Consider the following 72,089-nt stretch of genomic DNA (forward strand, 5'->3'; position numbering starts at 1 on the left):
GCATCATACTTAGTGGTCCCTTCTCTATCCCAGCTGCCTTTTCCCCCAGCACGTGAGGCTGGCTTCCAAGATTTATATTTTATTTTAAAGAAGTTTTTTTCACCTAAGCTGTATAGAATTTAAATTATGCTATCTTTTTTTGACAAAAACTAAAAATAGGAACACAGGAATACAAGGAGTTCCGAGGCGATTCAGCAGGACCTGGGTTGGATCCCCTGCATTATTTGGGGTCCCGGGGCACCACCAGGAGTGATCTCTGAGCCCACAGCCAGAATAGAGCTCTGAGCACTGCGGGGTGTGGCCTCAAAACCAAAATAAACCAACATATAAGTAAATCAAGCTCTCCACCAAGATCATTTAGTTTCAAGTCATTTTCTCATTAGGTTGATGAGAAAAAAAAAAAACAACAACCCTATTTCCTGCTTGGTTCATTGGTTGACTCTGTGGAGTTTCTCCCGACATCCGTGGGCTGGCGTGGGGTTTCTCTGCGCGCTCCCCACCCTCCCAGCACCCCAAGGATGTGCACGTGGGTTTCATTTGTGGGTCTCAGTTGTGCCGGCCTTAGTTGATGTCCTTTATGTGTGATACGGCTGCCAATGGAACGAGGGCATCGTGTGGGCTCCAGTGACACCCAGATCCTGAGCTCTGATACTGAAGCATGACGTGGAGCAACTGATTAAAAGATGAGTGGAATGAACACAAGTGATAGTTTAGAATTAGAATGTTTTGAGGTCTTTAAATCGGCATTTGGAAACGTTTTAGCGAACCTAAACTTGCCATTGAAACATCAATTTCACTGAGAGTCAAACTGACCTCATCATCGATTTTCAATTCAAATCAAGTTTTTAGGAATATATTCACAATGTGAAGATAAACTTTACAACCTAAGTAAAGGATTCTGAGTTTTTACATGCAATATATAATTGATCCTCCCTTGATCAATTACCTGCAATTAAATCGTTAGGCACAGATCTATTTGAGAATTGACAATGAACTTTTTTCTTTTCAGTGTTGAAGAATGTATTATGGTGGGTGAGTCTGACCTTTTATTCTAAGGTTTTTTTTTTTTTAAGGGCTGAAAATGATTGAATTGGGTTTGGAGAACTATTTCTAGTACCATAAACCTAACAACCTAGAACCAATCTATAAGGAATCAGAATTTTCTTATTTAAAAAATTAAAGATTTTTTTGTGTGTCTTGTGTGTAGGTTGCTGTAGAATGAAACTTGTCAAAAAATCTATTATTTCATTTTTCCAACTCAAGGTATCAAAGAATAATTCTAACAGTATCTGAAAAATAATACTGGCTTGCAGAATTTACTCACTTTATTTTGACAAAAATATTGGAAGGTCTACCTTTATGAAGAGAAAAGCAGAAGCAAACAAATCGATGACAAGAAAGTGAGATATAGATCTAACACAGTGAAAAAGATATATTTGGGAAAAATGTTCACCAGTCAATAAGAGTATTTACCAATGTGTTGCATTTCAGATAACTTTTTTTTTCTTTCTGGGTCACACCTGGTGATGATCAGGGTTAGTCCTGGCTTTGCACCCAGGAATTACTCCTGGCATTGCTCAGGGGACCATATGGGATGATGGGAATCGAACCCGGAGCCGGCCATGTGCAAAGCAAATGCCCTACTGGCTTTTCTATTGCTCCAGTCCCTCAAATAACTTTCAAAATATTAAAGTTGATGTAAAGAGATATGAAAAAATTTATATAATAGGGAGGAAAATGCAAATTGAGAAATTACTTTCTTTTTTAATTTAGTTGGCTATAGTAGTACATTTTAAATACATTTGAGGAAATGCTAATGTTTCCTAAAATGTTGGTTCATTTTATATTCTTGCTCATATTGAGAGCTCTAATTTCTCCACATCCTTATACTTGCTGTCTTTCTGATTGTAGATATCCTAAGGACTGTGAAATCACCCAATTATTATTTTTATTTACCTTTCTCTACTGATTAATATTCTGGAGCAAACTTTTCCTGTACTGTTGGTCACTCATCTTATTTCAGAACTTTAAAGCTTTTTTCGTTTAAATTTATTTCTCATTGTTGCATTGTGGGGACTCTGAAACATTTTAGATTATTTCATATTCAGGAAGCTACTTCCTAATGCAAGATCAGTCATTTACTACTTTGTTTGTTGTTGTTGTTGTTGTTGAGTCAGTGTGAGATACACAGTTACAAAGCTGTCCACGATCCATTTTCAGTCAATGCTCCAACACCAGTCCCTCCAGCGTGTACATTTCTTACCACCTGTGACCACACTTTCCCTCCCGTCACCCCACCCCACCCCCAGCCTGCCGCTATGGCACCCCCCCATCTCTCTCTTTCTCCCCCTCCCTCTCTCTCTCCCTCTCCCTCTTCCCCTATCTCTCTCCCCTCCCCTCCCCTCCCCTCCCTTCCCCTCCCCTCCCCTCCCCTCCCTCCTCTCTCTCTCTCTCTCTCTCTCTCTCTCTCTCTCTCTCTCTCTCTCTCTCTCTACCTCCCTCCCTTTCCCTCCCTCCTCCCCACCCCCTTTTGGGTATTATGGTTGTGGTTTGTAATACAGACACTGAGAAGTTAGCATGTTTGTTCCTTTACCGACTTCAGCAGGCAGTTCTTATCCAGAGTGGTCATTTCCAACTATCATTGCCATAGTGGTTCCTTCTCTATCCCACCTGCCTTCTCCCCCAACACCTGAGGCAGCTTCCAATTGTGGACCAATCTTCCTGGTCAATGTTTCTACTGTCCTTGGGTATTAGTCTCATACTATGTTTTTTTTAATGCCCCATTACTCTGATTTTCTAAATATTGCCAGTATTTTAGCTTTTACCTGTGGTCTTACTTTTTGAGGATATTTGTTTCTCCTTTTATAAGAAACTTTTGTCTGTGTGTGTGTGTTTGTCATGTTCTTATCTGGTTTTGTTGTTAAATGAGACTGGCCTCAGGAATAAGATGGAAAGTGCATCTCCTCATATTTTTGGCAAGCGTTTGTAAAGGATTGGAATTCTTTAAATGTTTAGAATAACTGACCCAGGAAACCTTCTAAACCCTAACCTTCTTTGCAGATATTTTTATTAAATGTTTTGCTATGGCTCTTTTATATTTTTGTTTTGCTAATTACTTTTTATTTCTTGCATAACTATCAATAGTTTGTGTTCCTCGATGACAAAATGTATTAATTGCATTCAAGTTACCCATGTATTGGTATCTAGTTCTTCAGAATTTTTTTTAGAATTCATTGATTTCTGTAACGTCAATAGTAATATCCCTAGTGTTATTCAAATCTAAGCAATCAGTTCTTTTTCCCTGCGACTCCTTTGGGCTCATCTTTGGTCAGAACAAACTTTTGGATTTTTTATTTTGTTTTATATCTTATTTTATTAATGTCCTCATTTTTATTCCATTCATCCTCTTTTATGTAGGCTATTTTCTGTTTTTCCAGTGTTTTAAGGTAGAAGAGCAGTGTGCCACTTTTCATCAAATAATTATTGTCAGAACAAAGTAATAATCGTTTAAATTTTCTAAGAACTAGAAAAATGAATCCAAGTAACCTACAGGAGAGTAGTAGTTGGGGGGTGTTGGCTAATAAAGGCATAAAGGCTTAGGGTAAGTGTTTAAAGTATTGGGAAAAAGTTTTTAAAGGTTGAGAAAAGAAACTTGAAATCGTCAGATCTATTTTATAGATTTGACTAGTTACAAAATCGAAAGTAAGATGAAGGATCTGTTACAAGTCATGGTACTTGACTTTCTGTTCTTTAGATGTTCAAAAAGTGTCAAATTACCTGAGTGGGAGTCTCAAAGACCTGTCCTAAATCCCGGAAGGAAAACATTCTCTTCAAAACTCTTATAGGATCCAGCAACAAGAGGCACTCGAAAGGTTAGTAACCATTTTGCCTAAAGACAATTTTTCTAGTGTGTTACAAAACTCTCCATCAGATACTGTATAAATGGAAGCCCCCTCCCCACCACACACACATACACACACACAACCAGAAATCAGTGGTGGATATCAGGAGTTGAAATGCCCTCGGTGGGTTACCTGAGTGGTGAGTTTGAAGGGGCCCAGTCCTGTGGCTGGCCTACATCTAAAACCTTAAAATGTTTTGTGAGGAAGATTCTAAGCTGAGGTATCTAGGCAACAATAGTAAAGATTCTATCCAGAATGTTGAAGGTGTTCAGTTTACAAACATGCGGGGCGGAGAGATAGTACAGAGGGTGAGGCGCTTTCCTTGCCCTCAGTCAACCTGGGTTAAATCCCTGGCACAGCACGTAGTTCTGGATTACCGCCAGGAGTGACCCTAGAGCACAGACAGGAGTAAGTCCTGACCACAGATGGGTAGCACTGTAGCACCGTTGTCCTGTTGATTTTCTTGAGCGGGCACCAGTCACGTCTCCATTGTGAGACTTGTTACCATATCGAATACACCACAGGTAGCTTGCCAGGCTCTGCTATATGGGTGGATACACTCGGTAGCTTGCCAGACTCTCCAAGAGGGGAGGAGGAATTGAACCCAGAAAAACACAAGTCCCAAAACAAACAAACAAACAAAAAACCCAACCTCCCCCGCCTGGACACAAATATTCACATGTGAACCAGGATATAAATTTGACAAGTGGCCTCAGGGGTCCTCTAATGACTGGAGAAGCACCAAGTGACATATGAAGGAGTACAGGGTCCAACTTCAAATAATTTTTTTCTGTAACCAGTGTCTCTCGGGGCTTACTTCTGGATCTGTGCTCTGGGGTTGGGGATTAAACCTGGGTTGCCTGTATGTCTCTGGTTCTATCTTTCTATTTTATTTTATTTTATTGTTTTGGGGTCGCACCCAGAGATGCTTAAGGGGTTATTCCTGACTCTGCATTCAGCATCACTACTGGCAGTGCTCTGGGACCATATGGGATGCTGGAGATCAAACCTGGGTCAGTTGTGTCCAAAGCAAGTGCCCAACCTGTTGGTACTATAGTTCCGACTCCTCTGGTCCTAACTTTAATACTTGACCAGGCTGAGACTGAAGCCACTTCCTGACAGAGCTGTAGATAGCTGAAGGCCCCTCCACCCTATATTGAACAGTGTCTATGGAAACAAAATTTTTACATAGCAGTATGGGACATAAAATTTTAGAATAGCATTGAACATTGTATGTTGTTGTTTGCCTTTTTTGGTGTCTCACGTAAGGGAGATTTGTTTTCTTTTTTTTTTTTTTATTTATTTATTTAATTTTTATTTTTATTTTATTTTTTTTTATTAATAGTTTATTTTTAATTAGTGAGTCAACGTGAGGGTACAGTTACAGATTTATACATTTTTGTGCTCATGTTTCTCCCTTACAAAGTTTGATAACCCATCCCTTCACCAGTGCCCATTCTCCACCACCAGTAAACCCAACATCCCACCCCCCCTTCCCAGTCCCGTCTCCCCCCACCCCACCCTGCCACTATGGCAGGGAATTCCCTTTTGTTCTCTCTCTCTGGTTAGGTGTTGTGGTTTGCAATAAAGGTGTTGAGTGGCCATTGCGTTCAGTCTCTAGTCTATATTTGGCCCACATCATCTTTCCCCCACATGACCAACAACCACATTTTACTTGCTGTTCCCTTCTCTGAGTTGCCCAGAATGAGAGAACAGCCTCCAAGCCATGGTGACAACCTCCTGGTACTTATTTCTACTATTCTTGGGTGTTCGTCTTATAGTCTATTATTCTATATTCCACAGATGAGTGCAATCTTTCTATGTCTGTCTCTCTCTTTCTGACTCATTTCACTTAGCATGATACTTTCCATGTAGATCCACTTATATGCAAACGTCATGACCTCATTTTTTCTAACAGCTGCATAGTATTCCATTGTATATATGTACCAGAGTTTCTTCAACCAGTCATCTGTTCTAGGGCACTCGGGTTTTTTCCAGATTCTGCCTATTGTAAACAGTGCTGCGGTGAACATATAAGTGCATATGTCACTTCGACTATACTTTTTGGCTTTTCTGGGATATATTCCCAGCAGTGGTATTGCTGGGTCAAATGGGAGCTCAACCTCAAGTTTTTTGAGAGTCGTCCATACTGTTTTCCAAAAGGGCTGAACTAGCCGGCATTCCCACCAGCAGTGTAGAAGGGTCCCTTTCTCCCCACATCCTCTCCAACAGCGGTTGCTTTTGTTCTTTTGGATGTGTGCTAGCCTCTGTGGTGTGAGGTGGTATCTCATGGTTGTTTTGATCTGCATCTCTCTGACGATTAGTGATGTAGAGCACTTTTTCATGTGTCTTTTGGCCATTCGTATCTCTTCCTTGGTAAAGTTTCTGTTCATTTCTTCGCCCCATTTTTTGATGGGGTTGGATGTTTTCTTCTTGTAGAGTTCAACCAGTGCTTTATATACCCTTGATATCAACCCCTTATCTGATGGGTATTGTGTAAATATCCTTTCCCATTCTGTGGATAGTCTTTGTATTCTGGTCACTGTATCTCTTGCGGTGCAGAAGCTTTTTAGTTTAATGTAGTCCCATTTGTTGATCTCTGTTTTTACTAGATTGCTTAGTTCCATGTCATCTTTGAAGATACCTTTATCTTCAATATCCTGGAGGGTTTTGCCTACCTTGTCTTCAATGTACCTTATGGTTTGTGGTCTGATGTTGAGGTCTTTAATCCATTTTGATCTGACTTTTGTGCATGGTGACAGATCGAGTTCTAAGCCCATTTTTTTGCATGTAGTTGTCCAGTTGTGCCAGCACCATTTGTTAAAGAGACTTTCCTTGAGGGAGATTTGTTTTCAAGTTTAGAGACTTTGAGCCAGATTTTACTGCCCTTTTCCCTATTTCCCTCATTTCTTTAGGTTTCCTACCTGCATCTCCTAAAATTTACTTGACTGACTCTGACCCAAAGTTCACTACTGAGTAAGAATTTCAGTTCATTGGTTAGTATGATGGCTAAAACTAACAGACACAAATCAAATGATGGATTATTAATCTTTCATTCTTGGCATGAAGTCATTTTGTTTGGGTCTACCCTTATGGATAATTTCCCTATGGAAATGCCATATCATTTCCTAAATAAGTTTGAGAACTTTCCTAAGGATTAGTAAGAGACTGCACAGAAATCAGCAGGAGTTGAGTATGCATGACCCAGGCTATATAGCTTCTAGTTTGAATCAAAAACTTGAAAAATGACGAATATTGATGCAAATCTCAAAAGTTGTATTGTTTAGTGATTTGAGAAGTGGAAATTTATTATGTAACATTTGTTTTCTTTTTTTTTAGCTACTGAGATGCAAGTTCTCTGCTTGTAAATACAGTTTCTAATTTAAGTCCAGCAGTGTCTTGCTCATAACATTTCAACCAATGTCATGTTCTAGAGATTGACTATGTTCTTTCAATAACTTGTCACATTTTGAGACAAGGATGCTAAGAAGAAAATTCAATGCCCTGTGCCCAGATGATAGTATAGCCACTTTGGAGATGAAAATAGTTCCATGGTAGTTTGGCATCTTGTATAATGACATTATCTCTCTCCAGAAGGACATTTCCATGCCACTCAAAGCCATGGCACAGAGTCTGGATGTGGCTGATACTTTTCTATGTTGACTGAACCATTACTTCTTTTTTTTTTTTTGGTTTTTGGGTCACACCCGGCGATGCACAGGGGTCACTTCTGGCTCTGCACTCAGGAATCACCCCTGGCGGTGCTCAGGGGACCATATGGGATGCTGGGATTCGAACCCGGGTCGGCCGCGTGCAAGGCAAATGCCCTACCCGCTGTGCTATCGCTCCAGCCCCCTGAACCATTACTTCTGTTTTGAAAACCATGGATGAACATCAGCATGACCCAGGCAACAGTTTTTATTTTCTTCTTCTGCTCCGTTGACTAGATCCACTTAACAATATTTCATCTTCACAGCAACCTTAAGAAGCAAATACTGTCGCCACCCCTATTTGACCTTTGAGGTGATTGAGATTTAGGGAGAAAAAGACTTTGGGGAGTGGTGTCAAATAGAGGTATTTGCTTCTAAAGTAGCAAACAACTGGGGTGAGGTCCAGGGTGAGACCTGGGAAGGTCTTTGAAGGAATCTTTGAGGCTCACCCAGGGCATTGTTTGGAATAGGAGAAATCATTGTGTCCTGGAATATTGAAAAATATTATTCTTAATAGATGTCAGACATTTTATTTGAATTTCTTCAAATTAAAGTAAAATCAGAGCAAATCCTTTTGAGCATAAACCCATTTTCAATGTCATGCCTAACTTCAAAGCATAGTTAACTGGATTAAGAAGGGTCCAAGCAAGGATTTTCTGGCCATTTCTAACTGCTTCTGTCTAGAACTTCTCTCTCAGCAACTTCTCCAATTAGAAACCCACATCTGAGGGGCTGGAGTGATAGCACAGTGGAGAGGGTGCTTGCCTTGCACACGGCCAACCTGGGTTCGATTTCCAGCATCCCATATGGTCCCCTGAGCACCGCTATGAATAATTCCTGAGTTCATGAGTCAGGAGTAACCCCTGTGCATCGCTGGGTGTGACCCAAAAAAGAAAAAAAAGAAAAAAGAAACCCACATCTGCAGAGACTCTGACTGGTTATTCACCTTTTCCCTTGTCGCTCACCTCTGGTTTTCTCTGTACAAACACCCAGGACTTCCATCCCAAGACTGATGACTGCTCAATCTGACTGCCTCCTCCTGTTACTGCGACCGGGGAATTGATTAAACGAATCTAGCTAGTCCAAAATTTGTGAAATTTTGAAGTTTCACAATTTTGAAATTTTGAAGTTTCACAATTTTGAAATTCCAAAATTGTGAAACTTCATAAAATAGCACACCCAATTCAGTTAGGTTATGTTCATTTCTTTAAAAGCAAATAAAAAGAAGTACTAAGGGTAGAAAAATCAAGTAAACAAAGAAAGCTAGCAATCATTTCTATTCAGTTTTTGTTGTTATAAAAATCTGATGAAATGGGCCAGGGGACATGAAGACAGGAGGAGAGGATTTGGGCACTTTGGTGGCACTGGGGTGTAGTAACTGCATTAATGCAGTAAGCTTCAACATTTTTATAGCCACATTATAATAATTTCTAAAAAATATGATGGAGTACATATGTTCTACAATACCATGTTGTATGTTATTGTACTACAATGCTGAAGTTACATATTACTTGGAAAAAGAACTACTTCAAAAATATAGTAAGAGTTCCAACTTAGAGTATAATGCATTCTGACTTAGGGTAGAACCATGTCGTTTGCCAGGAAAAGCCATGAGAGATTTCATTGTGCTGTTCCAGCGTGCCAGGCCCCTGCCTTTGGGAGCCATCTAGAGCTACATAATTGTAAACATCATTGTCCTCTCAAGACCAGTGACCATATGGTCTTGAACTTAAAAATGTACTTGAGCTGCTTCTCTTACAAAGTTGGGTTATGACTGAATTTAATTATGTCACCAACTGTAATTAGCTACAAATGGATAAAATAACTCCTTTTGTGCCTCGGGTGAATTGTATATTGTTAGTCATTCTTGGAACACCAACAATGTAAGAGTTTAGAGCAACAGGCCTAGCCCTAGGTGCTCATTTGCATCTGTGGTTAATGAAAAGTACTAGTTCCTTAGATCCCCCTACTAAAGGTCATGGTTTTTCTCTCTCGCTCTCTTTTTTTTTTGTCTGGGATGCTGTGCTACATCAGTGTTTTCTAGGAGTTTCCAGTTAATATTTAAAAGCATGCATTGTAGGGGCTGGAGCAATAGCACAGCGTGTAGGGCGTTTGCCTCGCACGCGGCCAACTCGGGTTCGAATCCCAGCATCCCATATGGTCCCCTGAGCACTGCCAAGGGTAATTCTTGAGTACAGAGCCAGGAGTAACCCCTGTGCATCGCCGGGTGTGACCCCCCAAAAAAAATTTTAAAAAGCATGCATTGTGGAGAATAAATCTCTTGAGATTAGAGTCTCAGACTGTTTCTAATGCATTTGGAAATACACAGTCGTCTGAATGAGGCCCAGTCTCGTCCAGATGTTTCCATACGCAGGCCTCTAGCTCAGAGATTCTGATGTTCTTCAGGAGAGAACATCTGTTGTCTCTGAGTAGAATAGAAAATGAACAAACCTTCCGCACGCACTTGCTTCCCATTGACCCTGTCTCCAGAGTGGCCTCTAAGATGAGGGAACCCACATCTTGCTAATGTGGTGGCACCAAGAATTTGGTCATTTGGTGACCTTCTGGTAATTGGGCAGGCTGCATTTGTCTGAATGAAGTCTTTTGTGCCATAGCTTAGGAGGAAAAATATACTTCCTCCTTTGTCAGGGTTTGACTCACTGACTATTCTTAGATGAGCTGGGAACACTTAGCATTGAACTAGAAGGAAAACTTTCATATCTGTTACAAATGAAAAAATCAGGTTGTTCTCATTCAGTCCGGGCTCGTCTAGTATTTAGATCATGGGAGATTCTACTTGCTGTAGCTTTAATTGTGACCTTTAAACTTTCAACTCTCATCTCAGTTTTTATGACTCACTGAACACTCTTCTCCCCAACTATCATGTGATCTAAAACACATGAGAATGAATCTCCCCAGTGTAATTATGTGATAACAATTTTCAGAACAGATGCAGAATCCACAAATTCTTTTCTTTACCATGTGCATTGGGTGAGTTAATTTGTGTAACCTTGATGCAATACTTTGTTAGCTAACCATAAACTCATTGCTGTTTTTATTAGTGATAATCAATATGTTTTCCTCTCTAAATAAAAATTACTTTCAAGTTATATGATAATTTATAGTTGACAAAAATGAAAAACCTTGACTGCCCATTTATACATTATCATATAACTTGAAAGTAATTATTTTTTTTTAATTTAGAGAGGGAAGCATAGATAATCACTAGTGGTGTTTGATCATTGTGTGACTGTAACTCAAACATAAAAGCTTGTAACTATCTCATGGTGATTCAATAAAATTTTTTTTAAAAGGCAATGTTAATACACAAAGACACAGAGTGACAGATACATACACACTTGTATGGGAATATTTTTAATCTATTTGTTATTTCAATACATACTTAACATTACTCTGCTGTTGAGGGAGACAGCAGGAGTTACCCAGCTGGTCAAGGGTAGGAGCACACATTTTTGTACATCCACAATTCAAAAAGAAGTCAGCATACATCTGCTTTACTAACTATGAGTTAGTAGGACTATGTATTGAGCTTCAATAATTATTATTTACATGAGAAAAAGCAAACTCTCCAAGTAACAAAAATTAGTGCCCAGCTTCAGAATTTCCTGCTTTAAGCAAATGCCCTTTTGGATTTAATGAGAATTAACTTACTAGAGCTAAATTTTTAGTTTTTTTTTAAATATGTCTGCTCAACATTCAGACTAACATATTAATTTGGTTGTATTGGGAAAAATAGTTTTCTTTTTACTTATTATTTCTTGAGGAAGCAACATGTTCTAAGCTTTAGGGGTACCATGTCACCACACCACATCCAACACAAAATTGTCAATATCCTTCCACCGTATCATACTTGAAGAAGATAAATTAAACTTGTCAGGGTGCAGAAAAGAGTGCAGCAAATATGTGCATGCCTTGCTCATGGCCAACCAGAGTTCAACCCCCAGCACGCCCAGTTACTCTCTCTCAAGCACTCCCGGGAGTGATCCCTGAGCACAGAGTCAGGAGTAAGCCCTGAGCACAGCCAGGGGTAGCACAAAACACACAAAAGCAAAAAGATACTTGTTAGATATGGGTATGGTCATTGATAAAGGATGATTTTAAAGGTGCCTCTAATCATTTTAAGAATATTTTTAAAAATACAAGTATTTCCATTTTTGATTGATTGAAGAAAAGATTGAAAAAGAAAACTCGAAATATCCTTGTTACATAATCTGGAATCATCTTGTTCAACTAAAGATGGTTGGACCAGAGGAATTTCTCAATATTTGAACAATTGTGACCTACAAAAATCATGGCTGACTTAATTACAATAAATGAAGATATCAAACTTCACTGCCTGATCAGGTATATTGCCCGGTGGTAGAGTGCATGACTTACATATGAGTGATATGACAGTTCAGCCCTTGGCAACCAATAATTAGACAATTTATCTTAATTTACTTGGGTAATTTTTTTAGTTGTGAGGGGGGTCATACCTGATAATGCTCAAATCCCTTACCCATCATATTATCTTTCTGGCCCCTACTTAAGAAATTTAAGACAGATTTACTTAAGTAATCTAGTTTAGGTACTAATGCATCAATCTCTATATTCATTCCTTCTAATTGTGAATTTAGCATCTACCACATTCAGTCAAATATGTTCATCCTTAGGGTCACCCCTGACTTAGCATCCGGTGCGATGTCTACAGCACAGGTTCATGCTGGTTTCTTGCTGCTTCTGTCACGTGATGTCCTGTATTCTTCAATGGTCTGAGTCTTACTGGTCTTGTTGCATGATGTCCGTGGGCCCCGTGTCCCTCCGTGTCTATCAAGGGATGAGGGAGCAAAGAGATGCTGCTTCCTGCCAGTCAGTTTGGCTTGGAATATAGGGTCAAGGAGGAAATGACTGGACCTTTGTCCTTTTCTGGGTTTGTAGCTCTCCCTTAGCTGTTACCGTGATCTACCTTGACTGGCTATGCTTCATGCAGGTGAGATTTCGAAAGACCAATCATAGGGCACCTACGTTAGGGGTCGGAGAGGTAGGCCAGTGGGGTCAGACCTGAGGACCTTGCATGCCTCAGCTGGTTTGATCTGGCACCAAATATGTCTCCCTGAGCACAGAGTCCAAGTAAGATCTGAGCATCACCAAGTGTGGTCCAGCTCCTCTCCCTAAGAAAAACCAACCAAGTCTATGAACTTTAATTTTTTATTTATTTATTTTGCTTTTGGGGTCACACCCAGCAATGCTCAAGGTTATTCCTGGCTCTGCACTCAGGAATGACTCCTGGTGGTGCTTGGGGGATCATATGGGATGCCGGAGATTGAACCCAGGTCGGTCGCGTGTAAGGCAAACTTCCTACCCGTTGTGCTATCACTCTGGCCCCAAATCTATGAACTTTATTACCTACTGCCCTTCCCCTGCCCTTCCACTTCCTTCCTAACAAAATAACCATAAAAAGAGATAATTATTGAACTGAGCATGTTAGTGTCATGTATGAGATCCAAAGTTCTATCCTTAGCACCTCTCCAAAGTAAACAAAACAAATAATAATTTTTTGGTTTAAAAGGAAAGCTCCAAACAAAAACCAAAATACAAATATTAAAGCATTTTTGGAAGTAGTTGCAAAATCTTTCCATTAAACATTTCTTGCCTGAGTCTAATAAAAATACTTTATTTTAGTCAGTTTGGTGTGATAAACTGCTGTGTCATTTTCAGGCCAATGATTGGTAGGTATCAACTTAACTAAATTACAAGTTAACATATTTTAAAAAAATGTCTTCTGGATTTCAGTTAAATATTTAATAGTTTCCGTGGGGTATGATAATTAAAGAGTTCACCAATCACAGAAAGGTCAATTTCATGGATTAGAGGGGCTGAAAGTCATATTTTAGTGGCTTTCAGGATACAAAGGGACTGTAATGCAATACAGACAGCGAGTTTAGGGCTTACAAACAAAGCGAAATTGCAACAACAACAACAATAACAGAAACCAAGGCCAATTGTTGCTAATAACCAAGTTTACTTTAAATGTAATTATGAGCAAATATAAAGATTACTCACCAGGGGAAAATAATCAAAAACCCAAGAGAAATCATTTCTTTACAAGTTCATTGAACTAATGAAACTTTTGTTAATTGAATCTATCAAGAACAAAATCTAGTGAAGAAACACATTTTTGGTCTTTTTTAAAGTTTTATTTTATATTATAATACTATGATTTACCAGTTGTTCATAATACAGTTGTTTCAGGCGCTCAATGTCCCAACGCCAATCTCACCGCCAGTGTAACTTCACCAATGCCTCCAGCTTCTCATCTACAAGAGACACTTTTTTAATATTCTGTGAACAACTTGAAATCCTGTTAATTGAAAAATTTAATTTTCAGATTATAAGACCTCATATTTTTTTCAGTACAAACACTTGGTTTTGCATCAGAGGCTAAGCACGTGTTTTATTTCTTTATGAATATTCAATTTCTATGAAACCAAGTAAAACATTATAAACAAAAACTCATGACAGGTCAATAGTGCTTTTAACACTTCAAAAAGTCATTATAATAAGTATGCAATATATCAATCTGAATTATTGACTATGTGACTTCCATATAGTCAATGACATCAATAAGCAAAATTTCAATTACCAAATTACACTCTATGTGGCCTGTTTTCTATTTGTCTTTTTCTCTAATCAATTTCCACTCACTTGGACCACCTAGACTCAAGTCACCCAGAAATCAACACTGAGAAGAGTGACAAGAGGTCAGTGGATACCATAATTTTAGGAGATAAGAGCATTACTGCCACTAACTCAGTACTCAGAGTTAGTCAATATCTGATGAATATGTAAAATCGAAAAACTCTGGGCCAGAGAAATCACTCAACAGCTGGTCATATACATGCTTTGTGTGCAGGAAGTGTGAGTTCAATCTTTGAAACTGTTCCTACAATCTAGACATTGAGGTAGGAGATGCCCCTCAAAGCATGCAAGATGAGGACCCCCAGGTCCCAACTAAATTAATCAATTTGAAGAATAAAAGTTTCTAATCTTGACCTTTTCAATACTTTGCAGAAGAAATTCTTGGTTTTGACATTCTTTGCAGGTTTGTTTGTTCAGATGGTAAATGGATTTCATTTGCAAATAATGTACTCAATTTCATAACATAGCATGAATTGATTGTATTTATTTTGTCACACTTCTACACATTTCATATAATTGTGTAGAAACCTGTATTCTTGTGTGATAACTTAAATACAGTGACTTTTAAGGGGTATAAATCTTATTTATTGACTTACCTAACATATTCCAAACTATATTCACAGAATACTGAAATTCTAATTTATTCTTTAGGCTAATAGGATAAATTATTATTATTATTATTTTGGTTTTTGGGGGCCACCTGGCTTTTCCCAGGGCTTACTCCTGGCTCTGTATTCAGGAATTAGTCTTGGTTGGTGCTCAGGGAACCATATGAGGTTCTGGCGATCGAACCCTGCTTGCAAGGTATAGCCTAAACTGTAGCTTCAAACCTTATTAGGTATATTTAAATTGTGAGAAATAAGTGTTCTGGTGACAAAACTCTCACATGTGTCTGATTATATCCCAGTAAAATGTGTAAGAGCAACACCATTACATGATTAAGTAGTTATACATATAGAAATATTTATGTTGTTCTCATGAACTATCTCTCCAGCCTGGAATTTGTACTTTTAAGAAAATGAGACTCAGACCCTTGATAAATTGACTTTCCTGCTTTCACTTCATATATAGCAATTATTTTCTTCAAAAGTATGATCACTGTATCACTGTCATCCCGTTGCTCACCAATTTGCTCGAGCGGGCACCAGTAATGTCTCCATTGTAAGACTTGTTACGAATCAAGATTTATATAATTTATCTGATAACTGCACCCAAATTCATATTTTATTATACATATATTGTGATGAACCTCTGGCATAGAAAATTTTTTTTCTTGGAGACAGGGAAGTGCTGTGAACTTTTAACTTTTGAGTTTAAATAGTCGTGTCAAATTAGACCACTTGAGATGGAGACACCGTTTAACATTCACAGACATGCTGGCAACTTCAGGGAGAGCTGACTCACAAGACTCACCTGCTCATGCATTTCCTTTTTCAACTAAATGGTTAAGCAAGGAAGGCCTTGGGGGGAAGCAGAAGCCAGGAGGAACATAGTCTACACAAGCGGTATTAGGAACAGTTGTAAATAAATAAGGTCCCATAGTGAGGGGCGGGGTGGGGTTCCCGGAAACCCTAACCTCTATGACACGAGGACGGCAGCCAAGTGGAGAAGGACCAGAGCGATGTGGGAAGATTTTTCTCAGGAGTGGAACAATGGGGAGCAGAACAATGAGAGCACATGAACAGATAACCATCAAGGAACAGGAAGCCCGGATGCAAGGACTGACCCAGCACCCCTTGTACTAAGGATGCCTGTGGGTACCTGTCCAGCCCTGCTCCAGTGTGGGGACTGACAACGTAGCCTGGGGCTCTGGGTGGATGCAGGCAGCTGGCGTTCCAGTCACAGAATCCCCATTTTAGAGATTATAGAAACTGGAGCAACTGGTCTACCTAGGAAAGCCTTCCGTCTACCTCCAGCCTTGGGTTCTGCCAAATTCCTGTTCTAGCCAAGTTGTGGGCACATGAGTCACTGCTGGATTTTTTGTGTTCACTGACGTGCATTATGTCTTTCATCAGAGTCTAAAGGGAAACCCTCAAACAGCTTCCAAAAATGATGGACTTGAAAACACAATTGCCAAGTCACAGTGACAGTAGAGGGAGTGAGAACAGTTCCCCGTGGAGTGGGTGACTTAGAAAGTGCAGCAGGAGAACACAACCAAGAAGAAAAGTCAAGTTTCGTACATTTAGAATTTCAGTTCTTGATTTTTTAAAAAGTGTTTTGGTATTGCTGCTTGCCTATGGCAGTATGTTTCATTGGTTGATTTTATTGCTATTTACGTTGGCTTTGTGGGTCATGCTGGTAAGTACCCTGGGACCCTGTGGTGCCGGGAACGAATGCGAGACATTGGACATGAGTCCTTGGAGCCTCTTCCCTGACCTTTGGTGATTTGCTTTTGTTTTCTGGGACCAGTCTCAGCCGTGGTCAGGACTCATTCCTGGCTCTGTTGCTTAGTGATCACTCTTGGTGGTGTCCAGGGACCCACACTTGGTGCTGGGGATCAAACAGAGGTGAGGCAAGCGCTTACCTGTTAGATGATCTCTCCAACATCTGCCTTTGTTGTCTTAAAAGAGATCTCTGGGGGGTAGGTGGAATGAGTTGTACCCATGCAGTCGTGTAAAGACAACCCCCCGACATTGTATAGTATTGATAGCCTATGAAACATTAATTTCAGAAATCAGTTCTTAATAAGATAAACATATGAGGTCTTTTGCGTGGATATTCCAAATTGGCTGAGCAGATGTTGTCTTGTCACAGAAATTTTTGTTATTGTTGGGGAGAGGGGAGTACCAGGGACCAGACCTAGGGTCTCGAGAGGCATAAGCTCCATTCATGAGTTACTCCCCAGCCTCTGGGGCAGATATTTCAGTTCAGCCAACCTGAAGATGACTGTTGTCTTCTAGGAAGGATGCTCACCTTTTGTGAGTCTACACTGGATGTGGATTTTTAATGGCACTTAGGGTTTATTTAAATATAATTTAATATTTAATATTAAATGTATATGATATTTATGAGTTATAAAGTATCATGATATATTATAATATATGATATATTATATATGAGTTATAAAGTATCACATGTAAATCATATAGTAGATATATTATAAATATATTATTGTATAAAATATATTATATCTATGTATAATATACATTTATGTATTTATATAATATAAGTTATGTATTTTATAGAGATATAATACATTTTATATTTTATAGAGGTCTAATGGGCTGGAGCGATAGCACAGCGGTAGGGCATTTGCCTTGCACGTGGCCGACCCGAGTTTGATTCCTCCGCCCCTCTCAAAGAGCCTGGCAAGCTGCTCAGAGTGTCTCGCCCGCACGGCAGAGCCTGGCAAGCTATCCATAGCGTATTTGATATACCAAAAACAGTAACAAGTCTCAAAATGGAGACATTACTGGTGCCCACTCGAGCAAATCAATGAGCAATGGGATGACAGTGACAGTGACAGAGATCTAATATATATATATATATATATATATATATATAATATATGTTTAGCAATCCAGAGCAGTACATCACATCAAATGTGGCATTTATGAATGGATCTTTGTTTCCTTCACGCTTTACTTTGAAAGTCCCAGGGCTGCTTATGTGGTCTCAATTGCCTTTCACTGGAAAAGTCAGAATAAAGGGTGAGGAGATATTAAAAGAAGCATCATCTTTGGGAAGTAGGGATTTGGAGCAGGAATTCAGGGAAGGGAAAAGCTTGGCTCACTGAGGGCCTCTTGCACTCGACCTGATTTTCTCCTTTTCCCTTTTGTGTTGCTAACCCTCTCCATACCCTGCACCTCTCCCCAGGAATTCCCATGAAGCACTGCACTGGGCGTGTTTTACCATGGGAAACAGTCTATGATTTTCCTCCACATGGTGAGTTGATAAGAATCAGCCTCACAAGGGGCTGGAACAATAGCACAGCGGGTAGGGCATTTGCCTTGCATGTGGCTGACCCAGGTTCGATTCCCAGCATCCCATATGGTCCCCTGAGCACTGCCAGGAGTAATTCCTGAGTGTCAAGCCAGGAGTAACCCCTGTGCCTCGCCAGGTGTGACCCAACCAAAAAAGCAAAAAAAAAAAAATCAGCCTCACACATGCTCCTTTTCTCCAGATGGGTTGATAAGTACCTTCTGCCCTCCACACTGGAGTAAATCTCTATAGATAGATTCTGGTGGAGGGAGGGATCGTAGTGTACCCTTCGCTGGGACCAAGGCCTGAATGGGGAGCTTAAAGAGATCCAGAGAAAGCAGTGGAGGAGTTTTGTACACGAAGGAGCTAGAGGGGAGGCAGGTCAATTCCACACGTGTCTTCTCTCGCCTTTCATGCAGGCATTAACCCCACCCCCGTGTGCAGGGGGACCAGATCCCTGAAAGGACTGATTGCATGACTAGGAAAACTTGCTCTGATTAGGAAGCAAACTTATTTTCTTTGTGGTGGTTAGGGATTAAACCGTGGAGCTCCACTGCGGAATTTTGACCCATTGATTTCTTCAGCTCTTTTTGTGAGGGTCACACTGTTTGGCGCTGGATCATGGGGGTCATGCCTCATGTATCCGTAAGACATGTGCCTTGCCTCTTGGACCTCACTCACACCCCACCCCCACCACCAGTAGCACCTTGAGGTTGACTGGGGTCATGGAGAGTTTCTGCATATAAACTCCACTTTGCATAAAGTGGAAAGAAAGGATGAAGGATGCTAAGAAAAGCACCCGAAAGACATTATGGGAGCAGAGGGGTAGGGTTGGTCTTGCACCCAGTTACATCTCTGGCATTCTGTGATCCTCAAGGAGCACCGGAGTGACCCCTGGACACAGAGCCAGGGGTAGCCACTGAGCTCTCTGGGTGTGACCCCAATACCTTTCTGCCTTTCAAAAAATGCTAAGGGGCACTTGAGTTGTGATTCTTCCTTTTCATCTGATACAGCCTAGAGTCCTTACGCCAGAGCCTAGAAAAACTAAAGTGACATTGTGGGGAATTTTGAAAATTTATCTATCACATATGTCTCTAGATGCTGTGGGAATCCTCATCCCAGACATTTAACCCAGTAGCCAAAGCTGGGTATATATTTCCTTTGCTGAATGTGGGGGTTGTCTGAAACGTCTTGATAGGCCTCTAACGGTGGATGGGGGTTCGGATACAGCGTGCACAATTGTAGAGTAAGTAGCTCTAAAATGGGGTGTGCGTTGTGGAAAGGAAAGGAAGTTGTTTCCCCATTTGGAAAAAGGAACAATTATGGTCACTCATAAAAAATGAATTTTGGCTCTGTTTGTGTGAGAAGTGTGGACACCTAGTCGGCTGTAAGTACTGAAAATGCTGACGTCGAAGGCATTAGTTCCCTGATGGCTGTGTTCTTCACTTCCTGTTGGTCTTGTGGGTTAAGGATTGTCATTGTTTACTTGCTTGGTTTTGAATTCTGGAACTGTCTATTTTTCAAAGCCCTAGATTCCATTTTGACTGAAATTTTATTCAAAGACATAAACTTTTTGCTCAATACCACTGCTTCTACTAATTAAAGCATCTGTTTATGTGCTTTAAAAAATCCTTTTCCTTGTGTATGAATTTAAAACATGTATTTCAAACATACTGGGTTCCTTATAGGATGTAAGTGTGACTTTGGACAAAAATTGATTTCATTTATTTTCCTACTCATCTGTAAACAATTTCTTTATCAACTTTCAGTTTTTGAAAATATAAATAAAAATGCCTCTCTATGATTTATTAATCAGATTGATCATCAAAATAAAAAGACTAATTATTTTAAAAAATTTAGAATTCCATTTCTCTTGATTAGTAACCAGACTTAGTACCCGAGAAACTTCAAAGTGTTCTCTAAACATTGAATTTTCATCAGTGAGGCTGCAAACCTTAGTTCCCCTCTTTCATGCCAACCCATGCAATAACTTCAAAAGGATAAAAGGAAAGAATAATCATATTTCAAAGCTTTTGTGTGAAGGCCAGTAATCTTGTCTTTAACTCGCATGCATTTATAACCATAGTTGCTTTATTACATTATGCTTTCATAAATATAATAACAGACCATTTGTTACAAAAAATATAATAGAACAGTCAAACCATTCAGAAATGAAATCCAGAGTCCATGGGATTTCTAGGAGAAGATGAAAATGAATTAGACAGCGTCAAATATAGGCATCTTCAAAGGGAAAGAGATCATTTAAGTTTGCCTTTTACTTACCAAACTATGTTCTGCATATTTTATTGCATGTGTCATCTTGCTTATCATAATCCAGCCAGTGAGTGTTCAAAAAACATAAAATCCTACAAATAAAATACTGGATATGAATGAACTTACAGAAATGACGACAATGAAGTTGAATAGTACCTGACTTTATAAATCAGTTTTACATCCTAGTAGTGTTCCAACAATACATGATTTAACAATAGGAGAAAAGCTGGAATGTTTTTCATTTTTATCCATAAAACATAAATGTTTCATTTTCAGAGGATAAGCCGTTTGAAAATCTATCTGAATCAGCCTGGTATTCTCAATCAATATTTGCGGTGATTTACACTGGATGAATTTATTCTAAGGCATTCTGTGTTTGCAAAAAGGTTTCAGTAAACCTTCTATTTGAACAAATCCAGATATATCTTAGTGGACAGTTGATCTTCAATTAGTTTATGCTGAAATCTACACTTGAGAGAACCCAGGAAACCAGAACTTCATCTAGGTAATTAAATGGAGATGCCATAAAAATGAAAAATATAATACTTGATTTGAATTTTACACCATAGTATGTCATTTACTTTAGTGATAAATATGAGAAATTGTTTCAAAAGCAATGCAGGCAAAAACGCAAGTGTTTTATGCTATGGAAGGAAGGAACATTGGAAATGAGAGTTAGATATTTTCAGCGGGTCTGTTTCTCTCCTAAATGGTAAGGGAAGTAATTACTAAGGGAATTTAGTATAATTTTTAAAAATTAAAAAAAAATTTTAATGAATCACTGTGAGATAGTTACAAGCTTTCATGTTTGGGTTACAATCTCACAATGATCAAACACCCATCCCTCCACCAGTGCACATTCCCCACCACCAATATCCTGGGTATAGCCCCCCTTTCCTACCCTCCCCCTGCCTCTATGGCAGACAATATTCCCCATACTCTCTCTCTACTTTTGGGCATTATAGCTTGCAACACAGACACTGAGAGGTCATCATGTTTGGTCCATTATCTACTTTCGGCATGCATCTCCCATCCCAACTGGTTCCTCCAGCCATCATTTTCTTAGTGATCCCTTCTCTATTCCATCTGCCTTCTCCCCTCTGCTCATCAAGCAGGCTTCCAGCTAAGGGAATTTAGTATCTTGAGTTCTCTTCTGTGATTTGAGCGTAGTCTAAATCAGTCCATCTTCCACTTATGGTTCACAGGGAATTGTAACTGTGTATTTTTACATGAGCTTGCTTACTAAGATTGGTTAGTGGACAGGTCAAAGGTGATCTGTCTTCATCATGAAGGACAGTTGAAAAGCGTAATTATACAGAGCATGTTGAAGTGTTGGTTAGTGTGTATTCCCTGTGTTTTGGGGTCACCTGTAGCAGTGATCGGCAGCCACTCCCAGAAGCAGTGTTTGGGGGACTGCATGATGGTGGAGATTGGAACAGGGACTCCGCAGCATGCAATGCACGGGTTCTAGCCTTCCAAACTTATCTCTGGCCCCATGGCAAGAGTCTGTGAAGTGCGTGTGTGTCTACATATGCTCACGGGTGCGTGTGAGGGACTGAAATCGAAGTGGAGAATGACCAAAACAAGAGAGAAAGATGAGAAGAACATTATGAAAAATCTTGTCAAGTCTACAGAGGAAAATAGGGAACTGAGGACACAGGTATCTCACCGGCTGTGTAGGGTTGTTTGGTTTGTGGATGAAAACTTGACTTAAGTGTATGTGACCACTTAGTAAAATAATCTGCCATTCTGAATTGTCCTTGCTACCAATGATAAGGAACCCAGAAGTTAAAACATTTCCTCTTAAGTTCCTGGAGAAAAAGATCCTAATGAAATACAAATGTGCATTAAATATATATTAATAATACATGAGCATATATGTTTTAATGAATGTATATACACACATATAATCATTAGTGATGTCAGTAGGGAATTATTTTTAGTGTATTTCCCTAGTGCATTTGGATAAGACTGAATATTTAGAACCATTTCCTTCCACCAAAGCAGTCTACATGGATAAATCATAAAATTTATGCTCCTAAAGCCTTGAGAATAAAAATGAAAGGAGAAGAAACTAGAGGTATTTCTGTTTATTTTGATTATTCTGTTTGCTGGCCACACCTGGCAGTGCTTAGGGCTTATTCCTAGCTCTGCACTCAGCAGATCACTCATTGCATGACTTGGGGGACCAGAATGGGTGGCGGGGATGGAACCAGCACCCAGCTTTCCAGGCAAGCTCCCTGCCAGCTTATTATCTCTCCCTGCCAGCTTTCTATCTCTACAGCCCAGGAAGATCACTGTCACTGTATCACTGTCATCCCATTGTTCATCCATTTACTTGAGTGGGCACCAGTAACGTCTCCATTACACTCAGCCCTGAGATTCTAGCAGCCTCTCCCCACTTGTCCTTCCCAACTTGGAGGCTCTTTCAGGACCAAGGGAATGAGACCCATCGTTACTGTTTTTGGCATATCAAATACGCCACAGGTAGCTTGCCAGGCTCTGCTGTGCGGGCGGGATGCTCCCGGTAGCTTGCTGGGCTCTCTAAGGAAAGAATCTAGGTTTATTGATAAAAAACAGTAGTTTTAGGGAAGCTTTGGGAGTGGAAGGCAATGAGGGGGCTCTGGGTGGGGCTAGGCAGGCAGAGAGGACCTTGGTTTCAGCCCAGCTATTGCCTGACTCCTGTCCCCATGTCACCCTCTCAAAAAAGAAAATGCTTCTATTGGGGTTGTGAGCCGGAGAGAAAGTACTGAGCCGTGATATGCTTGTCACTGCCCCTTCCTCCTGCACCTCTGCCATCTCTTGTGTCTCTCTCCATGCCAATGTGCAAGAGAACACAGTGAACCTTTCCGGTCAGCCAGCTCACTGCACTCCTAATTGCTAAGCAGTGACCCTTTCCCGGGATAGATAAGGGGACATCTGCATTTACGCGCTTTTCTGTGCAAGGGACAATAAATAAGCCAACACTAAACTGGAATGGGAAGTGCAGGGGGACCTGGTTTTGGAGGACAGGCTGGTAGCTTGGAGCAAGTCCTAGTGCTGGAGAAAGAACACTGTGGCAGGATGGGCAGAGCACAGCCCTGCAAGGTCCAGGAGCACTGGCGCATTTCTAAAAAGTATTGTCCCCCGCCCCCGCCCGCCGCTTCCGGGCTCAAAACTGGCGTCAATGTGGTCGTCATAGATCAGACACGAAAAGCAGCCAGCGCGAGCGGTCCCCTCCCTACTTACAAAGAGGAAACAGGCGCCCATCATCGCGGCCTTGACTGTCACGTCCAGGTCTGCGGGCACGTGGATCCCAAAGTTGTCGGCGTTGGTGAAGACGCCGTTCACGAAGCCGGACCAGTACTTGGAAATCTTGCCGATGGTCAGTTTCTCGTTCATGGTCCTCACCTGCGGGAGGTGGGGTGGGGGAACAGGTGGTTTTCCATGGCTCAGACGGCTGACCTCTTGAGGGAAGCTATTTTATTTGTCCTCTATTCATGAACCAATCTTGATTGGCTTATGTGACCACAGGTTTATAGATCTAGCCCTCCAGTTCACTCCAGGAACCCTGTTCTCTGACAGTTTTCTAATCCATCATTTTTTAAAAAGTTGAATCATCTTGAGATACAGTTACAGACTTACAAACTTGTGATTATGTTTTAGTCATACAATGATCGAGCACCCATCCCTCCACCAGTGCCCATTCTCCACCACCAATGTTCCCTGTATCCCTCCCACCATCCCACCCCCCTCTGTCCCTTTTACTCTCTCTCCTTTTGGGTGTTATGGTTTGCAATCACTGTCACTGTCACTGTCATCCCGTTGCTCATCGATTTGTTCAAGAGGGCACAGTAACGTCTCTCATTGTGAGACTCATTGTTACTGTTTTTGGCATATCCAATATGCCACGGGTAGCTTGCCAGGCTCTGCCGTGCGGGCTCGATACTCTCGGTAGCTTGCCGGGCTCTCAGAGAGAGGCAATATGGCTTGCAATACAGGTACTAAATGGCCATCATGTTCGGTCCATAGTCTACTTTTAGCACACATCCAGAATCCTTTCTCACAGCGAGAGGGTTGAACTGGAGGGTCCCACCGCCATACTCCCACAGCGACATGAAGAAACCATACATCCCCACCATGAGGAGTGGATGAAGAAAAGAGTCCAGAAGCCTCAACAGGGATGACCCACACAGAAGATCTCTCCGATGAAGAATCCTAATCCATCTTAACCCTACCCCAAACACAAACTCTTCTTAGCAACTCATGCAGAGCCTGTGACTGCGATAAACAATTAGGCTCACGCCACCACTAGATGGCAGCAGACACACAGTCTAACGGTCGTGAAAGGGAATAGCTAAAAGTTCCAAGTTTGAACCTGATTTCATGCCTAGTACATAAGGAAACAAATGGCCAAACTGAAAAAAATGCTTCAGTAAAGAAGAGAAAAAAATCTTTAAGGTAGACTTGAGAAGAAATGCAAGCAACTTTTGATATAATTTGTAAGCGCAAAAATTTTTAATGCAAAGATTTTATGATTATGGACCATTTGCATATTATTCGTTATGGATGAATCATTTGGGATAATGACACACTTTAAAAACCTAGTCTGGAAACAGCCGCGGGATACCGGAGCAGTCTCAGGCCGGGGCCGGAGCTTGGGCTCCGGCCGAGATTCGACCCGGGTGGCCATGCCTTTGCACAGCCGCGTGGATGTGGAACGAGCAGGAACCAGAGACAGCTTTAGGACTTGGGGTTCCAGCGAGCACTTGCAACCATGTATGCAGACTGTGAACTAAGCTTTTGCTACATGCTGTTCCAGGAAGGGAAATGATTCATTTTCCAACTTAAATCTCCCTGAACTTAATTACTATAATACAGAAATTGTATTGCGACTTTTTATCTCCTCATTCTCATCACTGGAAAACTTATTTTCAAAAATTTCCTTGTCAATAGAGCTGTATTCCTGGGGGATAAATTCCAACAAAAATAGTGAGTCTGTGTTGAAACTCCAACAACAATAGTGAGTTTTGTGTTGAAATCTCGAATGTAATCAAGGTAAAGAGAAAAGGAAGTGAAATTATCAGTCACGCACGGGGGGGATTTGGGGGGTGAGGGGTGGGATGTATACTGTTTTTTTGTTTTGTTTTTGTTTTTATTGGTAGTGGAATATGGGCACTGGTGAAGGGACAGGTGTTTGAGCATTGTGTAACTGAGACATAAGCCTGAGAACTTTGTAACTTTCCACATGGTGATTCAATAAAATAAATAAAAAAAATAAAATAAAAACTTAGTCTATTTTTTTTTTTGCTTTTTGGGTCACACCCGGCGATGCACAGGGGTTACTCCTGGCTCATGCACTCAGGAATTCCTCCTGGCAGTGCTGGGGGACCATATGGGATGCTGGGACTCGAACCCTGGTCGACCGCGTGCAAGGCAAACGCCCTACCTGCTGTACCATCGCTCCAGCCCCCTAACTTAGTCTATTTTTAAAATTCACAAATGTACCATACAGACACTTTAGACTCATTCTCTGGTTCGTTTTTTATTTTTGATTCTGAAATTTAGATTTAAATTCAGATTCTCAAAAATCTCTTGTCTTGGAATGGAATCCTCTGAAGCTCTAAGAAAGAATCACACCTTGCCATTTGCAGCAATATGGGTGGAATTAGAAGGTATCACACTGAGTGAAATTGGAAGGAAAGGCACAGATACAGAACGATATCTCATATGTGGGACTTAAAGATTTACAACGTAGTAGCAACAAATGTCTAAAGGCAACTCAATGGGAGAACTACCCACATAATTAAATTGGTGGTGGGGTGAAGCTTAGGAGTCTTTTGAGAAGGGTGGTGGATAAACTGGTGATGGGTGTGATGTTAGAATTTTGTGTGTGAGAAACCATTAAGAATATTGTAAGCCACAGAATCTCAATAAATACACACCTTATAAAAGAAGAAACTATGGATGTCAACATTAAAAATGCAAATTTTCTTTACTAAGAAAAGAGAGTCTCTTGCCCCCACGCCTGGCTGTCTTCCCCGGGGCCCTTCGGAGGGGGTGGGCTTCAGTTTCCCTCCCCGTCCCGAGCAAAGCTTCCACAGCTGAAGACTTCAGGAGCCTAGCCACAGCCATACTCAAGGCCCCTCTCCACACGTTCGGACGAGCCTTGTGCATGAAGGAACCAGCAGAGGAACTCAGGTATGTGGGACCCGGGGCTGAGACCTCCAAGGCTGCTCGGATTGAGACTGGGCCTCTCTCTTCTGCCCAGATTCCCCATTTTCCAGTAGCCAGGCGGTCACACCCAGGGACTGCCTCCGGTGCCGTGTAATCCCACCAACGGCCAACATCCAGAAACTATAAAACCAAGCTCCCAGAAGCAGCCACACAACATCTTATAACCTAGTTCTCCCTCTGGGAGAATCTGGCAAGCTACCGAGAGTTTCCTGCCCACATGGAGAGCCTCGAAAACTCCCCCTGGCATATTCATATGCCAAAACCAGTAACAATGATGGGTCTCATTACCCTGAACCTGAAAGAGCTTCCAATGTGGCACCATTGGAAAGGACAAGTAGAGAGAGGCTTCTAAAATCTCAGGGCTAAGATGAATGGAGACGTTACTGAGACTGCTTGAGAAATTCGATGATTAATGGGATGATGATGATGATGATGATGAAAATTAAAATACAGTTAAAAATTTCTAGTCTTGGGCTAGAGAGATAGCATAGGGTGAAGTTGTTGGCTTTGCATACAGCTGACCCTAATTTGATCTCCAGACCTATATACAGCCTTATACACACCACGAGTGATCCCTGACCACAGAGCCCTGAGCATCACCAGGTATGGCCCCCAAATCACAAATCCAACTAATCAAAGGACAAACAACTCTAGTCTTTTTCAGGTAGAAGAAGTCTACATTTACTTTTGTCAACTAATTTTTTTCTATCTCAAAAACTAAAAATTATTCAATAGAAAATGGAAGTTTTATGCGAATTTTCTTTACCATGGGTACGAAAACTTTCATGTCTAAGTTCTCAAAAAAATATATGACTTTGTTTCATATTTTGCCTTTAGAGAAGTTATGCCAAATCCGTTTGAAATGAGGGGAGATTAGGACAGTTCACTTTGCAAATGTTGCCATAATTCTCTGCATAACTTCACATATTTTGTGTCAAATATTCCCCACCTCTATTAAGCTAGCATAATCTATAATACTGTTATTAACAGGTCCGTGCATCCATCATTCCAACACCACTCTTTACAACAAAGTGAAGTGCGACTAAATATCTAGCTTTTCGCTCTCTAATTTTCAAAATTTGAACTCCAGTACCACATATGAAATTTTTAAAATTTGAACCCCGACACCACAGCTGAAGAATTAGGAATATAATATGGAAAGGATGGCAAGAATGAGGCGAGAGGAGAAAGGTGCTTCCTGAGAGTAGCTACTAACGAGAAGTTACCATTACAGTCTTAGTTCAAGCTGTGCTTTGAATTTTCTATAGCTAGTAGGAGGTATTCTATCAGAGATTGCTTTCATGTGCCTATGTGTTTTTTAAATTTATTTATTTTGCATCAGTACAGATATTATTATTGTATATTTGCTGCGATAGCCTGCCCACCATAAGTGGAAGGTCAGGGTCCTCTTATCCTAAGTCCCTTATCTCACCTTCAGCATTCTCAGAGCACAGTTTGAGGGACCATATCTCACTATTGTTTCCATTGGGGATTACCTTGTCCCTAGCTTTGTTTATTTTTTTTCTGCTCATGTGTGATATTATCTTAAGTGAAGAATTGTATTTAAAACAAATTGTCCTGGTATCATTGAAAAAGTGGTATGGTGAGCCCAATTATGCAGTGGGACTATTATGTTGTGAAACTCTGTACGTTGTATTGTAGGTAAATAGTGTCCTACTAATCTGCAAATTGTCCTACTAGGAGTATGTGTGAATGAAGGAATGAATGAAAAACAGAAACTTTATTTGTTTGGTTTTCCAGCCACATCCTCTTAGCAGTTTGTAGGAGCTACTGCAGGCTTGGTTCTCATGGGTTACTCCTTTCAGTATTGGGGGACATATGGTGCTGGGGATTGATCCTAGGTCTCCAGAAAAGCTTACACCTCAGACCATTGGACTCTCTCCCTGGCCCTTAAAGTTTTAATTAGACCATTTTCTCTGCTAATACATATTTTCAGGAGAAGCTATTAAGATTATTCATATTTCTCCTGGTTGAATTGACAACTACCTATAACTTTTGACATTCACTATACCCTAATGTGTTCATGAGATTAGATGGCATTGAGATAACAAAATTGGCAAGGCTTGTGACTGTAGTATTTAAATTATTGATATTTTAATGAAGTGAGCTTCTGAATTGTGATCCAAATTGGAATATGTTGCCACTAAGAACATTGGAGGGGGAGGAAATGAGATTTAGGTTATTTAAGATAACATAAATAAATCACATATAAAATTACATACATATTTATATTCAAATATAATAATTTTTTTATGTAGCAGTTGTCCCGTTGTTCAATTTGCTTGAGCGAGCACCAGTAATGTCTCCATTTGTGAGACTTGTTGTTACTGTTTTTGGCATACTGAATAAACCACGGGTAGCTTGCTAGACTCTGCCGTGTGGGCGGGATATTCTCAGTAGCTTGCCTGGCTCTCTGAGAGGGATGGAGGAATCGAACCCAGGTCGGCAGCGTGCAAGGCAAATGCCCTACCCACTGTGCTATTGCTCAAGTCCAGGAGTAACCCCTGAGCATCACTGGGTGTGGCCCAAAAAGCAAAAAAAGTTATGTAAATAAAATATATATTTTTTTACTGCACGAGTGCATTAAGTTCAAAATCCCACAGGTCAACATTGTACAGTAGATTGAAAGGACTTCTTGGGCTTTGTGTCCTGGAATTCTGAGTTAATATTGGCATGCAATTATAGGTTTCATAAATTATTTCACAAATATATTCTAATCTACATAAAATATTCTATACACTTAATCATTTGAACATATAAAATTGTAATATGTGCAAAAAATGAGAACTTAACCAAAAACTTTCTTGATTTTGTCAATCATACCTCAAAATCCACATCGCCAAAACAGCTACACGTTGCACAAGGACCAACAATTTTCAAAATATCTTCTCTGTTAGCGTTTTGGATTGTGAATTTAGGCCGAAAGGGGTCCCACTTCTGTGCAACATAAGCAACTAGCGTACCAGGAGGGGCTTCTATTTCTAACTGTAAGAAGAAATAAGGACAGTATAAGAATTTCAAGGATCACCATATTTTACTCTTACTTTAATACTAAAGAATATACTGTATGGGAATATTAAAGAATATACGATATGGGACTTTATTACTAAAGAATATACTGTATGGAATTAATTTCAAATCCAATAGATAAGTCTAAATATGTCCTTCTGAGGAAGCAAAACAATGTTTTTTAAAAAACATTCACAAAGATTCAACATGGAGTTATATGTTGGTCACTGTGCACAGAAAGCTGACATCTTCCGTTTTCCTAAAGAGAACCAATCTCCAGACACTCTCCTGGGCTGCTCGGGTGCCACGTGCAATAACTGTCCAAGCATTTCGCTGGTTTCCACCTATCTGGTCCTCTGAACTGTGCTCAGAGCACAAGTCTGTTTTGATGCCTCACTGACCAGGTAGTAGCACTGTAGCACTGTCCTCCCGTTGTTATCAATTGGCTCGAGCGGGCACCAGTCATGTCTCCGTTGTGAGACTTGTTGTTACTGTTTTTGGCATATCGAATATGCCACAGGTAGCTTGCCAGGCTCTGCTGTGCAGGCGGGATACTCTCAGTAGCTTGCCGGCTCTCTGAGAGGGACGGAGGAATCAAACCCGGGTTGGCCGCGTGCAAGGCAAACGCCCTACCCACTGTGCTATCGCTCCAGCCCATTGACCAGGTAGAAAGTGTGCATTTTGTTCCCTTCAGACTTTGAGCATCTCTATGTACAAAATGCTTCTCATAGAATTGATTACGCATGCCCATTGGATTTTTATTTCACATCATCCAAAGTGTTGAAGACTAGAAATTATATCTTGAAAGTTTAGTGTTTTACTCTATTACCTTTTATTCCCCTGATTTTTTATTTTCTATTTTATTTTGACATTTTATATAGCCAGATCGTCTCCTATAAAATAATCTGGAAGTGCATACAAGTAACACAATCTCTTTTTTCTTTTAAATCAAACCAACTTACTATAATATAATTTGGTCTCTTTTTTTTAAGCTTAAGTACATATCTGCAGTTTTCTTGGATATGCTTAAGTGTTTCAAGAGGAGTGTTTAGAATTCCATAGACTTGTTCAGTGATAAATTTTAAAGTGATTGGCTATATCTTGACCAAATTAAAAATATATTAGTGGGTATTAACAAAAGATACTTCTTATGTTTAATTTTATATAAAAATGAGCTACTGTGAGGTAAAACATTAATTATCAGAAAATTTCAACAAGCCATGTAAAAACATCTTGGGGGCATATTTTATCTTTAATAGCTTAAGTGAAATATAGAAATTCTTGGGCTATACACTTAAAAGCATCTTATAAATCTCATCAATTACTAATATGGCCCTATTAGTAACTGGAGATTAGCTTATATATATAGTTAGGACTTTCCATAATTAACTATCTTCAATGTTACTATTTATTCTCCATTGTGCCCAGTAGACTACTTGCTCATAGATTCTCAAGAGAAAGACTTACACTTACATGAATTTAGCCAAATCAGGTTTCATTTATGATGGTTCCTTAGTGTGGAACCATAGATAAGTTACCTGCACACTTTTTATACCAAGTCTCTCCAGTAACAGTGTACAGAGTTAAATTTATTTTTTCAGCTCAAAAATGTCAGGATAAGAAGGGTAAGTACCCCTTTAGTACCAACTTAATTATATTATAGATGATATACTATATATGATAGTAATAGTAATAGGACTACAAGGATAAAATCTATCATATAGTAAAATAAAATCATTGATCTATTTTTCAATAAAAAACCCTCTATCTTATAAAATCTTGACGTCTGACACAAATGGGGAACTGTAAAGTGTGATCCAGTAATAATAAGTAATAATACCTAGGCGAGCACCCACCAGAGCACTGTAGAAGAATTTAGTATCACCCAGCACATCCTCAAAATTGCTTGTTACAGATGACAAGTGTAAATTTGCTTGTTGGTGGAACTCATAGATTTTCCAGTTATAGCGCATCAAAGGGGCATTTGTATAAAGAGTGAGTATCTTCAATTAACACCACAGAAGCCACTCTATCAGCACATCATGTTTGATTAAGTGTCACTCTGTGGCCCTTGATATATACTGTGATTTTTAACTAATTAAATGCTGTGGCAACCCTGAACCCACCAGATCTACTGGTACCAGTTTCCTGGCAGCACATTCTCAGGTCCCTGTGTCACATTTTGATGATTACCGTAGTATTTTAAAAGCCGAAACTTTATTAAATTTGTTGTGGGGATCTGATGTCACTGACCCCCTGATGTTATTATTGTGATTGTTGGGGATGTCTAAATGTGTCTCACTTAATCAATTGTTGCAAGCATGTGATCACTCTGACTACCTGTCATTCCCATCTCTTGAGTCTCCTCAGACCCTGCTGCCCCACTTCTCTGAGACACGGCAATAGTGAAATCAGCCCCATGAATAACCTTACAAGGGCTCCACGATATTCCAGTGGAATGGAAGACTGTATTTCTCTCATTTCTAGTGAAAAACTGGTGATGATTAAACTGAGTAAGGAAGGCAGCTCAGAGGTTGAGGGAACGGCTGGAAGCTTCATTTTGAACGTGTCGTAAAGATCCTGGAGAAATTTAAAGTGTGTAACTGAACGCATGGGTATGAGGGGGTAGTAAAGCCTTTATTTTCTGTTTCACATGGAAAAAGTTTGAGTATCTGAAAAGTTTAAATAAGTCACAAGATTCCCTTCAGAAAGCCTAATTCACTGATAGTAGGGTCTTGACCATATTCGTGGTGTTATTCGGACATCAGGTGACATATCCATAGCACATTTGCTAACACTATCTTAGCCATGTTACCTGAACTATAATAATAAACATGAAACTATACTTTTTTTCAAAAAGCCTAATGGAGAGCAAGTCCCCAGCTGTCTCTCATCCCATGAGATGACGGAGGTAGGGAAGCAGCAGAAGGAAAGTCAGAAGCTAGCAGAGGCTGGAGCTCCAGGGCGAAAGAAGAAGCAGAGCCCTTGGCATCAGAGTGCAGGGAGAAGCAGCCGGTGCTGACGGAGAATCTACAGCGAATTCTCCAGAAGATGCAGCTGCGATCATTGGGGTGGGGGATGGGGGTGCACTAAACAGCAGGTGTTCGAGGTGGGGGAAGCAGCCTTCTGTTGAGGACGATGCCGCTTAAGACTCAGGGCGAGGGAGGAGAATTCAGCATCTGTCTTTGCAAACACACTCTTGTTGGGAGGAATGCCTCCAAGTGACTCTAGTGGAAATCAGTGCTTGTTGACTGTTCGGAGTATCCCAGGTCCTTTCATAATTAGCCCAACTCTTCCCCGTGCTTCAGAAATGGAATCACAAAGCCTGGATGACAGCACCTCTGCTTAGAAAGGGATTAACTGAATATTTACAGCCCACTGTTGAGATATACTCCTCATAAAAAAAAATTCCTTTTTTTACACCCCTCATTGGCAGTGCAACTGGTCACCCAAAGCTCTGACAGACATATGTGAGGAAATTAATGTTATTTTCTTGCCCATAACACAGCACCTATTCTACAGCATATAGATCAAGGAGCCAGATTTGGTTTTCAAGTCTTACTCCTTAATAAATATATTTTGTACAGATGTATCTGCAACAGATAGTGAGTCCTCTGATGGATCTAGAAAGATTCCTTTGGAAAGGAATTACCATGACCGATGCCAATAAGAACTTTCATGATTCGGAAGGAGGAGGAGAAAGTAGCAACATGAACAGGAGTTTGGAAGAAGTGGATTCCAACTCTCCTGGATAATGTTCAGTGGAGGATTCACTACAGATGTCATACACTCAGCCAAAGACCTAGACTTAGAAGCAGAACCCAAGAGGTGGCTGGATTGCTATTTCGTGAGGGCACTGGGCCAGGTAAGTTCTACTGATTTTTGTGGATGAGCAAAGAAAGTGGTTTCTTGAAATGGAATATATGTCTGTGGAAGCTGGTGTCACTGCGGAGGAGAGGAAGACGCCAAGTGGGCTAGAGCACAGTTGGCCAAGTCTTGCCAACAGAAGGGGCGGCCGGTTGAGTAGCTAATGAAGAGGACTAAGTGTGGGTATCCTCGCACTTGAAAGGAGAACGCAGGTCAAGCAGCTTCATCTCTGACTCCAAGTTCACACCTGGATGAACACCAGTGGCCCTAGATGGCAGGAAAAGTAGCAGTTCTCACTCACGTCAGGTGTCCAGGAAGCAAAGGAAAGCTCGAGGGACAGAGACCAGCAACAGGCAGAGAGGCAGGCCACCAAGCAGCAGACACATTCCAGGGGGGTTCAAGCATATGGAGACCCTGAGGGTCAGAACAAGCAAGAGCTCAGCGTGGACCAAGGCTGACACACACAGGAATCTGTGAGGACCCCACATGAAGCTTAGGCGTAGGGCACCGGGGGACCCACAACTACCTTTGTCAAGCTGTGATGCAAAAAAGGATGACTTCATAAACATCTGGGTTGGAAGGCTAATTTTGTTTATTCGCATTTTATTTTTGAGGGGACTTCCAAGTGGCACCCAGGAGGTCGGGGGACCCGTTGGATAAGTCTTAGCCAACCAGGGGCTGTGGGTTCTATGCAACAGTCCAAACTATGTGGTGCTGCTCAGGCCTCCAGGTGCTGCTGGAGATACCTAGGCCACCCCAAATGTGCTAGAGGCTTCTAGGGCCACATCTGGTGGTGCTTAGGGCCCTGCAGGGCTGTACTCAGTGATGCTTGGGTTACCAGGGTGGCACTGAGAATTAAACTCAGTTTGTAAGGCATGAGCCCTCATGACTATACTATCTCCCAGTCCCTGTTTGCCATCTACATAAATAAGTCAAAGATCCACATCAGGTGGGGAGAAAGGGACTCTCCTTCACTGCTGGTGGGAATGCCGACTGGTTCAGCCCTTTTGGAAAACAATATGGACGATTCTCAAAAAATTAGAAATTGAGCTCCCCTTTGACTGACCAATACCACTCCTGGGAATATACCGAAAGAAGCAAAAAGTTATAGTAGAAATGACATCTGTATTTCTAGTTCATTGCAGCACTGTTTACAATAGCCACAATCTGGAAAAAAACAGAGTGCCCAAAAACAGATGACTGGTTAAAGAAACTTTGGTATATCTGCACAATGGAATACTATGCAGCTGTCAGAAAAGATGAAGCCATGAAATTTGCATATAAGTGGATCAACATGGAAAGTATCATGCTGAGTGAAATGAGTCAGAAAGAAAGAGACAGACATAGAAAAATTGCACTCATATGTGGAATATAAAATAGCAGAGAGGTACGAGCTTGCAATGATGCAATTTCTGGCAGAAATTTATCTGGGCTTAGTTACTAAAATACTAAAATACAGAAATCCAAAACCGTGCGGCTGCTAGTGTGGCTGCTCGACCTCATATCTCTTCATTCTCAGCAATGGAAAACAAATTATCAAGTGCTTCCTTTTCAGCAGGTCCGACTTTGGGGGGAGAAATTCCAAACAATAATAGTGAGTTTTTTGTTGAAATATTGAATGTAATCAAAGTAAAGTGAAAGTAAAGTTAAATTTATCAGCTACACAGGCAGGGTGGGGGGCTAGGGAGGTGGGGGGCAGGGGGGTGGTATACTGTGATTCTTGGTGGTGGAATATGTGCACTGGTGAAGGGATGGGTGTTTGAGCATATTATAACTGAGACTTAAATCTGAAAGCTTTGTAGTTTTCTACATGGTGATTCAATAAAAAAAAAAAGAAGAAGAAGAAGAAAGAAAATAAATTAAAAAAAATCCACATCAGGGCTGGACCAGTTTCATCATGAACCTTGTTGAAATGATAGCAAAGGACTTTATGGGATACATAAACTTACTTGACAAGGCAGTGACAGGTTTAAGAGGACTGGCTTGAATTTTGAGATATGTTTGTTCATATGTGCGTAAAATGCTTTCAAACATCATCACATGCTACCAAGAACTCTTCGATGTAAGAAAGTGTCAAGGTATGTGGCAGAAGTTATTCTAGCCTCATTCTATGAAATCGACCCTGGGGCCCTATCTTTCATAAATCACCACCTGGACTAGTCAGTATCCAGCAGTATCAAGCAAGACCCTTCTGCCAGCAAAAAGATACAACTCCCAGGGAGTTCAGATGATGATTAGACTATCCCTCCCCTCCCCCATAGAATGACTTTTATTTAGAGTAGGTAGGATATTTTTATTTAGGGCATTAGAATATGTAATTTTTAGGACATAATTGCTGGAGCGATAGCTCAGCGGGTAGGCATTTGCTTTGCACGTGGCCGAACAGGGTTCGATTCCTCCACCCCTCTCAGAGAGTCTGGCAACCTACCCAGAGTATCTCACCCACACGGCAGAGCCTGGCAAACTACCTGTGGCGCATTCGATATGCCAAAAACAATAACAACAAGCCTCACAATGGAGACGTTACTGGTGCCCGCCCGAGCAAATTGATGAGCAATGGGATGACAGTGACAGTAACAGTGACAATGTAATTATACATTTAACAGAACTGCCATATAAAGGAAGCTTAATAGTTATCATCCTGGGTTTCAGGAAACTCCAAAAATGCATGAGGCTTGCTTGACTGCAAGAGATCATTCCACTGTGGTCTGTAACACCCCAGACCCCCCTCCCCTGCTCTCTGCCAGTTTTAGATGGCAAAGAAAAACTGTCAGTGAACCACCAAATTCTCAAGTATCTCGGCCTTACTCACACCTTAGAAGACGGACGTGCCCCAGAGCACCAGAAAAGTGCCGTTAGGAAGGACACAATAGCCAGTCACTTGGCATAGGCCAGGCCCCTCCCAGCACACCCCAGGCCGTGACTGACCTCTTGGAGGTAACAAGGACACCAGCAGCTGTTACACCTCAGGGGTCTGTGGACCGTGATGACCTCTTGGCCCGAGTTGTCCGAGACCCTCAGGGTGCAGGAGCGCAGGGTGGAACAGAAGGTGCGATTGAAGCAGAGACTTTCCTCCACAGCGAAGTAAATCCTCTGACCCGAGCTGTTTTTAATCTCATATTTGTTGGTGGTCTCGTTACCCAGTATCACTAATGGAGCAAAAACATTTCATCCAACAGAGGTCATTGCTTAGCAACCAGCCCTTTAAGTAAGTAAAAGAAGTAGCGGTAGTGAAACAAAACAAAACAAAACAGAACAAAGCAGAATAACTGGTAATTACATATTTCATAGTTTCCCCATACAAATCTACTTCCTTGCATTATGAAATTTGAGGGCACCATAAGTCAAATCAAGAAGAATTCTGAGAGCAAAGCTGTTTGGTCAATAAATGTTGATCCCAGCTCTATTTACCCTGTTAACATGCAATATCACATTTCAATGAAGGAATCAATATAGAAAAGAAAACCTAATGCTCAACTAATAATTCTATCAATGTTTTAAAATTTATTAGAACAATTAAGTGGTAAGAATGATTTTTTTGTCTGCAATCCTCATCTAATAATATATATCTATAGCTCTACATACTGCTATATCCATTTTGACAGTTTGGGAATAATATAAAATATTAAAAACTTTCACAACTAATTTGAATTTAATTAGAAATAACTGTAATCAATACTGTTAAATTATTTGTTTTATGAATCACCAATACAATGATAAAACAGTATAAATTTAGATCATTTTTGGTCCTCAGTGTTAATATTTATAAAATTTAAGAAAATTATGTCATGGATCTGAAGGATGAACTACGTTTTAGGGTTTTATGATAAAAAAATGGTAGATTCTGAAGCACAAAAATATTAAAATGAAAGGATATATGAGCAGCTCTGTTCATTGCTACACTTAGTCCAAAAGATATGGAAACAACAAACAAGATAACAGACAACAATGGATACTGAAACGACCAGCAAGACGCAGAAGCATCTCAGAAGTGCAGTTACAGCAAAGGAATCGAGAAGCTTGTCTGTGCATGCAGTGGGATACCAGGCAGCTGCAAGAATGGGGGAAATCCTGTAGCTATGTGAGTGGGACAGGAAGAATTCATGCTCCGAGAGGTCAGAAGGAAAGGGAGAGGTGCAGAATCATCTCTTCCATGTGTGGAGCTTGGAGATATGCATGAAGGGAGCAACAAATGGCCCAAAGCAACAATACTCTGGAGTTGGTCTGTAGAACTGAGCTTGAGTGTGTGTCTATGTGTGTGTGTGTGAGCTGTGGGGGGGGGGGGTTAACAGGAGGGGTCTTTGGGATGTTGGTGGAGGGAAGTGGACACTGGTGTCAGGTGGGGTGTTGGAATGATTTATGCATGAAACCATTATTATCACTATTGCAAACCATCGTATCTCGGTAAAGATCTGCTTTCAATGCTCTATTCACAATGGCAACACGCCCAGAGGCTTTGGGTCGATGCTTTTAGTTCTATCTGCCACACCAAGAACTCTGCTTTTCCAAATCTGTATAGATTATGGGCATTTAATTTGGTTCTGTATAAAATATCTAGGTGAAAACAATAAAATTGAAACCAACGCTGTTTTCCGCCGTTTTAACCACAATAGAGTCCAAGCTACTTACTTCCAAGGAGCTCCACCTGCTGGTGTATGATGACCAGGTCTAACTGTTCGGAAACAACAACAACAGAAGGGGAATAGGAGTGTTACCGCACACCACTGCTCTCTGAAGCCTCCGGAGAGACCCACATTGACACATTTCCCAGGCTACTTGAAATCAAAATACACTTTGTTTTGGGGGACCCCACCCAGTGGTGCTCATGACTTCATACTACCACTGTCCTCAGGGATCACTCCTGCCGGTGCTCGGGGGACCATGTGGGGTGCTGGAGATGGACTCTGGGTTGGCTATGCACAAGGGAAGCACCTCCCCCGCTGAACCTCTGCCTCGACAGATCACAGTTTATTATGAAAAAAAATTTTTTTTCATTCAAGTAAAACATTAAGAACCGTGGGCTGATGGAATCAGAGAGAGGGTGTGGGAAGGAGCACTGAGAGTGCTCCTTTTTTTTTTTTTTTGCGCACCCTAGCTAATAAGGCTGAAGAGGTCTTAAGCCCCCCCTTCTTGGCCCAGGGGAGGGGCAGAAAGTGAGGCGCTGGCCTCGCATGCAGCTGATCCCAGTTTGGATCCACAGCCCCACCCAGGGCTCGGTCATGGACTCAGAGCCAGCAACAGCCTGAGTAACACACACACACACACACACACACACACACATCAAAGCATAAAACTGAGCAGCTGTGGGGCAGAGAGGACCATGGGAAAATAATGAGGGATTTTGCTAACACTGGTGGACGGACTGACGTAGCTCTCTTCAGCTATAAAATAATAACTTCAACGCTACGTAAACCCTAACACCTCAATTAAAAATTAAACAAATGTCTTCAACTAAGGGGAAATAAAATTTTTATTTGGAAACCAATAGATGTAAGGGAGGTGGCACCGTGCTCTGGTTTCTCTTTGGCCCTCACCTCACACACCCGTGCCCTCTGGCTCACTCTCAGAAGAGACAAAGGTCCCCCATGACTGGAGGAAGAGGGGTGCTACATTTCTTCACTCACACCTTTCTTTGCCTAGAGAAGCAGAAACCCTGCCTGTGCCAACAAGATGCCACCAAGAGGTCGAGGTGTGTCACCAAAGGCAGGAGAGTCAAGTGCCCAGGAGGGAAGTGATTTCTCCAGTGGTGGAGTGACCATGCATATCTGAGCAGTGATCCAATTCCCCAAGTCTCCTGGACGAATTGCTTTCCATGGAAATGTTTTATTTGTCTATTTCAGGTGGAATGTCCAGGACTCAAAGATATACTCAGATGAAAAGCCCAAGCACTCTGGACAATACCAGTCATCATCGCGTCCAAAGATTTATTTTCAATGACCCTTTAACACTTTCTGCACTTTATAAGCTCCCAGGCATCTGGTAAACCATTACTAAGACGTGGCCATTTCTGAGCAGCACAGAACCAGAAAATACAGTCGTGTTATTCCCACCAGCCTTCTTGTCTATTCTGAGGTAGATGATAAACTAACTTTCTTTGCTTTTACTTATATCTCATGGCTGAAAGGTGCCCATGGTCCTTCTTTGAGACTCACAAAAATTATTGTTCCACCACAACTACAATTGAAGTTAGTCCAAATCCTATGGTAAACGATCGTTGAAACTGCTTTTGTGAGGAAAGTAAATTTGAATCCGTCTTGGCATGGCACTGTTGGCAGTTTGTGGTTTGTCTTCTAAGGAGGGTTGTGGGCTGAGGTGAACCTCTAATGGAGGTCTAGGGTTTTGTGGTGACGTCAAGGAATAGACAACTCTTCCTCTGTAGGGCAAGACTAAAGTTTGAGATTTGGAACTTTGACAGGTAGAGTCATGAACCAAGTTTTAGTCTTGAATTATAGACTTAGCAATGAGGTTCACCCACAGTGCATAGGGAAGTTATGTCTCTTTAATTAATTAATTAATTAATCTTTTGCTTTTTGGGTCACAGTCAGTGATCAGGGGTTACTCCTGGCTTTATACTCAGGAATTACTCCTGATGGTACTCAGGAGATCATATGGGATGCTGGGAATCGAAGCTGGGTCAGCTGCGTGCAAGGCAAACGCCCTACCCACTGTGCTATCGCTCCAGCCCCAGTTATGTCTCTTTAATATCTCAAAGCTGCTCTTGTTATTGAGTGAGATAGTCACCCAGTCAGCTTGTATTTTTTTTCTTTTTTGGTGGGTGTAAGAAAGGGCTTTCCCAAGCAGTGCTCAAGAAGAACAGAGATCCTTGGCTCATACTCAGTGGTCCAACAGGAGGTTTCAAGGGTTAAGCATTGTTTCTGCCCAGTACTGTGGGGGTGACCCAGCCACCTGGGACCAGGTATGCCGAGGATTGAACCGGGGTCAGTGACCTGCAAGCCTGTTGTTTAACCCCTGATCTGCCTCTCCAGCCCCCAGTCATCTTCTTTCAACACGCTGTCCCAAGTTACTCCTCGGCTTGGATCTGCTCCATGTGAGTAAACGCTGGCAGGTTAAGTAATTTACCCAAATACCAGAGTTGCAAATGTTAGGCCTGGGTTTGTACCTGTTCTATTCTTTTATATGTTTTCGCCCTTCTTATACTATTCTTACTAAACTGTGTCAGAGGCTGAGAGAAAGAATTCTTCAGTGATACTACAGAATTTTGGAGTGTTTTTTTTTCTTCCCCGTATTGGATCTATTCTTAACCCATCTCTTTCTCTTCACAATACTGATTTGATTACACTCTAAAATGGAACTTTCTGGATGTAGGACCTTGTGTTTGGTTATTCTGGTAGCTTCCCATAGCTGTAGCACTGTAGCACTGTCATCCCGTTGCTCATCGATTTTCTTGAGCGGGCACTGGTAACGTCTCCTTTGTGAGACTTGTCACATCTTTATAATAGTTAACAGCATTTTGTTTTCAAAGTTTCAAAGGATACTCATATATATATGAGCACATATGTGTTTTTATATACATACAAACACATGGATATTTGTGGATATTTTCAAATTGTTTACAGAAGCAGAATTTTCAATAGCCATTAAATAAATGTGACTTAAAAAGTGCACTTATTTTAATCACATTCCTATATATATATGTATATATATATATATGTATTCCTTATAGGCTTGTGACATAAATCTCTAAAATGCTCATTTGCCTTGTCACATATGCACTGCTTTAATGTAAACAAATGTTCTAATTAGAAACGAGGAAATCGTCCACCAATTTGTCAGATATTTTTCTTTTCTGGAGAGGATTCTCAGAGACATGTGTTTGGAAAATGCACTCGACATTAGAACTGAAGCCAATAGATTCATATCTCTACTGACTGTGAAAAAAGAGATGCGTTTATATCAAGCATCTGGCTTTGGGTGTGCCGTCATTCATGGATGGACGGACACGGGATGACCATATGTGAGCATCAAGCCCCGCCCCCTGGCACTGCTATATCACTTTTATACTTGGCAAAACCTTGTCTGACAACATTCCCAAACAGCTTGCAGCAGTTAATCAACTCTTGTCAGCTATTACAGCTGATCCTTCCCGCAGATGGAAGATGGTGGGTTCGCTTTTCCAGCTCTTTTACATTTCTCCCTGAGCCCCCTGGACTCTGCAGTACATTTGTCTGCCAGTGGGTTCTGGAGAAGGCATCTGCAATTATAAACATTTTCCCAGGAACATACGCTGCACGCAGCTTAAGCCCTATCAGGCATAACAGAGATCGCTTGTACCTTAAGGGAATTAACCCGAAGATTTGATTTTGATAAAGGAGATAGACTGTAGTTTGAAAGAATGCCAAACTAGCTGAGAACTGTAGCAGATGTGCTGACGTCTCAATATCAGGGCATCTTTTAATCTCCAAGATTAAACACAAAGCAACAGTAAATCCTACACCCCGACTCCTATTTCTGGTAGTAAAATTTCATGAGTGACTCCCAGAATTGGTTGGAATCTCTGTTTACCCACCAAATACTCCAACAGTGATTGTAACAAATAATAATGTGATTTTTCAGACTCAGCCTGGACATAAAACAGTAACATGTACATAATATTGTTAATAGAATAACTTGTTTCTGATGGATGTCTGTTCCACATGTTGAGTATAAGGGAACTTTCACGTCATTGTAGAAGTTTCTCCTAAGTCCCTGGATTCTAAGCACCCCTTTCTTCCTCTACATGTAGACTGGGTGAATATATCTGACTTCAACCTGCAACCTCAAACATTCTGTTGAATCTTTTATTTTCCAATTCAGTTGCAGCCTGTTGGGGTCTGAGAAACTATGTTCTATGCTTTTATATGTGCCGAGATCATAGCCAGAACTCAATAGATATTCCTTAAATAAGTACTTCTAGGTGATTAGACATTGCAGACAATTCCTTAAGGGTAAATTTGCTGACACTTTGACCAGTGAGCAGAGAGCAAATAAATACGCAGAGTGGCTCAATCAAAAATGCTTGGCCATGTTGTCACTTTGTTCATAAATACAGAAAGGAGAAATGTGGACCAAAGGAAACACACATTTCTTACAAATAATAGAACTAAGTCAGAGAAAGTTCTTTTCCTGTCATGATCCGGGATACTTTCCCCATTTCAATTAGTTGTTGGTCATATTTCCTAAAACTTGGTAGAAATGCAATAAACCCCCTATTGTATGGGGGAAGGCATTTGTGCAAATGGAGAATAAAGCAAAAGTCCACCTAGATAATTAGTTTTTGGTGGGGTGAGCACACCCAATAGTGCTGAGGGGTTGGGATCAAATCCAGGTCAGCCCCACATAAGGCAAATTCCTTAACCCGTGAACAATACCGGTATCCCTAACCCTCAGCTAGATTAAATCGAGTAACATTTCCAAAGTAGTTCCAAAGGTATACTTTGACCATCTTCTCCAGAGTTCATGTTTATGGTATCAATATGCAAAGTTACTGCACCCCACCACTGCCAACATGCCCGTGAACTCCCACCCCATTTCTGTGACCATAAACATTTCTGTGAGCATAGGAAAACTCTTGGAACACTACACTATAATAAAAACTATTTTTAAAGTAAGTTATTTGATTATAAAGGACATGGGCCCCCAGTTCTGGGCATGTCCAAACAGATGCAAGTTCATGTGGCATCAGAGAGTTTATAATATCCAGTAACAATTCAAATGATTAATTTTTTGTTCATTATTAGACACTATCGCACGGAAGAGCCTGGCAAGCTCCCCGTGGCATATCCGATATGCCAAATACAGTAACAGTAACAGGTCTCATTCTCCTCACCCTGAAAAGAGCCTCAAATCATTGGGAAAAACGAATAAGAATAAGAAGAGGCTGCTAAAATCTCAGGGCTGGCACGAATGGAGACATCACTGGTGCCCGCTCGAGTGAAACAATGAACAACGGGATGACAGTGATACAGTGACAGTGATCTTCCCCAGAAAGCAAAAACAAGCCCCAAATTGCTGAATACTATACTTGGCTGAACTGCAAGATGCTAGCCTTGTATTTCCTGTTAGGAGGATGCTTGTATAGACACAGAAGGAGGAAAACACCTGGCTCAGGTATTCGAGACCAGGAGGAACACTCCCCGGCAGAGGACGAGGTGGCTGCCATTCTTGGTGCCCTGGGTTGGAAGAAGACACTGCGAGGCTGCCATCTGGGTCTGCCGCACCGGGAAGAAAACCACGAACACCTCGACCTCTTTGGTTCTGTGAATCTGCTAGAGAACAAAAATGCCACACTTAGAAAAGCGGGGAAATGTGGGCCATTATCTTTAGTATTTCTTATCTATATGAAGAAAAACTCTATATAGTTATATATGTTATGTTTTCATTATATAGTACAGAAGTTTGTATAATGATTATAAAACAGCAATATATTATTACTTAGTATATTTAGTCACTTAATTAAAGAATATATTACTATTGGATATTTGCTATGATTGTGGCATATATACATATATATAACATACAAAGTATAAAATATATATAAAATATATGTAAATTTAGCTGCAGTCTTTCAACATCACCCCACTTGGGTTTATTATGTCAATAATGGGAGTTGATAGTCTCCTTGGGTCCTTCGGTATAACCGAGATTTCTTTCTATTTATTCACTTAATGAAGGTGGAATTTTGGCCTAGGGAATTACGAAGACGGTCCTGAAAAATCTGTTTCTTCTGAAAAATAATGGTAGACCAAACACAGCTGGGGAATTCTGAGTTAGCTAATCATCTACTGCTTTAAAATGTTTCTATTCATCCACTTTTGTGGTTATTACCGTTTGGAGGCAACCCACACCATTGACGTTCGGGGCTTACTCCTGGCTCTGTGCTCAGGGATCACCGCTGGTGCAGCTCTGGGAAGTGTATGTGGTGGCAGGGGTGGAAGCCAGGTGGGCTGGTGGGCCAGGTGCTCACACTGCGTCTTGACGTTGTTCAGTCCTCCTGTTACAAAGGCACCGCTCTGCCCCATCTCACGTTTCCTGCTCGCTACCACGTGACACACCGTCCGAAAGAAAGGGTAGGGGCAGTTTGTGGGAGTCTTTGGAAGACAATAGAGAAGCACGTAACACGAGGTGTTTCTGTAGGCAAATACACTTTCGCTCTGAAGCACTGAAGAACTGATTGAGTCACCGCAGGAGTTTCAGGCCTATCCCCCTCCCCCACGTGGAGGATGCATGGAATTTCTAAGGACGTTTTCTGTCCGTATCCATCACACTCCTCTGTGGAGGTTTGCCGTCGTGGTCTGTGGTTCTCCCTTGGAACTCCCTGAAGGGCTGGTGAAAGCAGACTTTGGACCCCCACTTCAGGGTATTTCCTATGCAATTGTTGGGGAGTGAAGGAGCTTTGACACTGGAGAACTTACATGTCTAATGTTGCGCCAGGTCAGCTAATGCTGCCGGTCTGGGAATAGACTTGGAGAACAAATTTTAGAGTCCATGAGAATATTTGGACTGGAGTGATAGCACAGTGGGTAGGGCGTTTGCCTTGCACTCGGCCGACTCGGGTTTGATTCCTCTGTCCCTCTCGGAGAGCCTGGCAAGCTACTGAGAGTATCTCTCCCGCACGGCAGAGCCTGGCAAGCTCCCCGTGGCATATTAGATATGCCAGAAACAGTAACAAGTCTCACAATAGAAACGCTACTGGTGCCCACTCGAGCAAATCGATGAGCAATGGGACGATAGTGATACAGTGCTACATGAGAATACTCAAAATGAATTTATGACCTCCTGAAAGGCAAGATAATTTCTAATTGAGCATGGGCCTTGGAATTTTGTATAAAAGCACCCTTCCCATTTTCTGACAGGAAGAATCCCTCTGAAACTCACCCAGGGTTACGTAAAATAGAATATTTACAGAATCCTATGATGTTGGGCTTTAATTTTCTAAAAGAAATCACCTGTTTTTGATGTTATTGCCATGTAAAATGTTATTACTTTAATTATTTATTAGATTGGAATGTTCACATTTGCTATTTACCCTGCATGTGGCAAGAGCCTATGCAATAGTATGCAAACACTCGAATAAATGATGCATGCAAAATTCTTCTTCTTTGTTAAACATATAAGTTTATGTTTTTATTGGCTGCATAACATAGGATTTATATTATTATTTTTCCTGTTGTAGTATTTTTCTCACATGACTGCCATTTGAGTATCTTTGTTATTAGATGATACTTTTAAAAAAACTGACAGTGTTTTTTCTACTCATTTTTATTAATTCAGAAATATCAGAGGTATCAAGTGTGCATATATTTGCTTTATCAACATTATGTTGCTTTAAATTTAGTAAAGGTCCTGATAGAATTTTCAAATATTAGACTGTCAACTATGGGTAAAAACAACTTAGATTATCATTGTTTGTATGTATCTAGAGACATATGAAAGAAAATTTCTGGCTCTGAATTAATGTATAAAAAAGAATTTTAGAGCAGCTGCAAAATGATTTGAATAAGCACTTTTATGATACATTACTAAAAATTGTGGAGCTATAGCATAGCAGTTGGGCGTTTGCCTTTCATGCGGCCGACCCAAGTTCGATTCCTCCGCCCATCTCAGAGAGCCTGGCAAGCTACTGAGAGTATCGAGCCCTAGAGGCAGAGCCTGGCAAGCTCCCTGTGCGTATTGGATATGCCAAAAACAGTAACAACAAGTCTCTCAATGAGAGATGCTACTGGTGCCCGCTCGAACAAATTGATGAGCAATGGGATGACAGTGATAGTGACTAAAAATTAGAGTGACATCTATATAATTCCATCCGATTGCAGTAGTTTTTCTTTAGCATGGACATACAAATTATTGGTGTCTACTTGTGTGTGTGTATATCTTTGTGGTATTTTTCTGAGCCTTTTAAGCTCCTTAAAATATATTTTAGGTCTGGAGACACAGCTTCAAGTACTAGAATTAATACGTGACAAGCAGAGCCCAACCTCCTCAATTCAATGCCTGGCATCGAATAGGGTCTGGGAACTACTAGGCTGACCTTGATGTCCCCAACTGTTTGGGGGCAAGTAGAACTGGATTGGGTAGAGCCAGAAGTGACCCCGAGCCTCAAGAACATTGCTTGGGAGAGACCCCAAAACGTATTTGAAAAAAAGCTAAATTGTCTTCGGAAATACCAAAAGAATTCACGCAAAGTCTGGGTGACACCCGAAACGGGAGGCAAAAATGGTGAAGGGATGGAGCAATTCAAGGAACAGCTCTTTTGATACTCACATAATGGTTTCTGGTAAGTACACGCATCATCAGGTTGGGTGTTGGGGTATTGATGAGCTCCTGATGAGGTACAGATTACCAGATGGCACATTTGTTTATGAACTTCAAGTTGGTGGGACTAGACCAAAGACGAGTCTCAGGTGTGTGTCATCTGTAGCAGTTGGAATTTGGATAAGTTGTCGTGATAGAGCATAGGCCAACCAGAGAGAAACCGTCTTGTCAGCAGGCCCTGAGACAGAGCTCTCTCCTGGCGACATGAGAGCAGGTTGTTCTCTACAAGACCTTCACCTTGACACTTTTCAGGTCTAGGACATCGGCCTTAGAACTCCTCTGACTCTCAGGATCAGTCCTGGTGGGGCTCCTGGACCCCTATGGGGTACCAGAAATTGAACCCCCGGCAGCTGCATGCAAGGCAAATGCCATGACTCCAGTCCCTCTTTGGAATTACTGCCAGAGACGCTGCTTTCCTTGACTTTCAGAGAACCAGAGGAAGGGAAGCTGAAGGGATCTCAGCCTTCCGTGGTTTCAGGCAGAAGCAGTTCTATCTTGGGGCTGGAGCGATAGCACAGCGGGTAGGGTGTTTGCCTTGCACACGGCCAACCCGGGTTGATTCCCAACATCCCATATGGTCCCCCAAGCACCGCCAGGAGTAATTCCTGAGTGCAGAGCCAGGAGTAACCCCTGAGCATTGCTGGATGTAACCCCCCCCCAAAAAAAAAAAGAAAAAGAAATTCCATCTTGTGCCTGAGACATTATCTTAGTTAACTACTGTTGTTGTTAGCGCTTACTCCTGACTCTATGCTCAGGGCTTACTCCTGGCTCTGTGCTCAGGGATCACAGCTGGAGGGGGTGAGGGGCCATACTATAGTGGCAGGAACGGAATTCTGGTTCACTGCGTGCAAGGCAAACACCTTACCTTCTGTATTATCTTCCCCGTCCTGAAATTTGATTTCAAATAAATCTTTAGTGGCATACAAGAAGCAGTTTTGCTCACAGCACTCTCTGAGCACATATAAGATTTTTCCCCCTTTTCTCTTTAGTAACCACGCCCAACTTAACTTATCATGATTAAATTTTCAGGATTATAATATAGACTTGGTAGCACGGTCATGCACTGTTATCCCTTTGTTCATCGAATTGCTCGGGCGGGCACCGGTAATGTCTTTCATTGTGAGATCTGTTGTTACTGTTTTTGGCATATCGAATATGCCACCGATAGCTTGCCAGGCTCTGCCGTGCAGGTGGGATACTCTCGGTAGCTTGCTGGGCTCTCCGAGAGGGACGGAGGAATTGAACCTGGGCCAGCTGCATGCAAGGCAAATACTCTATCTGCTGTGCTATCAATCCAGACTCGGTAAACAGGTTATTTTTTGGCAATCTTCTGCTTATTACCACTCCCGCCATAAATACATAACATATATATGTATATATATATATAACATAGAACTCCTCCCTCCCATAAAAATAACTTTATTTTTGCGTCACACCCAGCCATGCACAGTGGTTACTCCTGGCTCTGCACTCAGGAATCACTCCTGGTGGTACTCAGGGGACCATATGGGATCCTGGGAATCGAACCCAGGTCAGCTGCGTGCAAGGCAAATGCCCTACCCGCTGTGCTATTGCTCCAGCACCTAAAAATAACTCTTAATTAAAGACACTAACAGAGAAATACTTGGGCCATTATCTACAGTAACAATAAGTCTCTCAATGAGAGACGTTACATGTGCCCGCTCGAACAAATCGATGAGCAATGGGATGGCAGTGACAGTGATATGTTTTATACACCTGAGGTCAGGTTAAAAAAAAAAAACCTCTAATACAGAAAGGGGTTGAGTGGAAAAAATACAGATGCCCCCATTTTGAGGGAGATATTTCACAAAGATAGAATTCAGATGAATGCTTCATCATTGGCATGGAGGTTCGTGGAGAGCTGCTGCCCAGTAGAACTTCACGAGCTGTTCAATATGTTCTATGACTTGGACGTGCAAGAGCATCCTTATTTCTTTTAATTAATTTATTTTTTTAATTAGTGAGTCACCGTGAGGGTACAGTTACAAATTTACCCATTTTCGTGCTTGCGTTTCCCTCATACAATGTTCGAGAACCCATCCCTCCACCAGTGTCCATTCTCCACCACCAATGAACCCAGTATCCCTCCCACCCTCCAATCCCGTTTCCCCCCACCCCACCCCGCCTCTGTGGCAGGGTATTCCATTTTGTTCTCTCTCTTTCCTTTTGGGTGCTGTGGTTTGCCATAGAGGTATTGAGTGGCCATTGTGTTCAGATTCTAGTCTACTTTCAGCATGCATCTCCCTTCCCGTGCGGGATCTCCAACCACATTTTACTTGGTGTTCCCTTCTCTATCTGGGCTGCCTTTCCCTCAGCATGTGAGCCCAGCTTCCAAGCCATGGAGCCAACCTCCTGGTATTATATACTACTATTCTTGGATATTAGTCTCCTACTCTGTTATTCTATATTCCACAGGTGAGTGCGATCTTTCTATGTCTGCCCCTCTCTTTCTGACTCATTTCACTTAGCATGATACTTTCCATGTTGATCCACTTATATGCAAAGTTCATGACTTCATATTTTCTAACAGCTGTATAGTATTCCATTGTATAGATGTACCAAAGTTTCTGTAACCAGTCATCTGTTCTCGGGCACTTGGGTTTTTTCCAGATTCTTGCTATTGTAAGAAGTGCTGCGATGAACATATAAGTGCAGATGTCATTTTGACTATACTTTTTGCTTCTCCGGGATATATTCCCAGAAGTGGTATTGCTGGATCAAATAGAAAGGAGCATCCTTATTTTAAAAACCATGGAGATGAAGTTTGGTGCTAAATACCTTACTTTATACATCTTATCTCTCTGGATAGCAAAAACAGCAAAAACAAAACAGTTCATAAATAGGAGTTATTTTCTAATTGCTAATAGAATAGATTATTTCATTATGCCACATAATAAATTTTACTTTAGAAAAATAGATGCAAATCACTCTACTTTTTTTTTAACCATTGTGGCTGTAACACAGTGCAATAAGTTGAGTGTGTGGTGTTGGCTCTAGGTCATACCTCACCCAATCTTCATTCAGGCCTTAGACCTTAGGAGGCCAGCATAGACGCCTTGGGGGACAGTGTGGATTAGGGCTTAATTGCCTTCAGAAACTTTCGGTCACCATTGTGAAGTCACAGTCTTTCTCTTCTGGAATTCTGTCCCCAGTGGAGTAGCCTTAGAAGATTACTGCTTAGTTTAAAATCTCCTGGAAAAACCTGTTTTGTTCTTAGACTTCAAGTTTGAGCCTGTGCCTAGGTTGTGCTGAGTTATACTACAAAGGGCTATTAGTTCGCACTCATAGTTCTTCAATCTGAGTGAGAGCCAGTTCTCAGACTGTCGCTTGGTCTATGGTACCACTTAATCTATCTAGGGAATGTGCTAGAAGTCCCAAGGAATCCAGGCCTTCAATATGATAATCAGCAATATTGTGTCATGGGAACTTGATGATGCTGTCCATGTTATCTTTAAGTTACATTTCTAGAATGTAGCACTGTAGCACTGTCATCCCATTGTTCACTGATTTGCTCGAGTGGGCACCAGTAATGTCTCCATTGTGAGACTTGTTGTTACTGTTTTTGGTATATTGAATATGCCACAACTAGTTTGTCAGGCTCTGCTGTGCGGGCGGGATACTCTCGGTAGCTTGCCAGTCTCTCAGAGAGGGATGGAGGAATTGAACCTGGGTTGACCATGTGCAAGGAAAACACCCTACCCGCTGCCCGCTGTGCTATCACTCCAATCCTAATACTGACCATATGACACAATAATTCCAATTTTTGACATCCACCCCAAACACAAAAATATTAACTATATAATAAGTACAGTATAGCCTAGTTCTTCCTTTCGGAGAACCCGGCAAGCTGCCGAGAGTTTCCTGCCTGCATGGCAGAGCCTGGCAAGCTCCCTGTGGCATATTCAATATGCCAAAACCAATAACAATGCTGGGTTTCATTCCCCTGACCCTGAAAGAGCATCCAATGCGGTATGGTTGGGAAGGATAAGTAAAGAGAGGCTTCTAAAATCTCAGGGCTAGGACGAATGGAGATGTGACTGAGACCGCTCAAGAAATTTGATGATCAACGGGATGATGATGATTATGATGATGATGATGATGAAGAAGAAATAGAACAGTGGTTAAAGTAATAGTACAGCAGGTAGGGCATTTGTTTCACATGCGAACAACCCAGCTTCAATTCCTGGCATCCCATACAGTCCCCTAAGCACCTCCAGGAGTAATTCCTGAGTGCAGAGCCAGGAGTAACCCCTGAGTATTGCTGAGTGTGACCCAAAAAGCATAATAATAATAATAAGAAGAAGAAGAATAGAAAAGGCACATTTCCACGTTTGTGCCACTTCAGTACTTTCTGTAGGCTGTGGAAGGAGGGTTACTTTTCCACTGAAGTCTTACCTTGAAGTTTAGTCTCCAGTCCTCCAGTCCTGTGACCACACATCACTGGTTTTGGGGTAGATTAATCATATTTTGATCATAATATTGCTTTCTAGTCACAACTTTCTTCAAAGACTCAGATGAGCAAATGAAGAAGGAACTCCTTTGAATTCCTATCTGGCTTTGAATTTCTATCTACTCTTTTAAAAATGTATAACTAGCTTATAAATATTTCACATACCCCTCCGCTCTACCTTCCAGGGTGCAGTTGTTGCTGTAACTCTTATATTATAAAGTGCTGTTGTGTTTTGGCCTAAGTGTTAGTTCCAGTCTTAAATGAAAGGGAGAACTTGTCAAGATTATTTTTAGTGGGTCTTCAAATACAAAAGTGAAACACACAATATTAAAATTCATTGACTTTTCTGTTTTGTGGCTATAGTTTACAATTTGTTTGAACTTTGCCAATAGTATCCCAGAACTGGTATATATTTAATGTCAGTGAAAAATAATATTATCTTATTTGTTCTCAATATACTAAACTGAACCCAAAAGTGTTATTTTGATAAAGGCAGCAAGTAATCATACACGTTTATTTCAATGGATCATTAATTTAGGATATTATAAATTGGTGGACTCTATTATCCTATTTGTAATTAGGTTAAAAGGTTTCCACCAATTATCCTAATCATAATTCTTCACGCTAAAACTTTTCATTATAACCTAGAGTTTAATGGCTTGCTCTGATAATGGAATAAAAATGCATTATAATTTTGTTTTTACATAATTTTACAAGTGATTTTACTAAGATTGCAACTCATTACCATAAAATACAACTCTATTATTTTTTTGTCTTTTGAGAAGTTCTTTAAAGTTAGATAGTACTAATGGCAAAAAGTTTTAGATATTCAAGGAAACACTTGCTCTTTCCCCATAGTCCTCAGTTAATTTGCTTACTTAAACATAAATTAAGTTTACCTTTATGCATATAACTTTATGTTTAGTATCTTCTGTAGGATTCGTGGTTTGGAAGCATTTACTTCTAGTGCAATACAATTATTGAAATTTACCAATGATATAATTGTACCAATTCTTCATGATAACAATTATCTTTAATACTAGTCTTTTGATACTGTTATTATAGTATTTAATAATTTGAAATGATACCTATCATAGTGGTTTGATACCAAAAATGATTTGATACCAATATTTGATAACATAATGATTTGAAACCAATCATTATGCCAGTCATTTATACCAATAATTTACCAATGATGCAAATTTATCAATTATTTACAATAAACGACTGTGTCAAATATTTCAAACAACAAACTAGAAATTTGAAATGATTGAATTGTTCTTTCAGGGTCATATAGAAATAGTTATTTACAAGTCTTCTTCAAATTAGAATACCAACCTGTCCTTATGTTTGACATGAAAATACTCCCATTATAAATTTTGCCCTGAAGATCTCTTAACTATTTCTATTCATCATACCTAGCACAGTTTACCCCTCAACATCCGTATTCTACCAGAAATAGGTTTGTTTAATTTATTTATTTTTATTTAATGGAACATTCTCCTGGAGTTAAATATTTTAAGTATCTCGATGTTCAAAGGTGATGTGACAGAATTGAAAGCGTTGGCCTCACCAAATGTAACTTGCCACCACCTATCTTTGCAGTCATGATACAAAGAAAAATTTATTAGCTGGCTTTACTTACTGTTACCTTTAGAGGCCATGAAGATGTCAGAATCGCTACTTCAAAGGCAGCCAGGTTAAAAGGAAAGGCTTTTCTTCTTGCAGCAAGGAGAGAAGACACAGCATGCACAAAACTTCAGAAGGGGTCTGTCGACGGCACGTCAGCGAGTCGCAAAGGAAAGGAGAGCCTTGCTCTGCTTCCCGGTTCTGTTTCAGTGCCTAGACGACAGGGGGAGACAAAGCTTTCCCACTTGGTGACTGGGGAAAGTAATGCTGAAAACAATGAAATCAGGAAGCCAAGAGGCAGCTTTTCAAGATTCTGACTTCGCTTGGGTGGTTTGCAAAAACTTCTTCTTGAAATTGGTATATTCATAACTCACGTATGATAGCGGTCACATTCTGTTTGGCTCATTCTATACCCTATGGCATTTTCTAATGTCTAAAGATCACCTATGCCCGAGTCTATGATGAAATATTTCATCATCTGTAAGTGTCTGACTGTTGTGTGTTCATTTAAAAATAATCTTTCAATGCTTGAACATCAGTATTCTTATTTCTCTCCCCAGCAGCCATAGAAGGGGAGGGGGTACCTCCTGTTGACAAAAAAAAAATATTTTTACTTAAATTTGATGAATCCAAGTCATTTGAAAATACCACCAATATAATTTCACAAAACTATTTAAAAGGTACAGGAGCTATTTGATTGCCCCGCACACCGACAAAAGGACTCAGGTCTGCTCCGTACACTCGTCTAGACAGCTCATTTGTTAATTCAAAATAACCAAAGAACTGTGGGTCTTTTCTCACTAAGTCAGTTGCCCCGACTGATTTGGAAATGTTGAATTTATCAGTGTTTGACAAAAGATGGCTATCTGGATCGAGAAAGCATAGGTGGTGATGAAAAATTAAGTTTGCTTCACAGATTGCAGATAGCTGAAACTTTTGATTCTCACCCAACAAAGAGATCTTTCTTGGTTGTTGTTCTGAAATGATTTGTTTGGAAGGGAGATGCCTGGCACCAAAAGAAATCTCTCCTGAAATTAAACTATGTGCTTTCTAAGTTTTTGAATGCCGGCCATTTTGAAAAAACCTTAATCCAAAGAAACCAAGTTGGTTTTTTAAAAGCGTTAAAAAAATTGAAGTAAGTGCATTGAAAACATTACATACATTTTGGGTGGGTATCATTAAAAAAATAAGCGTGTGTCTAAAATTACTACTGGCACCTAACTGACACAGCTGATTTACTCATTTCCCCCTTCCCTTTTCTCTTCTGATAATCACCAATTGGTCTTGTAGTTGAAATACTTCACTGTCACTGTCATCCGGTTGCTCATCGATTTGCTCAACCGGGTACCAGTAACGTCTCCATTATGAGACTTGTTACTGTTTTTGGCATATTGAATATGCCACGGGTAGCTTGCCAGGCTCTTCGGTGCGGGCAGGATACTCTCGGTAGCTTGCTGGGTTCTCTGAGAGGGGCGGAGGAATCGGACCCGGGTTGGCCTCATGCAAGGTGAACGCCCTACCCACTGGACTATCACTCCAGCTTGTAAGCACCACATTAAAGAAATTGAAGCTAACTTCTTTTTCTTTTTTAAAACTTTTTTTATTGAATCATTGTGAGATAGACCCTTACCAAGGTGTTCATGATTAGATTTCAGTCATACAGTATTCTAAGTTGAAATACTTATTTTTGTTTTATTTAATTCATCTATTTTGCTATTTACCATTAAAAAAGGAGTGAAATCATGTAGTATTCAGCTTTTTCTGTTTGACTTATTCAACTAAACAGACCACTTGCTAGGTCCATCGTTGTTGCTGCAAATTGCAGGGCGTGGATTTTTGATAGCTCAGAAGTATTCCATTGGCAGAGGCACCCTAAAAGACACTAGGTTGTTTCTAGCTCTTGGCTCTTATAAATAACAGTAGAATAAACATGGGAGATATGAACAGAGTGACAGATTTAAATTAATTTTTTTGATAGCCGAATCAGGGCAAGATTTGCATTTTTAATATTTGGTGGGAACTCCAGTGCCACACCCACAGATAGTCCCATTAACAGAGCACGAAGCTTTGTTTTTGTTTCTTATCCTCTCCAATACTTGTTGTTTCTTGTCTTTTATATGAGTTTGCAGTTTATATCATCATTTTGTTTTGCATTTCCCCAATAATTATGTTTTTGTGTACCAGTTCTATAGCCCCGTTTGATGCCCTCTTCCTCTCCCTCCTCCTCCTCTTCCTCTTCTCATGGGTCAGAGGAAGATATGGCATGCCGGACAACAACCCTAAGTCAGCTGTGTACAAGGCAAGCGTCCTACCTACTCTGCTATCTCTCCAGCCCCCTGTCTTTGGAGAAGTATCTGCTCATTTTTCAGTTGGGTTGTTTGAAGCCAAAGTTCTTAACACTCTCAAGCAGGTTCTTTTTAATTATTTGTTTGTTTCTTTGTTATTTAGGGCACACCTGGTGGTGCGTAGGGCTTACTCCTGGTTCTGTACATAGGGATCAAGCTGGCAGTGCTCAGAGGACAATATGGGGTGCCAGGGATTGAACTGAGGTCACCTGCGTGCACCACAAGCTGGGCCAATTATTTGTTTTTCCTAATTTATATGAATAGTGTTTGAGGTATCATCCTAAACCTTTATTTAGTTTTCATTAAAAATGTAAAATGATGCATACAAATTATATTTGTTTTCAGCCAGTGCAGGTGATTAATTTTACTAATGCATTCATTGATTTAATGAGTAAAATTTTGGTGTTTTGACCTGTTCGTGGGCATTATAATGGTTTTCATGATATTTTTATTATTCTCATCAAGCAGACAAGAGTTTTTCTGCCTGTATGCAGCAATCTTTATTTTTATTAGGTATCTATGAGTTGCTCTCTATTTTTTGGTATGCATTTATATTTCTGGAAATAATGCAAAAGTGTTTCTCTTTTCACATATCCTGTCTAAGCTTGGTCAGATAATGGAGAATTAACAGGGGGTTTCCAGATGTTAACTAGTGGGAAGATAGTATCTAGAGGTGTTGTTTACAAATAAGATGAGTAAACACCTTTGTGTGTATTTATGTTTTCAGCTGTTCCTATCATATTGCATCATGTGAGAATAACTAATACCAAATGTCATGAACAGCTGCTTATAAAAGTTACAATCTAGGTGGGAAATGGTGAGTAAATGAACTATAATTTAGTGATGAATGGTTCTTCTTCTTCAGTGAGTCTCACTTTGAGTAATCATGCAATATTTAGGGCTTGTGCTTGTATGCCTACTCCTTATTCTGTGATTTAGAGTGCCCCATGGTAAAATCAAAAGTAGAAGTAAACGAATAAACAAGCAATAAAGAAATACAACTCTGGGATTTGTCCAGAATATTTGATTTATAATGACACTGTGTTATATGAAATGTCAAATCCCTGAATTTCAGCTTGAATGTTTTATCCCCAGAAATGTACATGTTCTATTTCCACAGTCATTTATCCAAACTTTACAAGCCCTTTCCCCACCTTCCCCATCAATGTACTGCATTTCTTTCTCTCTTTTGTTTCAGTGTAGTTGAGGCAGTACGGTTATAATCGCATTAATGTTTATACTTTGGGCACACACAATTACTGCACCTTCATTCCCGAAGACTCCCAATCCCACCTCTTCCCCCCCTCACTGATTTGGTAACCTCCGTCCTATAGTTGACATCCAAAGGTTTGTTGTCATTCAATATGCTTTCGATACAGTAAGCATTTACTTTTTTATTCTATTCTGTAAAATTAAGGAATTTGGGAAGGAGAATGATCTAACATCCATGCTGGGGAGAATGTACTAGAGAATACCACAATTCCGGAGTGTGGTATTCTTTGTATGAGGCAATTCCCACCTTCTGAAAGTCAGATGATACAACTTATTCTTTCTCTAGAAAGCAGAAATGAATTAGAATTAATGATGCATTGTCCATCCGAGCAAGGCTTTGTTTCACTCATGCGTGCCTGCTCCTTTTCCTCTGTTCCTCTCATCTAGGAATCTTCACAAACATATTCTTTCTTAAATGAAGGATGGAAAACTGGATCACACTTTTTGCCTGCTTGATAGAGATGCGTTTCTTCTACCCTCTCCTTTTGCCTACTTAAACAGCGATTGTGCCAAGACTAAAGACGAAGGAGAGAAGGCTTGCCTACGCTGAAAAGTCATTGTGAAACTAAGAGAAAACTGGTTCTGAAACAAGAATACTTAGAAGAAGCAGGGATCTCCATTCACTTTGAAGAAGTGGAAAGACTTCTGCTGGGTTCTCTGCATAGAGCTGCGTGGGATAAATGCTTGTTCTGTGCCTAGTCTACTAGTGTCCAAGGCAGAAGCCTAAGTTTAGTCTGTCCATGGACGTTCTTTCTGCTGGCCTTCTGCATTGTACTTCACAGGACTATATTCAGTTGAAAGGGGCTTTCGGAAGCCCTCTGTCCTGAGTCTTCTGGTACTTGTCTTGTCTTTCATGCATCACACAACTTTAATAGTTCATCATGGTATTTTCTTTTAAAGATTCTAAAATTAGTTGGGATATTCAGAGAGATCTGAACCTAGTTTGGGTTATATTACAACAGCAACCTTATAGAGCTGGCCTGTTTGGAGGTGTCCTTCAGGGTGTACGTTTATGAGTGTATCTGAGAGAAGGGGGAGAGGGAGGGAGACTGGGAGGAGGAAAGTAGGGAATGAGAAAGAGAGGGTGGGAGAGGAGGAAAGAGGGAGGGAGAGAGAGAGGGGGAGGAAGGAAAAGAGGAAGAGAGAGAGTTATCAAGTATTCCTAGGGAAAGAATTAGGACCACATTAAAAGTCTTTAGAGATCCCATGGCTCGACCATGTTCAAACTCTCTTTACTTCTACCATTATAATAAAATAGACTTACCCTGTGCTAGACAGATAGACTTTAAAAATGAAGGCGATGCACAGATGCTCAAGAATGCCTGCAAAGTGCTCATTTCAGGGGTCAGACTGTTGAGGAAACGTTAGCCTCTTAATGAATGCACTGTTGAAGGCCTACACTGTGACTTCCTGAGGCATGGCATGGAAGCCTGGTGTGGTGATTTGTCTTCATTTCCACCCCCTCCCCCCTTGTCATTCCTTCTTGCACGTTCTGACCCAGCGGAGATTAGGCGTTCCTAACACAGCCACTAAGAGTAAAGCAATTGCGGTCATGAAAAACGTGTGCTTCCGGCTTGGTTCCTTTATTCTTGTCTATTTTTCCCCACACGCAAATGCATGGACAGTATAAAATGAGTGAGAATTTTTATCTTTCTTCTGACTTCCAATGAGAGAGGGTCTTGAGTCAATGAGATGTATACAAATGTGCTAATGTTTATTTGGTTTTGAATGTGATGAAAGAATTCTGTGTTTGCTTCAAGTGAAGTAGATTTACATCTTAAATATTTTCCTTTCCTTTTGAAATCTCCTTGGCCATGTTTTTGTCAAGTTTCTAAGTTGACTGGAGGCGGATTGTTAAGAGAAGTCTAGTTGAGCCACAGATGTAATTTGAACTTCCTGGTAGCCATATTAAAACATGAAAAACAGGTGAAAATACTTTTGTTTTGGGGGCCATACCTACCAGTGCTTAGAACTTACCCCTGACTCAGTACTCTGGGACCATCTTGGTAGGCCTCACTCTATCTGCTATTCTGTCCCTCTAGCCCAACAAACAAGTGAAAATAATTTACAATAAAATATTTTATTTAACAAGCTATCTCAAATATAAGTTCGAAGTGTGGCACTAACTAGCTTTCAAAGACTCACTGTCTATCATTTGGTAATGGGGATATTAGTGTATACAGCAAATGATGAAGTTGGGGTTAGAATAAAAGTTATTTGTTAATCTTAGGTGTTTGCTTAAATAAATGCTTGCCGGTTAATAGTTTGTAGGTACGTTAAATTTCAAGAAACTTTAAAAATAAAAATAACATTGATATTAAAACTCGTTGAAATTAAAATATAAAACAGGTAAATGAAAATTAAAAGAAAATTTCCACTGGGTCATGTCTTCATCGGAGTTTATATTCTCTCTGAAACATAGATCTGTCTCTCTCTTTTGCTCCCCTCACATTTCTCTAGTAAAGTTCTAAAAGTAAAACTACTTCACATTACTAAAAATACTGGCCAATTTTAAAAAAGAAAATTAAAGATTATCTTCCCCCATGTTAGTTTTCCTGAAAAAGAATTACTGTTAATACTCACGTATATATTTGGAAGTCAAAATTGCTTGCACATGCAACATGGGGATACATTTTTAGATTTTCTAAAACATGAGATCTTATATAAATAGACCTGTGCTACGTTCAGCTTCAGTTGTAGACATAAATGTTAAATGAGATGTCATTACTTCGAAAAGCAAAAGTCAAAGAAATTAACAGTACAAAACATTGTCAGCAAATGAATCAATGTTAGGCCTCATCAACTTTGGTGAGTGTGATTGGCTAAAATAACAGTGACACTTTGGCATTATTTAGAATATTTGAAACGAGCATATTCGATCCCCTCCACCCAACCCCAGTGATTCTACTTCTAGGTAAATAGCCTAAGGAAATATTCACATATCTCTGGGAACTAAAGAATACTTATAAAAGAACTGAGCTGTGAATTCCAAATGGGAAACAATCAAGTATTCATTCCAAAATAATTTGATAAATTCTTAATCACAAATCACGAAATCTCTGTTAATCGTCAATTTCTTTTTTTTTTTTTGTATTTTTTTTTAAATTTTTTTATTGAGTCACCATGTTAAAGTTACAAAGTTTTCAGGTTTAAATCTCAGTTATACAATGCTCGAATAGTGGGGGTGCGGGGTGGAGCTATACTGGGATTCTTGGTGGTGGAATAATCGTCAATTTCTTGAGTGGGCTTAGTGACCTCTCAATTCGTCCTATCCCCGAGATCTTAGAAGTCTATCTCAACTCGGCCCTCTCAACGATGTCGCACTGGAGGCTCTTTCAGGGTCAGGGGAATGAGACCCAGCTTGTTACTGGATTTAGCATATGAATACACCATGGGAAGCTTGCAAGGCTGTCCCATGTGGGCAGGAAACTCTCAGAAGCTTGCCAGTTTCTCCCAGAGGGAGAAGTAGGCTACAAGATATCTGGGAGCTTGCTTTTAAGTCTCTGGGTGCTGACCGTTGATGGGATTACACACACCTGGGTTCCTCTGCCGGTACCTTCATGCGTGAGGCCTGTCCGAATGTGTGGAGAGGGGCCTCGAGCATGGCTGTAGCTAGGTTCCGATGGTCTTCGGCTGCCAGGAGCTCTGCTAGGGGTGGGGAGGGAAGCTGGAGCTCATCCCCTCCAAGGGGCCCCTGGGAAGACAGCCAGGCGTGCGGGCAAGAGACTCTCCCCAATTCTTAATCCTTACAGAAATGCTTCACATTGTTTATACTGAATAAATGGCAGGTAGATATAGGCAACATGCTTCTTTCTTCTTTCTTAATCAAGACATTGAAGGAAAGAGGAAAGTAATAATAAAAGGGATGTATAGAATGATTCCTTGTCCATAAATTTGGAAAAGGGCTAAACTAAAGGCATACATAGAGGACAAAACTATTGTTGTTGGGCTTTTCCACTTAAACAAACAGAACAAATATCATGTTTGTAGTTATCTTTAGGTAAAGATCCAGGTAACATTCTATTTTTTTTAATTGTCCTTTCGGGGGCCACACCCAGTGCTCCTCACTTGGTGTTTGGGGGTTGCTCCTGGAGGAGCTTAGGGGTCCATGTGGACTATGCATCAAATCAAGGACTCTGTGGGCTAAGCCTGAGCCCCAGCTCATCCAGATCTCCTTGCAGCCCACATTCTGATTTTTAACTCCCACTGTAAAGTGTAATCTGGCTGTTGGGGGTAGATGAGGTACAAGCATCAGTGAGGTTCTTCCACTGGCCCTGAAGGAACACATAAATAGTGGTTGGTGGTGAAAGGTAACTTACGTGCTTATAATTGGGCTGGTTGTGGGTCATCACAACGAGAGGCAAGCCCACCGTGAATAACATAGAGTTCCTAGAAGTAATGAACTATTTGTCCATACATGAACTTGAATAGTGAGTCACGCTGTTTTTAAAGAAGAGGAAGAACAGAACATAATCATAGAGTCGTGATTGAGAAGGGGGGAGATGAAATGCAATATGATGGTAGACAGATCTTGAACCACTGGTGGAGAGATTAGTGTAGTTGCTCTCAAATGACAGAGACAAAAATGTCAATACTTTTGTAAACTACACCTCAGTAAAAATAGCTAAATTCTCATGAAAAAGAAGAATAGAACACAGCTTCTTTAGGAATTGGTTTCTCTTGACTTTCCTTTTCTTTCCTGATGAATTTAGACCCGTTTACTACTTCCTTATTTACTCTTGGAATGTAATATCCACGTAAATGGTCTCAACAAGTGCCGTGTTCTTTTATTTCTCCCAATGATCTTGTTTCCTATTAACTTCTCTTTATTATTCCTTTATTATCTTGTTTTATTTGACTGCACTAGATACTCTTTCAAGTCCTTAAGCCTTATATATTGAGCATGTGTGCATTATTAAATATAAAGTTATTTTATAGCCATCTATATAGAGATAAATATACATCTATCTATCTATCTATCTATCTATCTATCTATCTATCTATCTATAATCTTCAGTGCTTAATATCATCCCTTTATCACAACACTAGCATGCCATATGCTAGAATGGTTTGGATGCTACATTCCCAAAAGGCTCATAGACTTGTGTTTCATAAATTAATCCATACCCAAAAATATCTTAGTGTTGCCTTTACACTTGCTTAGCAAATTAACTGGGTGTATATATATAGATAGATGTGTATATATATGTGTGTGTATTTGTACATATATATATATAACATTCCAGAAGCTCCATTTTTTTAATCATTGTATACTCTTCTCCTATAGATTCTCATCATTGTGGGGGCCACACCAGTCAATGCTGGGTGCTGTGGCTCAAACCCAGGGTCTTGTGCACAAAAGGTATATGTTCTACCACTTATGCCATACTTAATTATAAATGTACTACATTATCTACATTACCTATCTATTATAAATGTTATCTATCTAGCTAACTATATTATTTATCTACCCATCTACTTATCTATTTATTTATCTACTATAAATATTATCTATCTATCGATTCAGTTCCTCCGCCCCTCTTGGAGAGCCTGGCAAGCTACTGAGAGTATCCTGCCCACACGACAGAGCCTGGCTAGCTACCCGTGGCATATTCAATATGCCAACAACAGTAACAACGAGTCTCACAATGGAGATGTCACTTGCGCCCACTCGAGTAAATCAATGAGCAAGGGGTGACTATAAATATTATCTATCTACCTGTCTATATATGCTTAAATGTGATTGTTTGAAGTCTTTAAATGATACCGTACTTCGCAGGAGTCTTGATTTCTTTGACTATTGCATTAAAGAACTCTTAACCACTGAAATTCAAGAAATGGAAGATCATATGCTAGTTGTTTAATTTTTTGTAACTACTTTTCCAAGGCACATGAGTTCTTGATCCATACATTCATTTTTTGTGTGTGAGGAAATTTTCTTCCAAAGTATTTTTTCTTTCTAATCAGTTATGCTTTCTGCCTTAGATATGAAAACTATCATAGATTTTATTTTTGTTATCTGCTCTGCATCTGTTGCTTTCTAATTGCTTTAGTCACTCTGTCTCATTTCCTGCACTGACCTTATTCTCATTGTTTTCTTTCTTGTAATCCATTTAACTTTCTAATTGTTTTGAAAATAACAGGTGATTGGATTAAGTGATGTGACTCAATTATAGACACACTGTGTTTATGTGTTTGTATTTGAACCCCGGAACTGCAGAGACATCACACACACACACACACACACACACACACACACACACAGGATACATTATCACACACATACGATGCATTATCATACACATGATACATGTTTGGGCAATTTCTTAATTTTATTTATTTATTTATTTTTCTTTTTGGGTCACACCCAGCGATGCTCAGGGGTTACTCCTGGCTTTGCACTCAGGAATACTCCTGGCGGTGCTTGGGGGACCATATGGGATGCTGGGGATCGAACCCAGGTCGGCCGCGTGCAAGGCGAACGCCCTACCCGATGTGCTATCGCTCCGGCCCCAATTTCTTAATTTTAAATGTAATCTGTGCTTCATCAGTTTTATCCTTACCTCTTCATTCTTATTCAGCTGTTTGATCTTTGTAAACATAATATATCAATACTTTGAGTGTTTGATTTCTTGAAATTTTAATTTGGCAAGAATTACCAAGAAGGGCCCAAGATGCTGATGCGTGTCTTGTGTACATGAGGCCTTGGGTTTTGCCCCTGGCACTACACAGTTCTCAAAGCACTGCCAGGTGTGACTCTGATGCCCTCCCCCCACCCCCCTTCCCCTAAGCTGAATAACTGAAAGTTTATGTCAGTTTTGTAGATCAAAATTTTTTTCTGTCTATTTTTATTCTTCCTTTACTTTCTTTTATCATTCTCGTCTCTTTCAGAAACATTTTTGCAGAACTAACATGCTTCCTCCCCCCCCCCCCACATATCTAGTGAGGCCTTCTGATTTCTTTGACACAGTGAGGATGAATCCTCCACGATCTTTTTCACCTAACATAAGATTTTCAGAGTTTCAGTTTGACATCTTGTTCTTGCTGTGTATATGTGTGTGTGTGTGTGTGTGTGTGAGCGCGAGTTGATTGTTGACTCGTTTTCCTATCATCAGTTGCTTTTCAGTTACCTGAGACCATGTCTGTGAAGAGAACTCAACTCGCAATCGTTGTTGTCTTAATAAGAGACTTTGATCTCTGAACCCATTTTGCCACTTTCATGAACTATTTTGTTCAACTTCCAAGGGTGCTAGTTGGGTGTTTTCCTGTTTCCCGTTATGTGCTATGTCCTCTTTTAACCTCCATGAGATCTGAGAGTCTTTTGTCATCTCTAAGATTCTTATTTGAGGCAGTTCTGTGGTTTCCCCATGAAATCATTTCCCCAATCTCCCTCAAAAACTGCAACAGAAATGCCACTAGAAATTCCTGATTTTACCACAGAACTTCTGCTGAAGAGTGTACTGTGCTGTCGGGGACGAAGTTTGAGGCGAAAGGGGCCCCCACGGTAAAGGCCTCTCAGCGCCTGTCAGCAAGGTGGCAGATCCATTTTCTCTAACACCCCATTTTATCCCCGGCTCCTTTCCTCTCCTGAGGGCCTGCCTTGCTTTCTGAATCCATTGCCTTTGACTGCTTTTCTTTCCAGCTGGAGACAGTTAACTCTGAGGAAGACGGCTCATTCTATCTTCCCTTTAAACATCCTTCCTGCTGGGAAATCTAAATGAAGAGTCTTAGACATTTTCCCTGCTTCTGAAGAGACCCTGACACAGCAGGGAGGAGCTGAGTATCTCGCTTGTGTCCGCATCTTCCCTAACCTGCCTACACATGGCTTCAGCTCGCTTTTCAAATTGCAAGGAAGTATTTTAAAATCGTGGCATGCAAGGAAGGCACTGATGGGGGTTAAAAATCACGCTTCCTACTGACACTTAGCTATTGAGCACCGAATTGTCCGTTAGATTTACGAATAAATACTGATTTCACCCCGAAGAAAAAGAAAATTGTAAATTATCTGATTGCCTATTTTCTATGCAACAGATATTCATCAACTCGAGGCCCTTATCGCTAGTTTTCTATGACATCATTGCCTTTTGCTGGCTAATACAAAGCAGAAATAAAAACATGCAGCTTAGTCTTTTATGTCATGCAGAACGAAGCCTACTGGCAAAATTTTAAAGCTAATTAAAAATTTTCCTTATAAGAACTCTAATCCATTTGGGCCAGTTAATCAGGAGCAGGGATTTTGATTTGCAGAATCATGCTGTTATAAATTGAGATATTCTGTGCAATTTTTTATGAAGGAGCAAAAGGAGGCCTCATTAAATTTCAAAGGCCTGTCTTGTGTCTGACCATCAATGTGCTATTATTATACTTAATGCCTCATTTCTCATGAGGGTAATCTTTTTTTTTTCAAATCCCCTGTCACTTTCCAAATCATAATTTTTTAGGATCTACCAATCAAAGGAAATTTTGGTTCTTTGAGCCTCTCAGCTGTACTCTTAGTAACCATGGAAACCAAGCCAAACTGTTACCAAGACAACCCTCCTGAAGCCATGATTTCACTCTTGTTATCAGTTTTTCACAGGATTAACACATTCGTTGGAAATGTAAATAATGTTGGATTTATATATAATTTGTGGATTTGCATATTATTTTGATTCCTCATTTTAATAACTTGCTTATTGTTGAATTAATAGCTCAAGGATGTGAAACAAGCACATTCTTGTGGCAATATTCACAGCATTTGAATGTCTAAAATGAGAATTAATTTGACCTCGATGTTTACAATGTTTTGCCTTAGAGACATAGAGCTTCCGATTAGTTGTCTATCCCCTCCCCAAACACACACATAATGTGATTATATAATATTATATGTCACAATATTTCAAATGTTATTATTTCTCTTCAATTTGCACAAACTATGGAGAAGACAGAGAACATGTTTATGGATAAACCACTGTCACTCTCACTGTCATTCCATTGCTCATCGATTAGCTCGAGTGGGCACCAGTAACATCTCCATTTTTGAGACTTGTTGTTACTGTTTTTGGCATATCAAATACGCCACGAGTAGCTTGCCAGGCTGTAAGCTGTGCAGGCAAGATACTCTCAGTAGCTTACAGGCTCTCCGAGAGGGGTGGAGGATTCGAACCCGGGTCGGCCGCGTGCAAGGCAAATACCCTACCACTGTGCTATCGCTCCAGCCTATGGATAAACCAGAGAAGGTAAATTATGAAAACCTTGATATCAAAAAAGCAATTGTCAATCTTCTTGCATATAACTTCTGGTTAAAGAAAGCATGAGTTACTAAATGCCCATTTTAATATGATTTGATATCATTTAATTTAATGTTAAAAGAATATTGTAACTGAACTAATTCATATTTTCTGTATTAGAGATTGATCCCAGGGACTCACATATGAAGGCAAACATTGTGTTGCTGTGTTCCATTCAAGACCTAGTAGCATATTTTAGAATAATGTAATAGGTTTTTGATGTTTAGAATATTTTTTATTTAAAAACATTTTTAAATTTTATTTACTTATTTTTTGGTTTTGGGGGTACCCCTGACTATGTTTACTCAAGGGGCCACAGGAGCTCTATCTCTCTCACCGCTGCCTGCATTTGATAGGATAGTCTCACACCACTTCCCCCACCCCAGGGAGGTTGATGGGCAGTGCTTAGGTGAAGGAAGGAACAAGGGCCAGGCTGGTTGGTCTCAGTTGCAGTTTATTCCATTCCCACCTCCATCCTTCTCTGATTCTCCTCCTGCTTCTTCCTCCCCATGCTACTTCATACTCCTTCTCGATTCAACTTCATTCTCCTTCTCACTCTGGATCCCCCAGCCCCCTCTTACAGTCTAGTTAAATCCCAAAGCAAGAGGGGTTGGGGTAATAATTACATGTAGGTGCGGAGGTAAAGTCTTTCCCTTAGGAGATGCTTCTTCTAGGACAGATTCTCATTCAGCAGGACACCCACCCAAGAGCGGAATCCCATGGGTATGTTTCTCCTCTCTTTGTCCAACAAACATATAAACATTCATAATATTAATCATTTTAAGCTTATAGAATTGCTCTTGGGGTCATCTTCATCTCAGACTAGAGTGTTCAGGCCAGAGCAGTCTTTCCTATCCCTAGCAGGGTCCTAATTTCGTTGTTACTTTTGGGTCATGATAGCATATATCTATGACCATGCTCTCAAATTATAGTTGAGTATGGTGGTGCTTTGGCCTGGCCCATTTAGATGCCAGGGTAACTCACAGCTTGCCCTGAGTCCATTCAGTCCCTCATTGGGACCCTTGCTTTTGGGGTGCTAGAAACTAAGGACAACTGAGGCTTCTGGGAAGTCGCTTCTGAGGTAAGTGAGATATTTTCTTGGATCTCTCCTGGTGGTGGGGATTTTCACTGTTTCTTCATGTTGTTATGGGCTTTACTATCCGGTGTTCTCCTTAGCTTGGGAGGGGCCTCAAGTAAAGATGTGGGGCTATGCTCTTTTTACAAAGGACTTTTATGTGCAACTTGATGTGTTCACTGACAGTTTTTGTGAAATTAGGATAGGCTAGGTTGCTTGACTATTAATATATAGTGACTAAGATGACCAGGGAATTGTTCAGAGGAGTGGGTTCTATCAATTGTGGCCAAAGGGCAATGCATGGAATGGAAAAAAAACAAAAACAAAAACAAAAACAAAAAAAAATTGCGCTCCAGAAAGAAGTCACGCCCACTTTTGAGGCCACGCCCCTAAGATGAGGACACGCCCCTAACCAGTAGAGTGGGGATTGGTCAGGAACCGAGGCAGCAGCGGCGGAAAGGTGCCAGGCAGGGGCTTCAGGGCAAGCCCCAAACCGAGGCGGTCAGGGGGTGGGGAGGGGGCTTCTCCAGCTGAGGTAGGGTCTCCAAGGGATTGTAAGGACAACTGAGGCTTAAGTCGAGGAAGCAGATGCCCCGAACTGCGGATTGTTTGGAGACAGTTGACTCCCAAGTTACAGAAGCATAATATCAACTGCCTTCCTTTGTCCATACAAAAAGGACATTGCTTTAGAGTAAACTATTCAAAAGACATAAGGAGAGGAGAAAGGCAATATTAACTTACAATACAAGTTCAGTGTCCTAGAAGGATCTGACCTCACAAGTTAACAGAATAAGATTAGGGGAAAATCTGACTAACTGGTTGGGGAAGAGAACATAGAGAAGAGGTTACAGATAAGCACTGAGGAATGGGAGTGACTCGGGAGCACTGTGATAAGTGTAACCTGATAAACCTAAGCTCCCTGTAGCAAGGGAGAAAGGACAAACCAATGTTATCATATACCCGACAATGTTCAGGGGTTACTTCTGGCTCTGCACCCAGGAATTACACCTGACACCTGGCAGTGTTTGTGGGACCATATGGGATGTCAGGGATTGAACCTGGGTTGGCTGCGTGCAAGTCAAACACCCTAGTCACTGTACTAGCCCTCTGCCCCTACTTATGATATTTATATATTTTAGACTTTTTAAAGGATATCATCTGATATCTGTCCTAGAAAAAATAGGTAATATATCAAAAGGAAAATGAAACTAGGACTTGGAAGTTAGAATATAATTTATTTAAAAAATTTTGTATGCTTGGCAATTATGTCTTAGGTACTAAGTACTGTAAGTGAACTTCAAGAATTTTTTTGCTTTTGAGTTTATAGTAAGGTTTTCTAGTATCAAGTTGCCTGCGAGATTTTACTTTTCTCCAAATTGAATACAAGTGTAAACCTAAGGCAAATGTTGAAGCTTTCATGTTTTATAAAGTCTTCCAGATTATACATTTGTTTCCCTTTATGGATCAGCAGTCAGTGTGGATCTGATCAGTGAAACTGAGCCCTTGAATCTGAAACCTGACGTCCAGACAGCCGAGTACTTCCAGGCCTGTGTGTGAAAGAGAATGGGATTTCAAATAGTAAGTTATGCAGGAAATAAACGGTTTCTTCTCAGTACCAGGGATGATAAGTGAGAGCGCCCAGTATTTGACCTTCATCTGACTTACTTCACTTGATGTGATATCCTTGAATTCCATCCAAGTTGTAGCAAAATGCATGATTTATAACTTTTCATGGCTACATTGTTCTCCACTGCATCTATATACCACACCTCCATTATCCATCATCTGTCATTGAACACCTGGGCTGATTCCATGTCCTAACTATTGCACTAAGTGCTACCTTGGAAAAGGGTGTGTCTGTGTTCTTTTCAATGAATATTTTTATGCTTTGGGGGTTGATACTGAGATATGTCTGTGGTGGATAGAATGACATAAGGGATGCTTCACTCCCTGGGTGGAGAATACAGTAAAAATAGTTCTTACTAGAGGCATCTTGACCTTAAAAAAATATTCTTTAGGAAAGGCCCATGAAAAAGTGCTCTACATCACTAATCATCAGGGAGATGCAGATCAAAACAACCATGAGATACCACCTCACACCACAGAGACTGGCACACATCCAAAAGAACAAAAGCAACCGCTGTTGGAGAGGATGTGGGGAGAAAGGGACCCTTCTACACTGCTGGTGGGAATGCCGACTGGTTCAGCTTTTTTGGAAAACAATATGGACGATTCTCAAAAAATTATAAATTGAGCTCCCATTTGACCCAGCAATACCACTGCTGGGAATATATCCCGGAAAAGCAAAAAAGTATAGTCAAAATGATATCTGCACTTATATGTTCATCGCAGCACTTCTTACAATAGCAAGAATCTGGAAAAAACCTGTGTGCCCGAGAACAGATGACTGGTTACAGAAACTTTGGTACATCTATACAATGGAATTCTATGCAGCTGTTAGAAAAGATGAAGTCATGAACTTCGCATGTAAGTGGATCAACATGGAAAATATCATGCTAAGTGAAATGAGTCAGAAAGAGAGAGACAGACATAGAAAGATTGCACTCATCTGTGGAATGTAGAATAACAGAGTAGGAGACAAACACCCAAGAATAGTAGAAATAAGTACCAGGAGGTTGACTCCATGGCTTGGAAGCTGGCCTCACATTCTGGGGAAAAGGCAGCTCAGATAGAGAAGGGAACACCAAGTAAAATGTGGTTGGAGGCCACGCAGGGGAAGGGTGAGGCATGCTGAAAGTAGACTAGAAACTTAACGCGATGGCCACTCAACACCCCTATTGCAAACCACAACACCCAATTGGAGAGAGAGAACAAAAGGAAATACCCTAGGCAGGGTAGGGTGGGGGGAGATGGGATTAGGGGGTGGGAGGGATGCTGAGTTTATTGGTGGTGGAGAATGGGCACTGGTGAAGGGATGGGTTCTCGAGCATTGTATGAGGGAAACACGAGCACGAAAATGTATAAATCTGTAACTGTACCCTCACGGTGATTCACTAATTAAAAAATAAATAAATTAAAAAAAATATTCTTTAGGGACAGGGAAAGTGGCTAGTGGCAAGGTCTTATCTTGCATGTGTTAGGCCCTGAGTTTGATCCCTGACATCATACATAGATATAAAATAAGTGAAATGTCAGTGTGGTTCTTACTTAATTTCTGATGGGAGGACTTCAAGAAAAGGTGAAAAATAAAAATTCATAGGCCCTTAAGATCTTTAGCTAGATGGAATGAAATATGTATATGTATCTAATTTAATTTACAAAGCAAATTGATAAGGTGGATACCTTTCTGTTTTTTAAGTACTGTTTATAATTTTTATAAAATTTTGTTGCACTAATGTCCCAGCAAGCTACCGAGAATATCTTGTCCGCACGGCAGAGCTTGGCAAGCTACCCGTGGCATATTTGATATGCCAAAAACAGGAACAACAAGTCTCAAAAATGAAGACCTTACTGGTGCTCGCTCGAGCAAATTGATTAGCAATGGGATGACAATGACAGTGACAGTGAATGTCCTTTGATTGCTCTTAAATTAAAGGTGATTGTTAACCCTAAAATAGCTAAAGTTAGGAAAGGAAAGGAGCAGGAGAAGATTATATACCAGATGAGCGCATTTCCTAATGTGTCCTGGGAAATCCTCCTGGTCCCAGAGTCTGTTAGGCCAGGAGGTGTTGAGGGAAGGCAGGCCAGGGCTGGGGAAACCCATGAAGGTCAGGAGTGACCTTGCCTCATTCCTTTCTTTCAAACAGTAAAGCTCTGATTGATTTCACGTTCAAAATTTTCTTAAAAATGACTTAGTCTCAAACTTATAAAAACTGGTTATCATTGTCTTAATCGTCACTCAAATCCACTTCTAATTTATTAATAGCACCAAGCTTTCCAGTGATGTTATAGTTACATAGAAATGAAGACTTCATTGGTTCATTGTTCCCTTAAAAGTGGTATCACCCAAAGTGTTCCACAAACAAAGGTTCACTTACTCATTTAAAACCAGACACGCCATTGAACAAACATGGGATCAGAAAGAGAGCGACAGACATAGAATAACGACACTCATTTGTGGAATATAAAATAATATACTGTGAGACTGTCGTCCAGGGACAGTAGATACAAGGGCCAGGAAGATTGCTCCACAGTTAGAAGCCTGCCTCATGAGCTGGGGGAGAAGGCAGCTGGGACAGAGAAAGGATCACTAAGTCAATGATGGTTGGAGGGATCATTCGGGATGGGAGATGTGTGCTGAAAGTAGGCAAAGGACCAAACATGAGGGCCTCTCAGTATCTGTATTGCACACCATAATGCCCAAAAGTAGAGAGAGAGGGTAATAGGGAAATATTCTGCCATAGAGGCAGGGTGGGATGGAGGAGGGTATACCGGGGACATTGGTGGTGGAAAATGTGCACTGGTGGAGGGATGGTGTTTGACCATTGTATGACTGAAACTCAAACATGAAAGCTTTGTAACTTTATTTCACTATGATTCAATTTTAAAAAAAGCATGGGATCAGGAAGCAAAAGTGAGAACAGAGTAGATCATGCCCTCACAGCCTAAAGGTTCTTTGACTTTCCTTGTTGGCGCCTGGCATGGGTGCATTCTTCTGGGGGATACCCTCGTCTTGATGCCTGCTGTCACTTATCAGAACAGTCTTGAGAAAACCATTGAATCACTAGACACCCATACTCCATCCATTTATCTCATGAGTGTTGAGTTTGCTGCCAATGCTGAGTCTAGGAGGCATCAGTAACTCTGCCCTGGCAGGGGCAAGTGTGTGCCACGCCTATCCCATTACACAGAAGTCTTAAATGACCCTCACGCTAAGATCTTGATGTCAGAGTGAGGAAAAAAGAATCCAAATCTGCATGTTTTGACCTCACAGAACAATAATTATTATGTATACCTTTGGGGAAACATTTTTATTGCACTATTATGATTGCCAGGAGTATCAATACCCATGGTTTGGGTTTCTAATTCTAATCTACCACATCCCTCCACAACTGTTCTTGGTTCCTTCTTTGGGGTCCCCCAGCCCACTCCCTCCTTCCCCCACTTCCAGCCCCATTTCCAGTTGGCAGTATCTCTG

General features: G+C 40.6%; 1 protein-coding gene across 1 annotated transcript; it reads right to left on the bottom strand.

Moving 5' to 3' along the window:
• Positions 1 to 20,559: 20,559 nt before the first annotated feature.
• On the bottom strand, positions 20,560 to 53,065 carry LOC101537002 (phospholipid scramblase family member 5). The gene is made up of 7 exons (XM_004602922.2): positions 53,053 to 53,065; positions 43,718 to 43,881; positions 38,249 to 38,291; positions 36,548 to 36,768; positions 29,567 to 29,728; positions 23,735 to 23,896; positions 20,560 to 20,598 (listed from the first exon to the last, which is right to left on the bottom strand). Exons 1-7 carry the CDS (start codon positions 53,063 to 53,065, stop codon positions 20,560 to 20,562), a joined length of 804 nt encoding a protein of 267 aa, XP_004602979.1.
• Positions 53,066 to 72,089: the final 19,024 nt, after the last annotated feature.

The sequence above is a fragment of the Sorex araneus genome, chromosome 2 (assembly GCF_027595985.1).
Source record: "Sorex araneus isolate mSorAra2 chromosome 2, mSorAra2.pri, whole genome shotgun sequence".
Taxonomy (NCBI): domain Eukaryota; kingdom Metazoa; phylum Chordata; class Mammalia; order Eulipotyphla; family Soricidae; genus Sorex; species Sorex araneus.

What these genes read in the sequence shown, in the direction of transcription:
- LOC101537002 (XM_004602922.2), bottom strand. An exon ending in GCAGGTGGAGCTCCTTGGAA is followed by an intron (nt 36,769 to 38,248) that starts GTAAGTAGCTTG and finishes TTGCTCCATTAG; the next exon opens with TGATACTGGGTAACGAGACC. An exon ending in TTGGCGATGTGGATTTTGAG is followed by an intron (nt 23,897 to 29,566) that starts GTATGATTGACA and finishes CACCTCCCGCAG; the next exon opens with GTGAGGACCATGAACGAGAA.